The 72,089-nt window shown below is 36.1% G+C and overlaps 1 protein-coding gene across 1 annotated transcript; it reads left to right on the top strand.

Annotated features, from left to right (window-relative positions):
• The first annotated feature begins 36,531 nt into the window (after window positions 1-36,531).
• Window positions 36,532-53,570, top strand: LOC137405056 (C-type lectin APL-like). Its single transcript, XM_068091282.1, has 3 exons — window positions 36,532-36,631; window positions 52,274-52,462; window positions 53,347-53,570. The coding sequence occupies exons 1-3, from the start codon at window positions 36,532-36,534 to the stop codon at window positions 53,568-53,570; spliced, it is 513 nt and encodes a 170-aa protein (XP_067947383.1).
• Window positions 53,571-72,089: the final 18,519 nt, after the last annotated feature.

Genomic DNA, 72,089 nt, shown 5'->3' with positions numbered 1-72,089 from the left:
GGAAGGTTAATAAAACTGATTAAATTCAGTAGGAGAAATATGTATGACTTCTTCTTGAAAAGTACTTCAATGTGACAACGACAGCTGTACTTAAAAGGAGGTTTTTTAGTATAGTAACTCTATTATTATGTGAATAACAGTTTATGTTACAAATCGAGTCATACTATTTTTATGATTGCTGTTGAAGTATCACAATCATTAACTATTGCTAGTTTTCCAATATTCTAGATGAATTGTCAATGGTTGCTGATGAACAGCCAACACACTACATTTTTCAAAATGCTTTATGAGCTAAAAGTGTATTGTAAATGTCAACCTCCTGTAATGTTTATCTAGCTAATGTCCATTCACTTGAAAACGAAAAGTACTTTAAATGCGCTATTTCAAACTATTTGTTTGATTGATTAACTGGTGTTATTTTTATGAATATTGTACAGCATAAATTGGAAAATATTTCGATTGAAACTAGATTATTATCTTGATTGACAAAAATGAGTAAATTTAAAAGCATGTAAAGATACAAACTTTCATAGATTTCTGCTGTTTTGTAGAGATTCTTGTTTTTGAAGACCATATTCTATTTCAAACGAAGTAATTAGTCAAGTTAATCAAGACTGAAAATAAGTACCCTGACTATTAAAAGTCTTTTAACAACCAGTAGTTGTTCAAGCGGTATATTTAGAAACGTATATTGTAAGCTGACTTTTTCAATTTCTGTTTTGGCATGAAGCATTTTAAAAATATTTTTAGTAATGCTAATATAATTTTTGCAATGGTTTCTAGAATGCATGTCTGCATAGCCAATTGCTACTCATTTGTAACAGCCATTTGGAACTTTTCATTTTGGTTAGAAAAGTTAGAAAAATATTCATTCACAAAACTGTAGCAGTAATATAGACAAGCCCTTATAAACTAAACGCTGTAAACAAGGTATCAGAATAAAACCTGTGGTAACGTTACCTTTACAATTTTTTTCACCGAATCAATCAGATATGTTTCATATCATATGATCATAGAGCTCATTATATGAATTTAATGTACTATCTCAGCATAATAGATAATGTATTTTTATTTAAAAAAAACAGAAAAACATACTAATCATCTATAAACAGTAATATAAACTTAGTTTACATTTTAAACATCATAGCTTTGACTAACAGACTGCATCAATGGATCTATCCATAGAGCAAACACATCTTCTAGTAATATTTACATCCTAGGCAGTTTTGAGTTATGGCTAAGTTTATTCATTGATTTGAACTAAATCCAGGTTTAGAAATTTCATGTTGGTATGTAGTGGGCTATATCTCACAGTTATTATATAGCAATCACTCAGCTTGACTAGTCATTAATTTCTAGCATTTGTAAACAGCTTGCTATACCTCAAAGCTGCTTTATTAGAGTTTCTCTGTTTAACTCTTGAATAAATTGCAAAACAAATGAAACTTTTGAGTTTTCAGCATAATTATTGACACACAAACAACAGCATGCAAACAACTAAACTACATAAAAATTAAATTAAGAATCATTTAGTCATAATAAATAAAAGTGTCATTGCTAATTGTTGTATATTGTTTTTAAGGATTTAAATGAAACAGATTTAGTTCCAACAAATTATGATATGTGTCACAATAATTACAATAACTACAGAAGTGTTATAGTTCTTACTCTTTTAAAGGTTTGTAGACATAGCGGCTAACAGTTGACACATGAGAACATCATGAACGCATGACATGTTGTAACAATAGGAATTATGCCCTCTTTAAGAAAGAGTTAATAACTTTTTATAGAACAAACTGTTGTTTCCCGAAGTCACCTATCTTAACTCTTTTGCAGGCAAATTTTTAGGACTATACCAAACATCCTGCGGAAATTAATTTACCCCAAAATCAATTTCTTCTGAAAGGTTTATACACTGTTTTGTAAGTTACTATGTGCATTTATCTACATATAAACGTGAATATGTATACATGTATATGTCCATGTATATATATATATATATATATTTATATATATATAAATTTATATATATATATATTGTTACTCTTGTATTTTTCAAAGCTACGCAGCATCTGGCTTACTACATAAGTGAGACAAAAGAGTGAAAGGATTATTTCATAAGAATTACATAACAGATGAGCAAGTCAATATGAACAAAGAGTCTGACAACGGCTTTATACAAATACAAGATAATATCTGCGGTCAATGTCAACAACTAGTACATATTCAACACTCTCACATAGTTTTGACATGTTGAGCCTGGCTTACATACTCATCAATTCCATAGCGAACCAGAGGTCTACATTCGCGAACAGATAAGTGTCGCTGTTACCCTTCACCAATGCATAGCCTAGAGAAGTTAGGAGTTGTCTGTTCAGTTACTGAATGTTAACAAAAATAGATTTTTGCTCTGTATATTAGTCACATGATGGTTTAACGGTGTTTGTAACGTTTGTTTCATCAAATACCACGTATCGCCTAGTAGTGATTTTACCAGTCGATTCATCAAGCAGGCGGTATGCCTTTGACTGTTTGCTGTATCCTATAAACCTTAGCTTCTGGCACTTTTTGTCAAGTTTATGTGGCAGTTGATTTGGAACACGAGCATAAGCAATCCATCCAAACACTCTTAGATTGTCTATGTTGATCATTTTTGTGTGAGGAAGTGGGAAGCCGATTTCTAATGTTGGAAGCAGTAGAAATGATTTCAGCCCAGTATTGTTTTGACAATTTAGCATGGCACAACATTGAACGTGCTGCTTCACACAAAGTTCTGTTCATTCGCTCAGCAACACCATTTTGTTCCGGTGAGTAGGCTGATGTGAGTTCATAATGAATACCCTTAGATTTCAAGTAGTCAGTAAAGTCTTTAGACAAATATTCACCACCTCTATCTGATCTCAGCGATTAAATGGTTTCTCCAGATTGGTTGGTTGTATATGCTTCCAACTATTTATACTTTTCAGGTGCCTCAGATTTGTTTCTAAGAAAATACACAGCACAGCATCTAAAAAGATTGTTTATAAAAGTAAAAAAATTATTTGCTACCTCCAATTGATTATGTTTCCATTGTACAAGCGTTAGAATGTACTAGTTCTAGCTTATGGGTAGCCTTGATATTTTGCACAGGTTTGAAGGGTTTATGAGTCATCTTCCCTTCAACACAGCCTTCACAAAAGGAAATGCCCATTGCTGGTAAGCTTGTAGCACAGACTATATTTCCTTTGCTCTTTTTCAGAGTGCGTAGTGTCATTCACATGTACTAGACGTTGATGCCAAACCTATGCGCTAGCAGAGTTTGCATATTGAGTTTCAATTTGTACACAGTCTAGACTGAACAGCCTATTAGCTAGTGATCCCATGGCCCTAACTAGCATATTTAATCAAACATCGAGTATGGCCGAACTGAACAATATAGCCGTTCTGAGTGGCAGCTCAAACTGAAAATAATTTGCTAGCTAGCTGAGGGACATGAAGTACATTGTAAAATACAGCTGCACATTGAACTCTACGATTGAGTTTTAGCATCACCTTTACAGCCCTAACCCCCACAGCTTCAACTGTTTGACTATCACCTAGGCTGACCATTTCTATCTGTTCTAGCTTCTTGTAGCTATTAAAACTTTCCCTGTTAGGTGACATATGACGCGATGCTCAAGAGTCAATTAACCAGGGTGAGCTACTGTGCAATGAAAATGTGTTGCCATGATGAGTGATAAATGTAAATTCATTGCCTACACAACCATTGTCACTTTCCCATACAGTTTTTCTACACTCACTTACTAACTGCGCATTCTGTCGACGTTTGTCCTTTGAGCATTCTGGTGACTTGTGCCCAGGCCAGTTACAGTTGTAGCAGATAATAGGTTTTTTAGTTTTAGACTGCTTTCTTGAGACAAATGCATGGTCAGATGCACTGGCAGAACTAGAATCATCTGAATTTCGCTCATTGCGTTTCAACTCTTCATTTATCAATGACTGCTGAGCAAACTCAAGAATCAAGTTGTCTACTCTTGCTTCAAATGCTGTTGCAAGATGAGCATAGCTGTTTGAAAGGCTGCCTAAGAGCGTGACTACTTGATCTTCTTCCGAGATTGGTGCATCGATAGTGGCGAGTTTATCAGCAAGCCCTTTCATGTGTTTCAAGTGCTGTTCTACAGGTGTATCATTCTTCATTACTGCTCTGAAATATTGCTTTTTAAGAAATAGCTTGTTTGCTAGTGTATTGCCTTCAAAATGGTTTTGAAGTCGCCTCCATGCTACATCAGGTGCTTCTGTATTTGTTATTAAGTAGAGAAGTTCGGTACTAACAGAAAGAGCAATTACTGAAAAAGCCTTACGATACCTGAATTTATAAGCAGTTTTCAGTGCTTGATCAGCTGAACTTTCTGGTGCTTTCTCAGTACCATCCACAATATTGTATAGATCCTTTATCAACAAAACTTGTTTCGTCTGAAACTTCCATGTCTGATAGTTCCGACTGTCCAACTTATCTATTGTCCATTTATCACCATCCATTGTAGAATGAAAGATAGAATCCAAGTTCTGGTTCAGTAGTCCTTGTTTTACTGTTCCTGATATCAACTGTTTAACTCCTGGTTCACCAGTCATTGGTCAGTCAGTATAATAGCCGATCGTCACTGGAACTAGTACATATTCAACATATATATATATATATATATAGATATATATATATATATATATATATGTATGTATATATATATATATATATATCTATGTATAATATATAAGTGGTCAGGCCTACTTGTGTTGAATTCAACACAAGTCACCTGAAGAGTGCACCAGCACAAAACAGACCTGACATGACCCCGGTGTAAAACATCAATCTGGAAGAAAGATAAGTAAAATTAACCTATTCAACACTCTAGTTAGTTTTATATATATATATATATATATCTCAACAGAATCAATCAGTGAGACTAATGCCTTAATCTACAGTACGGCAACCGTCATCTTGGAGGAGATGGATATTAAGCCACTGCCAACAAGGCTTCAAGCCATTCCACCCTGGCAGCTGAGGCTACAAAATAAGATCAAGGACTTGTGCAAGAAAGTTAGTAGGCTCAGTGAGAGATCTAACCACAGTTTGGAGCGTCCAAAAAGGGAAGCCACAATAGAAGCTCTAGAATCTGCCAAACAGCAGCTAGTAGCACTCTCGGCACAACTGAAGCGGTACACTAAAGAGCGGGATAACAAGAGAATGAACAAACTGTTCATCAATAATTCATCTAAAGTGTATTCCCAGTTCAAAGGTGAACTGAATAGGCCAATGTCTGAGCCTCCCCGATCTAGCACTTCAAAGTTCTGGAAGGACATCTGGGAGAAAGAGACTACTCATAACACCACTACAAATTGGCTGAAGAGGCTTAAAGAGAGCCATCAACGCACTGTGGCTCAGCAAGGACTCACCATCAGCAAAGAGGACATCAAGTGCAGAGTGCAGCGTATGAAGAACTGGGCACCATCTGGCCATGACATGATTCAAGCCTTCTGGTTGAAGAAATTGACATCACTTCACACTAGAATGGCTAAGCAGATGAAATGCCTAATAGAACAAGGTGACCATCCAGAATGGCTGACTAAAGGACGAACTGTACGGATAAAAGATCCAAAGCAGGGGCCGATTCCCAAAAAATATCGACCAATAACGTGCTTGCCCACTACTTGGAAACTGCTCTCAGGAATAGTTGCAGACAAACTGGAAGAGCACATGAGTCACTATATGACAAGTGCTCAGAAAGGAATTGGGCGCAACACCCGAGGAGCTAAACATCAGTTACTGGTGGATCGGACGGTCTGTCAAGACAGCAAGAGAAGGAAAACCAATCTTGCCATAGCTTGGATTGACTACAAAAAGGCCTATGACTCAATTCCCCATAGTTGGATACTTGAGTGCCTCAGTATGTACAATGTTCACCCTGCTCTTGTGGCATTCATCAAGATGTCAATGACCAAATGGAAGACGGAACTGGAGGTCAATGGCAAAAAGCTGGCGAGTGTACAAATTAAGCGAGGCATCTATCAAGGTGACTCCTTATCACCGCTGCTCTTCTGCATATGCCTAAACCCTCTAAGCAATATGCTGGAGGAGACTCAATATGGGTACCAGCTTAAGAGTGTCACCGAGATAAACCACCTCTTCTACATGGATGACATCAAGCTGTACGCTAACAAAGAAAGGGACATTGATTCGCTAATACACCTCACTCAGGTATACAGCAAGGACATTGGAATGACCTTCTGTATTGAGAAATGTGAAAGGCTAATTCTTAAGAAAGGCCATTCTATGCTCACAGATGGCCTAAAAATGCCAAATGGTACCATCAAAGATATAGAAGAAGGGTACAAGTACTTGGGGATTATGCGAAGCAACATCAACCACGAAGCCGAGGTGCGTCACAAAGCCCTGACCAAATATAAGAAACGCCTTCGGCAGGTCTTACGGAGCCAGCTCATTGCCAAGAACCAAGTCATGGCAATAAATACCTACGCACTGCCAGTAATAAGATATCCAGCAGGCATAATAAAGTGGACTGAGGAAGCCATGAAAGAAACAGATATAGCAACTCGTAAACTGCTGACCATGCATGGAGCACCCCATCCAAAATCTGATACTACTAGATTGTATCTTGATAGGAAAGATGGCGGTGGGGGCTCAAAAAAGTACAGCAGACAGTGAAAGAGGAGGAGCAAAGCATCAAAGCATATGCAGCCTCCATGGCCATCTCAGATAAGTTGCTAGCTGAATTTCAATCGGCTGTTCGTACAACGGACCTACGCCCTGATGATGAGGAAATTGACTGGCACACAAAACCTCTTCATGGTGCTTACCACCAACAAATATCTAAGGTTGGCGATCTTCACCAGACATATATGTGGCTGAACAAAAGAAACCTAACGACCAAAACAAAGTCACTAATCATGGCAGCCCAGGAGCAAGTGCTCCCAACAAGGCAACTCCAAACGAAAATCTATCACACTAGAGACGATCCTAGATGCAGACTGTGCAAAGATGCGCCTGAGACCATCCAACACATCATCAGTGGATGCAAGCAGCTAGCAGGGAACGCATACACTGAGCCACATAATCATGTCGCAGGTGTTGTGTCTAGAAGTCTATGTGATGAGTATGGCCTTAATAAACCACAACACTGGTGGGAAGCTCCTGGTAAGGTCAATGAAAATGACCGCGCTAAGATCCTCTGGGACTTATACATCCAAACTGACAAGCGTGTCCTAGCAAACCAACCAGATATAGTGGTGGTAGACAAGGAGAACAAGAGGGCTACTATAATAGATATAGCAGTACCCAATGACTACAATATAGCCAGCAAAAAAAAAGAAAAGGTAGAGAAATATCTCCCTCTTGGAGAAGATATTGAAAAATGCTGGAATGTAAGAACAACTGTAATCCCAGTAGTCATTGGGGCACTGGGCGCTGAAACACTGGCGCATAAAATGTGGCTTGCCCAAATACCAACAACAATCAACTCAGGTGAGTTGCAGAAAAGTGCGCTATTGGGAACAGCTAAGATCTTGAGGCGAGTGCTCAAACTCCCAGGTCTCTGGTAGGAGGCCCAAGTTAGAGCAGAGTTTACCACCCATATGGGGTATCCGGGGTGAGGAAACAATTCTATATATATATAGTTTTATATCAGCTCTGTTTTTACTCTAAACATTGAGCACTCTTTTTACTTATACGTATCAATATAACTTATATATATATATATATTTATATATATATATATATAGTAACTAAAAACAAGTGCAAAAGCATATAAAAAGAGAACTCTACACTAAAAACCTAATAGATAATTTGTTGAGTATGAAATATTTGAAAAAGCTTTGCGAAAAAAGTAAACTTTTGGTAATTGCGCTACAAATTGGTTTTGTGTGATGCACCATCAGACGCGGTTGTACTAAAATTCTAATACAACCACGTCTGATGAGTGCATCGCACAAAATAAATTTGTAGCACAATTACTAAAAGTTTACTTTCTTCGTATTATTTTTAAAAATATATATGTTTACATATATATGTATTATTTATATATGTGTATACATATGTGTATACATACATATAGATTTATATTTATAGGTATACATATATGCATATATATGTATATATATATTAAATTATATATTACATATATATCTTTTCATGTTATACATTAAAAATGTATAACATGAAAATATTTATATCTGTGGATCCACCAAGATCTATGTATATATTATATATTTTTATGATACATGTGTACACTCGAATAAGCACATTCATATTTGTATGATTCAGGCAAGCATTTGTAAACATTGTGCAAACTTGATCGGTTAAGTAAATACTGGGGTAAATACTGGGCCTGTCACTGCTACAAACTGATTAATTGTAGGAGAGTTGTTTCTTTTCATGTTGGTAATAATCTTCCAGGCACTGGCATCACCCCAACTTATCTCATCATTATAACTGCTTCAATCATAACTAAATCATAACATAAATATAACAGCTTCTTCATCACTATCACTCCCAGATGTAAATTCTTTCCAATCACAATCCGAACCTGGTTCACTGCCATCTATGGCTACCGAATCCAAAAATTGTTGTCAGCTGTGATTCTTTAATAACGCTGGTGCTAATACTTGCTGAATTAGAATAATACCGTTACATTATTTTAGAAGTCGCCATGGCGATAAATTAAATCTAAACCCTTAAAGCTTTCAGTAAACAAAGGCCAACGCAGCATCAAAAAGACAAAAAGTTGAAAAGTTATTTAGAACAATTTTCCAACTTGTTTGCAAATTATATTTATTTTTCACTGATTAAAATGACCGTTTTGTGCAAATGGAAATTTGATTTTAGAGGCTAACAGAAGCCAATATATTGTCGCTTGCTGTTTGTCAAAAATTTAAACAAGAGACGGCATTTAGCTAACCACTAACCGCAATAAGAAAATGTGTTACTGTGGCACCCATTTGCACTAGTATTCCAAAGCGACAAAACTGTCGCCTTGTCAGTTTAAGGGTTAAAACATTAACTCAAACCATACGATAAATTTTAAAATATTGACGCATCAAAGTATTTTGTATATGACGGTAATTTGTAAGGAGTTTATACTTAGTAATTTACTTTAATGTACTTACATTTACTTTACTTTAATTAGTCTTACTTTAGTAACTTGCTAAGTTTTCTTCTTTAAACTAGTCAAGGTTCTGAATATAATGGAACATATAAGCATTATATTATAATAATATAATAAAATGCTTACAGTTTACACTCAGAGTCCTACTAATCACACAATACTTTGTAGTATTATCAACTAACTCTGTGAGTCACACAATAGCAAACTGCGCTAGTAACTCAATGAGCCTTAATTTCGACAACACATTCAACATTTGACACAGGTAGACTTAAAATACGCCAAAGACTTACCAACCTGACTGAGATAAAACAGAATAGTAAATTTGCTCAAACAGCAAGACATTGCGAATAGTGGTGAGTAAAATACACCAAAACCATTTTCGTATATTAGTAGTAGTAATATGTGGGAGTCTATAAAGACATCAGTGTGTTTTACTATCTTTAAGACTGCTAATTGTTTGGTGTTAACAGCTGTAAGTGTTTACTGTTCAAACACAACACAAACCAAACAAAAAAACATTATTAAGGCGCACTACAAAGTGTAATAGTCGCCTGTGGCATAGATGAACAGATCGTTACTGCTAAAGATTTTAATGGCAATATCAGTAACAAAACAAGGATAACAGGATAATATTAGACACTGTAGTACAAAATACGAAAATTAAAAAAAATCTAGTTCGATGTACATTGATAAATACTTTATTTCAGGAAACTGCTTCTTTTATCATACCATTTCATATACTGTCAATACAAAAATATTATTGTAAACTAAATAAAAAAGCCCCATCCCAGTCAGGCAAAAATGCTGCTAACTATTTTTCAAGATAGACTATTCTATTCTGATCTATAATTCTGTATCAACAATCTTCAAAACACAGAGTTAAGTAATGTTGAGAAAAAAAATCGGTGTGGAACTACATTAGTCAGATTCACATGTGACTGACAAATGACAAAGAATTGACCAAGACTTGTTAATTTGTGTAAAAAGTATTAATTGTTTAATGTTCTTGAGGCAATTTTTGGAGCAGCAGCTAGTGCAGGCTAAAGATGTACTATCTTTTGGAAATGTTCCACATGTATAAATCTCGCAGTCTGTCGGTTGGTCTGTCCAGCTATGAAAATTAAAATCTAGAAATGCAATAACCGCTTTTTTCTGGATTTGTTCTCGAAATTTTTTTTTCACCAGGCAATTATTTAACATATTAGGCAGGGAAAAATAAAATGAGTTAATTAGGCAATATGTGTCTTTTTTCTCAATTAAAATACGCATAACACTCTGCGTTACACGGCGTCATTATAACTTGCTCTCACGGCTCTTATCAGTAGGTTTCGCAATACAGACTGTAGCTTACTGAAACTAATCAAAAGCATTGTGCCAGGCTAATAGCAAGTGGAAGGCTGCATTACCTGCAACTGTAGGTTTCGCAATACAGACTGTAGCTTACTGAAACTATTCAAAAGCATTTTACAAGCTGTTTTTTAAATGCCCGTGCAATGCTGGGCATTCGGCTAGTTGTAGATATATCTGCAAATTATTATAACCTAATAATGCAAATGTATATAATATGCATAATATAATTTAATGCAATAATATACCTGCACATATTATCGCCAAAGATTTTATGAGGCTATAGCAAGCATTACGATTGCCTTAATTTTTCAAACAGCAAGGCTAAGTTTATTTTCAATTTCAATTATTGTGTGCATGTTATATGAGCAAGTCGTGTCAGTTTTCAAGTATGATGAAAACAGAGCAGTGACTTCCTTTCAACACTAGACCCATTTATGCTGACAGCACAGCATACATTAATAATACGTCATAATATCAAATACTGTAGCGTAATTCCTTATGACAGCATATTAATCGTTCTATGACACCATTTTTTAATCAGGGAAAAAGAGCTAGATCAATATTTACTGTATGTCACTCTAATACAGATTTTTTGCATAAAACTTCATTTCATTCAGAAAAGCTTTCAGCTCGGGCAGAACGTCAGCAGAATCAACACAAGGAATAATGAACTGTTCTAATTCAACTTTGCTGTGTGACTATTCTTTATCTGGTTTATCTACATCACTTTATACTACAAGCTTTATTATAAACATTCTACACCTTATTGGACTTGAAGTTACCGCAGAATCTGAGAAAATAGGCTACCACTATATTCTCATTGGGATCACGTCAACTGATGCCTTTCAAAGTTTTACATATGGTGTGTGTATCAGCTGCTATTTCAAAGAGTTTCTCTGGATGTATGACAACAGCTTTCTGAACGCATTTGTCGTTGCTGCCACTACTGGGTCAACAACAATCCGCTACTTTCTACTTATGCTGGCAAGTGTTGATCGATTTTACGCCATATGTCGACCACATGACTATAACTCATCCAGAGTTACCAGTAACATTGGTAAACTCACAATTACTGGTGTAATTCTAGGTCTGACCATCAACATTGGCTTCTCATCAATTCCAGGATTTGTTTGTTTTGATGACGTTTTTGGCTGCGTCCCAAATTTTGAAGAGAAACCTTACATGCAGTTAGTGGGAGTACTCCAATTTGTTATTCCCATAGCATTAAATGCAGTTCTTTTGGCATTGTTGCTAAAGAAGTTATGGACAATGAATCGTCAACCTGTTGGAAGTCGTTCGAGTCGAGATATAAGAATTGCTACAAAATACATCTTGGGAACCTGCTTGTTGTTTTATATAACCTTGGTTTCGATGCTCATGTATCCCGTTGCTGTTTCTGTCTCCATAGATAAAAAACTTCAGCAAGCTTTCCAATAGACAGCTTTACTTTCTCAAGCAGTTTATGGAATAGCTAATGTTATTTTCTATTGTTGTGTTTATCAGAAATACTTACCAGAGGTAAAAAACAAGATAGTGATTAAAGTGAGGAGGGCCACAGTTAATCCAAATTAAATCTTTAGGGCTTTAGCTCTTTCGTAAAGTGATGACGTGATACTTGTATTGAACAACTCAGTGTCAAACGGTATATGATGTTTAATACTCGTTCTCTTCTCACTGTTTAAACGTAAAATTATAAACTATATATATATTCTTATATCGAGTGCTATATTTTGTGCTCGTGTGATGATAATTTTGAGTGTTCTGTACAGTAGCTGTTCTTGTTCACTTATGAGAGTTTATACACGTCTTTCACTTACTACTAATAGTTCAAATTCTACATGAACATGTGTGAGTGTAAAATATTGTATGTACATTGTTTTACATTATACATTCTACATTAACATTCTACATTACGCATTTAGAAAGCTAAAGATTTTGTTTGAGTTTATTTTTTGTTACATCTACCTACAGGTAGTAAACTGTTACTTTTATAATGGCTATTTCAGGTGTGTGATACTTTTTTGAAGTGTTTGATGTTTTTAATGTTGTCTTTTTTAAGAGTTTCTTTACCTATTAGTGCAACCACTTTTATTTTTGGTAGATGATTGTTGTCAGAATTCATGAATAAAGCTTTCAAGCTAAGAAGGCACAAAATATAAGGCTATATGATAATAATACATTAACTTACACAGACAATAATTGTTAATTGTACTAAATCAGCCTATCTTCTATTTAGCAAGCAGCAGAATGGATGGTTTAGCGACCATTTTTTTGCCTAAACATGGCATGTTTTTAGACTAAAGCATTATTTACTTACTTTCTCGTTTTAAAGTAATTTTCAAAGCAAAATAATTATGCGACTATCAGTGTAAGATGAGAGTATCAGTTACTCTATCAACTGTAAAAGGTGACAAAACTAAAGGCCCTATGTTTGGTCACGTATTTAATGATCTAAAACCCAAACTATCATTTTCAGTCACGATCAGTTCATATCATCAAAATTTTAACATTCACTAAGCATCCTTGTATATTGCAACCCTGATATGACAGACTCAACTGCAACAAGAAAAAGCTGGTAGTTACTTCTCTACTTTTAGTCACAGATCTTGTCACACCTTACGGATCTTCACTGTTTAGTAGTTACTGGTAATAATAGTAGTCATAGTATTTGTAGTTGTAGTAGTATTAGTAATAGTAATACTAGTAATAATAGTAGTAGTAATAGTAGTAGTAATATTATAAGTAGTAGTAGTAATTGTAGTAATAGTGGTAATAGTAGTAATAGTAGTAGTAGTTGTAGTGGTATTAATAGTAGCAATAGTGATAGTATTAACACTGCAATTACCACTTTCGTTCTGTTTAAAGGAGTGATTGTCAAACTAATAATTCACTACTACATGGTTGGACATCTCTAATTTTACAGACCATATGTGACAATCCAGTTTCTTATTGTACTACTTTCACCTTTTAAGCTCAGCCATTAGCAACTACTTTTTTAAACTAATTTTTTAAGCTTTGTACTAGACCTCCTTTTAACTTACCTGTGTCGTACTATCATTCTACTTTCATTGCAGATTCTGGTTCACTTCTCTCAGCTTCTACTCTTTTTGTCATCAGCTCTTTATCCATTAGATTGATTTGCCATGTTGCAAAATTTGAGACCTGAAACAAAATAACTTAGCCACCAAAAGTTGGTTTTAAACCAAATTTTCCAAATCTATTTTAAAATTTCTGACACATTGCTCCAGTCAAACAAACCTTTGTGAACTCCTTAAAACGTTTGCATTGTCTTTTAATTAATGTTTTGTACAACAGTTAATTATTTTGTTTTCTTCAGCTTTGTCACGTTCAAAATCTTTCACATCTTACAAAGTCTACTCAAACTGCTGTTATGCCACAAAGGTTGTTTCTGTATTGATTGCATACAGAATAGAAGCGCTTAACCAATGCTGAGGAAGAAAACCCCAAACAGCCGAAGCTAGACTTCATACACCTATGTTAAACCTACCAGTCTGACTCCATTTTGCGGATCCAGCTCAATAGACTCAGTTGAGCCATATGGTTGCTTTACAGAGACACAAGCAGACTATCCAAGTTAGCTGATATCAAGCAAATAAATATATTGGTGTACACAGCATGTGAAAAAGAAGAGAGCACAATATTAGCTACAAGTATAGTTGAAGATACACCCAACAATGTGCTAAAAACATCCAATGACTATTTTGGCGTATGAACAAACACTGTTGTTGAATTTCCTAAACTCAGTTTAATCAAGACTAAGATTGTATGTACACCTACATCAACAAACTTTAGAAACAAGCTTAATAATGTGCACCTAGAGTTTTGAGATGAGAAATTATCAGAAGCAGGTTAGCTGTAATTTCAATCGATGATCATTTTCAAAAGCAATCGCCCGAGTCCGATTTACCAAGTGAGCTTTGAAAGAGCAAAGCAACCTTTTTCTCGGGCAAGGTTTAATTCTGTCAGAAGAACTGTTAGATTACAAATATTATAAAAATAAAATATTAAAGGAAAGCACTAAAGCACCTCCGAATCAACAGTCTTCAATGATATCATGACAAACAAGCTCAAACCATCAAGTAAAGCAAATGATCCTTACTCTCGATGTCATTGAAATGGTAAAGCTTACAACGCATGATTCTTTAAGCTAAATTTGAGTGTTGATATGTTGCTGAATATTTGAATTTGACAGTTGCACGCCCAAAATATTTGCTAATATAACTGAAGTTAGCTTACCTAACAAATTGTAGAAATAATTGAACCTTGTAGCAAATGTAACAAGTCTTGAATTGCTAATTTGAATGTTTCCTTGAACAATTATGATAAGCTACAACATAAATTCAAGCTTGAAACAAGGGCTTTTGTATCAGTGTGTGGGGATGTTGGTAGAAATAGTTGCCAATTAGGCCAGTTAGGTCGATTTCTTTTAAGCAATGGGAACATTTTATGACCGGTTTTAGATAAACCTATCGCTATATTGGGAGTAGCTGGTAGACATGAAAATGAAACTTTTTATGTTCTACAAAATGATTCTGATCGGTTTTGGACTGTAATTTTGAAAACTGAAGTATTTGCACAGTTTATATTTCTACACAAAGGCGCTTCCCAAATGCTATAAGTTTGGCTATTTCAAAGCACTGAATGGAAATAAAAAAAATGTTACAATCAACTCCAAAAAGATTATGGCATATAAAATAGTTTATAGTCGAACCTTTGTTGGTCTGAGACACTGCTGACAATCACCTTTTCCGTTTGTAACATTCACCACATAAACTTTGCTATCAGATCTTCATTGATAAACCGGTTTTCAAAAATGAGGTTAAAACTAGTGAGGGATGGTAATTTGTCCATACTTCAGTAGTAGTATCTAGTAGTGTGTAGTAGTGAGAAGTTTTTCTCAATGACGAATTAAAATTCATGATGACACTCTATCAGCCTTTCGTGACACGCATAACATAAGTATGTCTACTAAAAGATCTGAGGATATTAAAGATGAGACAAAAATTAATAAGGATAATTTTTGTTAACTATTTTACATTGTTTGACTTAGGATATGAAAAAGATCCTGACCAGACCTGATCCAGACCTGCTTGATACAAAACTGACCATTTCATGGTTTATGATGTTAACAACATTCTACAAACCTCAGCCGGTCCTTTACTTAGAGCATGCAAAGCCTTCTTGGTAACAAATCTAACCTCTAATGTTACATAAGTTAATTTTAGACTCAGGTAGTCACATAACCATTGTCTCTTTCTAAGACAACTACATGAAGTGTCTGCAAGGACAATATGGGGATTACGCAACTTGGTTAATGAGACTGGTGGTAATGAAGTATTGACTAAAATAATACTATAATGATTCTATTGATCTATGATGACTTTATAAAATTTTTTTTAGCATTACTCCTATTATAACGACTTCACATAATATAATATCCCAAGAAATAAACAATAGATCAGGTGGCTAGTGAAGGTAGGTCAGAAACCAACAAAATTGATTAAATAGTAACATGTGTCTAAATTTTAACCCAGAAGTGCTGTGAAGCGCTCATGATGGTAGAGCTAAAATATTTAAAAAGAATGTGACCTACTGCTGCCTTAAAATTTTGTTTTAGAAGTTGCAAAAAATATAGATAATATGTAGACACATGAAGACGTTCTCATATTTCAGATGTTAGCTCAATGTTGTGATGTTTGTGTTAGACATTTTTAGAAAAAAAATTATAAACTAACCAAAACAAACATCAAAAATTTACTTTTTTACAAAAAATATCTGAAGTGCTATGACTGACAGTGAGAGTAAAATGGAAAAGTGAAAGGTGATGAGAGTGCGGAATATTTTTAGTTTTCAATTTATTCTTTGTATAATTTTAATTTTTGTTGGTTTTATTTAGTCTGTTTTGGTTTTCACTTATAAAGTATGCGTGACATAATTCAATAAATTCATTTTATGATACAAATCTCAAAATGAATGAATTAAGTAAGTAGGGATACCCCTGTATATGCTATAACACTTAGATTTTGGTTCAGTATGATAACTGCAAATATTGTTTAGACTACAATTTCTATCAGCTTTTCAAGTTTTTGTATTGGTTCAGTTTGATTAGTTATCACATTGGTTCGGTGCAAAATAATCATAAGTGGAAAATCTGGCAGTTTCTTATTGGATAATATTATCCATTATATCTGTGCATGATTTTCATTATATCCATTTATATTAAAGTATGCTTCCCTCATGCTTTCTTTGGAGGTTCATAAAATGATATAATGAGAGGTGTAATATCCTGATTTAAAATATTTGCTGCCAAATGCTTGATATTGTGATGTACATGTATATCACTGTATATTATTCTGTTGAGCTTTGTGATAGTTGAACTAACATTTTGAGTGTTTTTGACTACTGAAAATTGGATGTCAATGTTGGTAGCTCCTTCTAATCTTTTGATGTTAGAGTCACAGATGGTATAATGAAAGTCACGTTTTTGGATTGTATTATTAGCTCTCAAGTGCTTGATATTACAATGTATTGTTGCATGTGGCTGTTGGTGCAGATGAGATTTGTGTTTCAGCTTGAAGTAACCCAACACTGTATTGTCATGGCTAAATGACAATACTTTACTGAATTGCCTTATTTGAAATGAGATGGCAAATACCATAAAAAGTTTATTTGACAATCACCGTGCTCTATTTTTAACCTTTTCTTTAGACTGGCACATTATCAGAATATACATTTAAATAAAAGAAGACCTTTTATTTTTCAAGCACCTCATCAGAATACTGAGAAAATAGTTTGAACATTTTTACAGGCGAATCAAATGACACCTACATTTAGCTGGCTTCTTTGTGTAGAGCAACATTAACTCATTCGGAGAGAAGAAATTTGCTAACTTACCTCCACCTTGTCATATATTTTTTGATAAATATGCATGAGCAGGCTGATACATGTATCTACCAATTGATGTTGATTGTTGAAATTAATCAACAATGGTCTTATAGCCTGAATTTCAATTTGTTAAAGCTGTAAATTTTTCATTTCTTGTTAAATTTGAAAGGTTATTTTCATTTTATAACTACATTTAACAAAATTCATTCAAAGATTTTTTTTTTGTCAATATGTTTGTTACAGTTCAGAAGCAAAACTAGATTTTTATGTGCAATAGAACAGGAATTACAAGCAGCAAACCACTGTAAGCTGAGTTCAGATTAACGCAATCACGCTATCAAATAATCTACTATAAATATGCAAAATTATATGTTTTATAATAATAATAATCATCTATCAAATGCTAGAAATGTATGTTCAGAAATAAGTGACATAACTATCCACAATTATAATACATGTAGCAACAGAAAATAGAACTTAAAAAAAAATTACCTCATTGAAGACCACAAAACCTGTATTAGCATTGTTTGCTCAGCCAGTTGCATTGTAATTTATGATTCTTTGAGAACCATTTTGTATTCTTCTAGTTTTCATTACCTTCCAGAATATTTCCTGACCTCAACCCTTGCCTGCACAGTTGAGCTAATCAATATTTGCTTACAAACTATTTTTTAGCAGAGAAAAAGTTTTGTGCAATGCCATTTTTATTGGAAATTTTTAGAGCAAGTAAAAAGAAACAGCGTTTAATCAAACTAGCTTCAACAGGTCAGCCTCAAAAGATGTAGTAGTAAATTGTCTATTATAAGTGCGAAAACCTTTTCCCACATACATCAAAGTATCAAAACTGTGTTAAAAAGGTAATTTTATTAGCCTGATAAAGTTACTAATTATTTTTATGGTGTTACAGTTTGAGTTTCAAACAGAAAAGCTTCTAGACATGGAGTTAAAAATGAGCTTCAAAACGAACAAAAAAAATTGAATGTTATGGTCTTTTGGACACTATTCTAAACCCACTTAATATTATAGGCTCTTAAAGATTAAGAGTGACAATTAGTATTGGTCAAATAGAAGTGGCGTTCAATTAAAAGGGTAGCAATCATTTTTCGACCCTTTTCTCATGATAGTGGCCTTCACATAAAGGTGATATACAAATACAGGTTTTAAAGTATATTAATTTTTATCAATCAAAGTAGCATATAATTTTACTGAAGCTACTGTTTTTTTGAGAACTTATAACAAAATTCTAAGTATGCAAATAAAAACATAATCTCCAATATATTGGAGATATATCATCCAATATATATCTCCAATTTAATCTCCAATATTATTGGACATGCACCTAAGATCATGGAAGGTTAGTACTCTGCCAAAAATCAATTAATGTTAGGAATTTGATATCACAATGCCGTATTACTGTATAGAGTGCCGGTTTTGAGGAGGTTCGTGTTTCCGCTAATAATAACATAAATCATCATCATAATGTCTGCATACAATTTAATTGAGGTGTCATTTATTTCACCATAAAATACTATAAGAGATTTGAGACTGCTGAATTTCAATGCGCCTAGAAAAATAATTTTTTGCATTAAACATAGTATTCTAATTATCTATGCTTAGTTGATAGATATAAGGTTGAAATTCTTGCCTTTGACTGGTTGTATATTTTCCGTTTGCGTGTTGGTCAATAAATTTATTTTTTGAACAATAATAATAATAAGACACAAGATATATTCTTTTTACTTTATTACCCGAGCATAGTAAAACATATAACACAATGAAAACTTATTTCATCAGAAAAGAGGAAAATAAGAGTCTTTGTTAGTTCTTTTATTAAAATGTTACAGTGTACGGCTGGTTATCACTATGAGTACAGCATCAAACATGTATATTACAAGTGTTTTATTTTGTAGACAATAAAGCAGTTCTCCAGCATTAAATAAGACATATGATTGCCGTAGGTTTGATACATGCATTCTAAACTATAGTAATGCCACTATAACAACTGGAAATAACACTCTTGTACTAACTTTCAACTCAATTGTAATTAATGACATTTGACAATTCGAATGACAAATCAAATATTAAGAACAGCAACAACTAATTCTGAAACTATCATTTCTTATCAAACAGAAACCAAACAACAAATTTACAAAGTTAAACTTGTAATGTAGCAGTTGCTTTTTAAATCTGACAGTAGAAATAGCTGTTGTGTTAATAAAAGTACGTAGGAGTCGTCATTGTGTCAACAGTAATACTGCCTTGAGTCAGTGAATTGTGTCAGCAGCACTTTACATTTTGACAATCAAAAGACACAATTGAAAGACCCCTTAGTAAAGGGACGTAAACATCTTTTCAGTTGCAGTTGACTTTATTATCTAGCAAATTTCAAAACACAAGCCAGGAGATAAAAAACACAAATAAGTGTACCTTTTAATGGTTGTCTGCGGCACGCAGACAACCATTGAAACGGAGATCATCTTATTTCAAAATTATTCTGAAAGAAATTCACACTGGACATTTTCGCATTCAAATGTGCAGTAAATTAGTTCATTATTTGTTATTATGGTCAGTTACAGTGCTGGGAAAGTAGATATAACTGACTTGATTCGGTAAAAGAAATATTTATGACTCTTTGAAAAAAACTCCAATGTCAATGTGACATTGAGAGTTGTACTGGAAAATGAGTTTATTCAGCTAGCCTCAGTATAGAAACTCTATTATTATGTGAATAACAGTTTATGTTACAAATCAAATCATGCCATTTTTTATGATTGCTGCTGAAGTATCAAAATCAATAGAATATATTTTTATTTTAAATAAAGTAGTCGGTCAAGTTAGTCAAGGCTAAAAATAAGTAACTTGAGTGTTAAAAAAACAACTCAAAAAATATTTCTCCAAAAACATCCAGCTTATTATAACAATTATAACTACTCCATTGTTATCGTAAGACCTCTGCAATGATGCTCCAATTTTCAACCTCTCTCATAGTATGAATTAAATAGAGGTGGCAATCAAATAAAGGCTAGCATTACATTTTTCAAATAGCTCGTCAGAATTTTTGGACGACAAATTAATCTACTTACGGCAAAGCATATGTCGCCTATATTTTCCACTCTCTTTCAAGCGGAGTGCCATTAACCATTTTAGAAACAATGAATTTGCAAACTTACTTCTAACTTTCCTAGATAAATATGCACTAGAAAACCTAAAAAGTATCTCTACCAGGTGATTATATTGATCGCGATGATCAATTAACATGCGAAGATATTATAGCCTGTGCCCTGATTTGCCCTTTGTTGGAGCTGTCAATTTTTTATATCAGCCCAAATGTAAAGGTATTATTTTATAACTAAATGTAAAAATGTTGATAAGTTTTCTGCAATTTGCAGCCAAAACTGGCTTTTCTTGTACAATAGAAGAGGAGTTACATGTGCACCGATATATTGTAAGTTAAACTAACCATAATGATGCAATCAAATAGTAATGGCATACTTCTGACAAGTAGTGATTATGCTTGGTAGTCTCCTCATGTTCTCTAGTAGAGCAACAAACCACCAAAGACTACTTATTATAAGCTACTTTGAGTGGTCCTAACACTTGTCAAGGGCTTCTTCTGGAATTGTCAGATTAATCAGATAGGATGTATTTTTACAAATTGTCCAGTCTGACAGAATTAGGTAGTCATTTCACTTGCCCAATGTGCGATGGACAGAAGTGGATCTTTAATGTGCTCACATTGTCATTGTGGTACTTGGGATCTCCAGTTATGGTCTAGAACCGACAGACCCAGCAATTTAGGGTTGTAAGCTTGCTGAGAGTTTTTGTCAGATTGGCATTATGCAAGGCTTGAACCAGCAACTACATGGTTGCCAATCAAAGACGCTACCACTAGGCCACCCTGACACAATGATGTTTTCAAACATTAGACTATAAATTTGCGGAAAAAACACCTTATTGGGCAATGCTTTTTGCACAATAGCTGATTGTAAAACGAGTTTCCACTTTTTCTTGTTATTGAACTTTGCAGCAAAAAAATGAAAAACGCAATAACAAAATGAAATTTAGTTTTCGGTGCAGGTAGTCTTTCCATTTCTAACAAACATTCAAGTTACCATTAATTAGCTTAACTGAAACTGAGGCTTTTTATTATTGTTTAAATTTTTTTAACTGAAACATTGTGTAGAAGCTAAACAGTCAGCTCTGTCCAAATTAAGATAAGAACAAAGTAACTGGCTGCTAAAGACTTATGGTTGCACTCTTGTAGCTTGCAATTTTGGAGAGTTTTGACGGATTGCAATATTTTACCCCACTTATTTTGACATTCCATTATGATACTATACAAACCCTTTTGGTACTATTCGCAATTTACATGTACTTGACCGAATGGCTTGAATTAGTCCTATGTTTCCATTGCTAGGACTACCCAATAAAAACATAATTATATAATAATATATGTATTGATATTTATGAATATATATATATTGTATATATATAAAATTGTTTGCCCACCCCGGCTAACCCATATGGGTGGTAATTTCTGCTCCAACTCGGGTCTCCTACCAGAGACCTAGGAGTTTGAGCACTCGCCTCAAGATCTTAGCTGTTCCCAATAGCGCACTTTTCTGCAACGCACCTGAGTTGATATCTGTCGGTATCTGGGCAAGCCACATTTTATGCGTCCAGTGCCCCAATGACTATTGGAATTACAGTTGTTCTTACTTCTCAGCTTTTTTCAATGTCTTCTCCAAGAGGGAGATTTTTCTCTACCTTTTCTTTTTCTTTGCTGGCTATATTGTAGTCATTGGGTACTGCTATATCTATTATAGTAACCCTCTTGTTCTCCTTGTCCACCACCATTATATCTGGTTGGTTTGCTAGGACATATATATATATATATATATATATATATATATATATATATATATATATATATATATATATATATATATATATATATATATATATATACATATATATATATACATGTATATATATATATATATATTTGTATATATATATATACATGTATATATATACATATATATATTTGTATATACATATACTATTCATGTTATACTTTATTATAACTAACCATAATAGCTATGCTACCCAGAGTTGCCCGGGTGATAAAAAAGTCTTAGGGCAGAGAGTTGATTTGTGTTTAACATATAATAACATTTGCCGTTCTAACTTTCAAACTACATTTCATGAGCAAACTGTTTTGTGTAGTTAAAAGAATCTAAGAGAAAAAATGAAAAACATCTGTATAAAAGTTTTTTAAACTTTGTCAAACAACTGTAACTTTCAAACCTCATATCATGAGAAAGTGTTTGTGCAGGCCAAATCAATAACAATTTAATAAAACTATTATAAAAGGGTTTAGATGTAAATGTGAGTTAATTAGAAAGTAATAGATAAATAATTGCTTGTTTAGTTTCAATTATAGTATAATATAGTTTGTTAATTATACAATTAATATGAACTGAGAAACAAAAAAGAAATCTAGAATATGTTAATTAATAATAATAATTCTTGCATAGAAGTGTCTGTACAAAAAAGTTGACTGCTCCACCAGAAGCTATTTTTCAAAACTTTGCAAACAAAGATACTGGTACTTCTCAATACCGGTACAAATGTAAAAAAGAGATATCATACTGTCATTATCTAAACGAACGATGAGAGAATGTCGAGGCCTTTCCTACGGAGATGCTATAACTGTCCGCATGAAAAGAATTGACCTTGATTCCGATATAACAACTAAACATTATGAAAACCTAAAAGTAGAGGTTCAAGAAAAGTCACTACATCGAATAACCCTGAACTCGCCCTGGTGAGCAACATATATATTTACCTTAGAAATAAATCATGGTCGGTGTCGTGGAGCAAAAAAAAGAGCTCCAAGGAACAAAAGACGAAGAATCATCGCACAGCATCTACCTAAATACGATATATTTTTTAATAGTCACAACATAAGGCGTGGGCTCCATGCTAAAATAATAGCTATAGCTGAACGCACCTACAGACATATGACCAACTTGGAAAAATATGTATATGTAAATATATATATATTTCTCAAAGTATATATATATAAATATATACATTTATATGTACATAAATATATATAAATATATACATTTATATTTATATATGCAATGTTCTACTTTATTACCAAGTTTTGACAAATAGAGCAGCAAGCTTTCTGTAGATTGAGTTTATTTGACCTAATTTTGGCTCAGTTTTATTTGTATTCTATTTTACCGTTGAAAAAATTAGAAAGAAATGATCAACATCAAACATTAAACTTTAAATAAGAGGTGGATGTGTTACTCATGGTTTACTCATTTTTAAACCAAATAATATTTAACAAGCTTTTAACAACTAACATTTCTTTACAACAAGAATAATTTGTTACGTTAAAAAAAGAACAGGACACAGTTATTGAATTTACAGTATATTGCTTGGTAAAAGTTTCTACACAGTTGTTCATTTATTAAACTAAATTGGATTTCTTTAAACCACATTTATGGCAACAAGTTTTTTTGGAGATTAAAGGTTGCTCTGCCCTAGCAATAAATTCTTCGAAGGAGAACTATTTGGAGCCAATACTATAACAATGTTTAATAACAGCACTCATATGAGTCAGTCTGGTCTAATTTTATTGGAAAATTTTGAAACAATCTATTATATTAACATAATATATAGCTAAAATTATGCACGGGACCAAGTTGACGTTTGAGTTTAAATTTAAATGCAATTTTTGCAGTTAGGACTTATAAACTTTTCAACCCGGTACAAAAATGTTGATCAGATTATGCAGTTAATTACCTCAGCATAAACATAATGTTTATGCATCGAAATGTGATAATCTTATTTAATTTGCTCATACATTGCAACACACAAAAGCATAACACAGCATAATTATCACAGGCATTCATTTAAATAAAGTTTAACACATGCTGATGATTGATGAAACTACTAAATAAAAAACTTTATTTAGTTATTTTCACTTATCTTCTCGATGTTTTTTATATATTTTTCACAAGAACATTTACATAAAATTTGAATTACCAAAAGTTTCATTATTTTGTAATATTATATCAGAATTTAAAACATATTTCAAATTTTCACTGCAAACTTCAAAATTATCTAAATACAGTCAAAAGCATTAAATGCCAAACTTTTAACAATTTTCCATTTGAAAGACCTATTAGTTTGTTTTGCGTTTAGTATAGAATTTTGGTAAATTTTATGCTTTAAATCAAACTAAGATACACAACTGACTTTTTCTAAAAGAAAATATTTTTTTGTGCTCAATTTTTTTCAGTAAAAAGTATAATGTGAATATGATTTCTATGAGTTTCGTGTAAGTCACACAAAAGGAAAATATCGGTAATGTGCTATGTGAGTGATGAAATATCTGCTGGATTAAAATACAGTAATAATGCATTCATCATAGTTTAAATACATATAACTTCAATAATGTTTTAAGAACATCACATGAATGTAATTGCATACCTTGCTCTTTAGTGTCTTTTTGTGTTGCAAGTTATATAAAAGAGATTGAAGCTATTTTTTATAGATTTTGAGATTATATTTTATCAAATAAAGGAAACATTGTAAGATTTAAAAGCTTAGAGCATGAACTGATGAAGACAATTATTAGCTTTTATAGATTAAGTCTTTACATTGTGGCAGTCTCCATGTTGCATAATAATTCCTTGTAGAAGCTATTGATGTGAAATACCTCAGCAACTTATGACAAACTTTCTGACGCAAGGATTTGGTATTCAAATGATTTCATGTGGGTTATATTTTTTGTAGTTGTTCAAAAGTACTATTTTGTGACTGATAAAATAGTGTGTAAACTGGTAAATAAGTACCTTCTAACTTTATCAAAATCGAATGAGACGATTGATGGTCAGAAAGAAGACTTATCTGCAGTGAGGTCAAAAACCTTTCCAGCAAACAGCAGTAAACTTTCTGAGAAATGACACCGAGCTGGTGTCCACAGATAATGGGTGAATTAAAATTGGATCCATATAAGGTTCTGACTATTTAGGTTTCTCTTTGAATCTCTATGTGAGCTAACTTCTTCTGTTGAAAAAAATATTTTATAGTAGTAGTAAATGAATGTTAGGTTAGAAGCCAATAAAAACTACACACCCACTATTTATGAATACACAGAAAAGACTGGACTACTTAGGTCTGCAGCTCAACTTGATTGAAAAAAAGTGTGAAAAATATTTTTAGTCATATAAAAACAAAAAATTATGTTCATGCAATATAAAAATTATTCAAAATGTCTTACCTAGTCAATTACACAGTTTTACATAGTCAAGCACACAGTCTCATATAGTCAAGTACACAGTCTGATGTAGTTAAGTACAAGTCTTACATAGTCAAGTACACAGCCTTACATAGTTACATTAAGTACACAGTCTTACATAATCAATTACACAGTCTTGCATACTCAAGTACACGTCTTACATAGTTAAGTACACCGTCTCATTATATTGTTTAACCTGAAACTAAAATCACTTTATAGACGTTTGTGAGTGATGACTGTTAGTTTCCTTGTGAAATTTTCAAAAAACCAAGAATCATTGAAAAGTATTCATGTCTGATGCCTGTGTCTGATGATCTCATGCACTGTATGATCTTTATGGAAAAACTTCCGCTTGAGATATTTTAGAGTTTTTTAAACTTATGTAGCTTACCTACAATAAGTAATTGCTTGCATGCAAGCTGTAAGTATAAGTTAAAAACAGTATTTTTGAAGGTTTTTTAAAGTGGCAGATGAACTTAAACACATTTACTAAACACAGGTTTTAGTTTAACCTGCTCAAAACATCTTATCGTGACACTACAATAGTTTTGAAAGGTCAAAGGCAATATCAAAAACAGTAAGCACACCTATTCATTAAAGTAGAATGCAACAATCATTTGACAATACATAACTGGATGTAGAAAATCTATACAAAAATTATTAAAAAAAACACAATTTGATTCACTGTTATACTGTTAGGGTAAATACATGGAACTTGGCTAAACAAATACGGTGTGATCATATTTTAAATTATAAATAATATGAGTATTTTTAACAATTCAATTGAGAAGAAAATAACACAATTTTTTTTTGCTAAGATAGCTGAACATACTAAATCAATGTAGTAAAAATAATTTAAAATGTTTCATTCAAGTGAAGCATAATACTGCTAGTTCATATTGTTCTACAAACGTTATCTGATGACCATTATAGTATTATGTACAAACTATTTTGCAGGAATGTTTTGCTGAATGTTGTGCAATAAAATATTGTAATGCTTTGTAGAGTGTTACAGGTATTAACTTTGCTAACACTCTCATAACGTTATTAGAGAACATTGTTAGTTAATGTCCTGGCAATGTTCCAGGAATGTTACTTTAGAACTTCTAGTGTAAACATCCAAATAACACTGGCTTGCAATGTAGCTGGAACCTTATGGTGGGACATAAATTTTACTTTAAAATGAATGTCCTAGCAATGTTAGAGTAATTTTATTTTGAAATGTTGAAGTGTAAATAGTCCTATAATATTAATGATTAGAACATAATGATGTAACATATAATACATTTTACACTATATAATATATTTAGTGTAAGACTATATGTTAAACCATAATCGTCTCAAGTTCTAAAAGAGCCAGGCTACACAACTATGCATAGTTTTATAGTTGTATAGCTAGCTCTTTGAAAACTTTTGTTGCTAGCTTAATAAATACGCTAAAAAAATTATTTCGGAAATAGGTAAATTTTAGTTTTACAAATTTATCATCACTTTATGCAAATATTTTCGGGTCCAAATCAATTGATACCATTTCGATAAAATATGTCAAAACAGATGAAATATGATTGAATCAATATCTGTAGTTGTAGCAATATTTTCACTTATCTCACTTTGTGTATTTAATGTATTAATATTTTTAAGGATTTTTATTATTCTTGAAAATAAGGCACAATGCTACAAGGAGTTGTAAAGATTAGCTATACATCTGCTAAATGTGATGAAACAATGACTTGGTAAAACAAAAATTAAGGTCAGTTGACATATCGTGACTTGACGGTTTCACCTACTAAACTTTGCTTCAAGATCACAAACTTTTAGCAAGGAGAGACGCAATGTTATTTAAAAACAAAGCTGTTTATAAAATTTATGAACTGCCATCTCCAAGCAACAATTCTGTTAAAATATTTGCTTCATGTACGCTGCAAAACATTTTATTCTGTACACAAAACTGCAAAATTTAAGAAATAGCTTTTTCATTTTGGAGTAAGATAACTTCAAGCAAAGTGTTAAAAATTTAGCAGTTGTAACACCATGTTTTAAAAGAATGACAACTTTCAGTCTCATATTTTTTTGATAAGTTGCTATTGTTGCTTATAGTTTATTTAAACTAACATGGTTAAAGCCTCGGTAGTCAACAAAAAGAAAAATAATAATATTGACTTGGTAGAACTGATAAAAAATACACAGTATTCCAATTCACTCTCCATACAGCATAAAAATGCAACTTACAAAAACTCCTAAATACCAGATGTGTAGAAAAATACTACAAGGTTTAAAGTGAGAATGACAGACTATTGCTGTATTGGTGATCAAATCATTAGCTTTTAGTAATAGACACGCATTAAAGATTTGAGATAATTGCAAAAGTAATTGATATGTGAAAGTTCCAACAAAAACATTGTTTTCAGAGAGTTTTGGTGAAATGAAAAAGTTAAACATTTGCTAATTTGGCTATAAAAAAATGAAAAAAAATTTCAATGCAAACAAAAAGTTTCTAAAAATAATGTTATAGCAGTAATATAAATGCAACTAGGTAATAATACTGCAGCACTTAGTAATTTCATGTGGTTGCTTCTGTTTTACATTTACCTTTGGTAGAAAATCAGAAAGCCTTTATTTATAGTTGCATTGTTTCACAGTAATGATAATTCCAAAAAACATTCTTCATGTAAATCAACAAACAAAATTTTATTAGCAAGTAAATTCATTTCTTGTATGTAACAACAACTGGTCTTTTTTAGAAAAATTAGTATGCTATGGCAATATTTTAAAAAATTGTAGCTTTATGTACAAGAGTTTCACAAAAACTAAATAAATGAGTTTGGCTCCTACTTTGACCAATATTGGTTGGTTGATTTAGACCCTAAACTCATTTAGAATTTGTCACGTTTAAACTCGCGTTAAACTGCTGTTTTAATTTTTTCCTTTATTGTTCTGATAGACTTGACATTGCTCCTCTTATTTGAAAGATTTCATATTGCATTTTGAGTTCATTGGCTTAACAGATTTTTATGGTTTTACATTAACCATTTTTTATCAATTGTGACCCGGCCGTCAGAATGTACAATCGTGCTGTAATCTCATTGTTCACAATAGCCCCCTAAGCGTGCTTCACGCTATTATATGACTCACCGTCACTATTCTAGTAAACAGTGGTTTATAGTGCATTCAACCCTGCTCTTTCACATGGTCTTGTTTATTTTTGTGTCTGACCAATCATAAAGCCAGAATTGCCATTTAACTATATCCATATCGATGGTTGCTATGGAATTTTTCATAACCCAAGATCATAAATATAGGCTCTAACTGCGGGTGCGCGCATGTATGTGGCTATTTCCTGTTTTAATGCTTCAGGCTAGAACAAAATAAAACCATCGAAAAATTACGGCTAGTGCCGCTAGTTGATGTTAGATGAGTATTTCTATTTAGAATCTGAGTCAGCTGTCTCAGATCATAGTGAAAGCGATGATGAGGATTATGATAATAGGCCAACCTTATAAATACAGCTACTTACGCAATATGTGGCTGCTAACGATAATGGGAATTGTGTTGGATCCTGCGACCCACACGTAGAGGCGACCTGGGTCGGCTTACTCTACCGGTCTGCATTCACCCTCCACAGGGGCCGTGTAAGTATTGTTCGTAGACCAACACGCGGAGGCGACTAGGTCGACTTACACCACCGGCCAATCACAACTACCTACACCAGGAATTGCTCCCTGGGAGATATTATGCTCGTACGACAAGGTCGACCTGAGGTCGACGCGGGTCGACAGTGTATTTCTAACCCTACTCCCAAAGCACAGTCCGAAGGACTTAGGCTTGGAGTACATAAGTGCTCAGTGTGTTTCTGTATTGCGCAAGGAAACAGAAGAGTGTGGGTCCAACTGCAAAGCATGTATTGAACAATTTCTATGCCGATCAACACGGCCTTAAATATAACAAAGTATGTAAATGAGGTGGCTAGGGCCAACCTCCTCTAGGGGCGTGGCTATATAAAATAACACAAGGGAACACAACTCTACGATAATAACCAAAAGGAGATGGTACTACAAGTTTCCATCACACACGCCGCCCCTATAGACGGCTATCGGCTATATAAGAAAAACACAAGACAAGAAAAAAAAATACAAGAAATATGGGAACACACCAACTAGCTACAACAAAACAAACAAAGAAAAGGGAATATAATAGTATAAGAGACCGCAATTACTAAATACCAAGGGAAATACGGATAGTTATGTCGACCGGGTCGTCTGGGAGGTCGACATACGATTTGCCAGATCCTCCAGGCGACGAGCTGCCCGTCGGAGGTTGGAGGCCTCTTCTCGTAAGGTATCCACTGTGACCCGGGGTCGTACGTCCCCCAGCCGGCTCTGGATGCTGCCTATTGTCGTCAACCTCCTAGGAGCTGGGACTGGTCGTTCCAGCTTAGGTGGGCTTTTCCACTTCTTCTTCGGGGGAGAGGGGAGAGGTGCCGGGGGTCCTCTTCGTATAGGTGGCTTAGTTTTAATAGGCCCGTAGGGTGTAGGCTTTTCAAAGGCCGGAGGATTGTTTAATTGTATCTTTTGGCTCCAGGCCGGGTAGCTGTCTCTGTCGACCTCATATATAGCAATCCCCTTTCCACCGTGTGCCTTCCGTACTTCGGTATCCTTGATCCGAGCCTGATGTTTGGCAATCGTATCTCGAGATGTGGAGTTCCTCCCACATTTGCAGAAAAATCGCGTAAAGTGCTGGGCGATATGGATTCTGCGTCGCCGAGGGGTAGAGATTAATTGTTGGCACAATGGACAGTTAGTACCTTTTTCTCGACATAGTTTCGAGATCGTTTTAGCTGTCTCTGCCGCAATCCATTTGGTTGGTAGTGGGGGGGTGTGGAACGTGATTATCTAAAGACTCCGTTTCTGAGTCGTCCAGGGTTTCACCCGGTGCTGGGTGGAGCTCCAGTGGCAGGATCTTCACTTCTGGCAACAGGGGTAAAGCTCCGATAATTGGTGCCGGCTTCTTCACGGTTTCTTTGGTGATTTCCATGTTGAGAAAAGATATGGGTGTGTGCGTCTCGAGGTTGTAACAAGTAATGAGCGCGTTCTGTCTGGGACCCAAAATGGCCGCCTTCTGGCCTTGAACTCCGAGTGTTCCTCCCGATTGGATGGTGTTAGTGTCGTAATCGGCCAAGTACGTGGGAGGCCTCCTGATTCGCTGGGGCCGTGGTGCATCTCCAGCCCCGGTATCACTAGCCTGGGCTCCCATATTTTCTGTGGCGTTTTCTTCCTCGAGTATCGACTCGTCGCCAGGGTCGGGGTCAATCATCAAGGTAGGATTGTGCTCCCCTGGGGGAACCAAGGGGTCCCTCCCGGGAATCCGAAGGGCTTCTGGCCTTCCTGGCGACTGAGGTATTCGCAACTCCGTTAGTTGGCTAGGCAGGGGCAACTCTGAAATAACTACTTCCGGGTTATCGTTTCCTCGTGCGATTTGCCTTCTGGGTCGGCCCCTCATGTTGGGACGGCGAGCAGGCTCGACTTCCACTGGGGCTCGTCCTTGTTGCACCGGACTGGGGCGACAGAGTCGTAATCTTCCCTCCGCTTGGATAGATCGCTGTCCATACCTCTCTATCTCGTAAGTGTGGTTTTCGTGACTCCTCAACACGCGATAGGGCCCCAAGTACTTGGCCGCTAGCTTCGGGTTTTCCCCTCTTCTCCGCCGCTTGCTTAGCAACCACACGAGGTCACCCTCATTGAATAACGGAGGCTCTCTCGTGTCGGTTGACACAATTTCTTTTTGCCTATCTCTGAGGAGAGTATGGGCTTGTATCAACCGGTCGTGGACCGTCTGCACATACTCATGTATGCTTGCGAATGATTCTAGTCTATTCCCATACTGCAATTGGTCAGGAAGACGTAGTTCCCGACCCAACATCAGATAATTGGGTGTTTCTTTAGTTGCGGAGTGTGGTAACCCTCGCAGCGTCCTCATGATTTGTGGCAGTAGCTGGTCCCAATCTTCCTGTCCTCTACCCAGCAAGAGAGCTCGCAGGGAGTCACCCAACACACGATTGTTTCTCTCGACCACCCCATTCCCTTCGGGGTGGTACGGGGTGGTCCGAGACTTATCGACTCCCCATAAGTCGCATAGCTCCTGGAATAATGAGGATTCAAATTGGCTCCCCTGGTCGGTATGGATAATCTCGGGTAGCCCGAAGTAACTAAATACCCTTTCGTCTAGGATCTGGGCTACCGTTGGGGCTGTAGCGTCGGGGATGGCTAACGCATCTGACCACCTAGTGAAGTGATCAGTGAGCACCAACACCCAACTATTTCCACGAGGGGTTGGAGGCAGGCGTCCCACCAAGTCTACGGCCAGGCGTTGCCACGGCCTCCCGGCGTACAGCCGTTGTCTGTTCCCGGAGATCCGCCCCTTTCCTGTTTTGGCCCTCTGGCAAACCTCGCAAGAGAGGACTGCTCTCCGGATATCTCCGGCCATACCCGGCCAGTACCAGTCCAATTGGACGCGTTTCAAGGTCTTCTCCACCCCGCAGTGTGTTTGCTCGTGGGCTTTCCACAGGATCTCCTGTCTCAATGTTTTCGGGCATACCACCACTACCTTTTCTCGCCCATTCTGGGTAAGATGGAGAGTCAACACGCCCGACTCGTCGAGCTGGAGCTGGTGAAACATCCGGGCCAATCGTTGCAGCTCGGGGCTGCCCACTCGTAGCACTGCTTCTTCCACTCCTTTCCGGTCCCTGACAGCTTGGTAAATGACCCCTAGGTCGGTAGTGGCCCTCTGTTGAAGTGCCCGTACTTCGTCCAGCGGGGTTTGTACCACCGTCAGTTGTTCTGGAACCTTTTTGGCTACACTTTCACCAGTTCCATCCAAATTTTTGGTTTTGCCAGTTATCTTGACGGCCTGTGACTGAGGATCCTGAGGTCTTCTGGGAGGGTGGTCCAACACTCTAGGTGTTCCTGCCCCGCTCGGCAGCCGTACTGGGACCGGACTGGTTGGTGTGGGAGTCGGGAGGCCGCGCCCTAAAACAGGTCTGTTGCCAGGTAGTCGAGGCCACTCAGCCTCATCCAACTGGCGGGGGTTGGGACTGGATGTTCCGGTGCCTCTTGGCGGCTGTACCGGAACTTGGTCCACTGGCACCGCAGTTTCCCAATTCGTTCCTGGGGTTACTAGCGAGTCGCATACTTGCGACCTCGTTGGCCCTTGGTCCCGCCTCTCAATAGCAGCACACTGCCGGCAGTCGACGCACTGTCGTCGACTCAATCCATCGGCGTTCCCGTGTTTATCGCCTTTTCGATGGATGATTCGGTACTTGTGCTCGGCCAGACTCTCCAGCCACCGGGCCACCTGGCAAGAGGGTTCCTTCCTCCGGTGCAGCCAAACCAAGGAGGCATGGTCGGTTCGGATGGTGAACTCTCGGCCATATAGGTAGGGCCGGAAATGCCGGACAGCCTGTACCACTGCTAGTAACTCCCTTCTGGTTACGCAGTAATTGCGTTCGGCGGAGGAGAGGGTCTTGCTATAGTAGGCTATGGGTCGCTCCGTGCCCTGCTGGACCTGGGATAACACAGCCCCAGTCCCTACATTACTAGCATCAGTATCTAGTACGTAGGGCAAGGAGGGGTCGGGATATGCCAGTACTGGAGCGTGTGTCAGCGACCATTTGAGCCTAAGAAAAGCTTCCTGTTCCTCTTCTCCCCATTTCCAGGGGACCCCTTCGCTGGTCAACAAGGTGAGAGGTTTGGCGACCGAGGCATAGTCCGGCACATATCTGTGATAGTACCCAGTGGTACCCAAGTATGACCTTAGCTGCGTCACATCTTGGGGTGCTGCCCATCCACTTATAGCCTGAATCTTTTCAGGGTCGGTAGCCACCCCTGTGTTGCTGACTATGTGGCCCAGGTATTTGACTTGGGTCTGGAACAAGCTGCATTTGGAGGGCTTTAATTTCAGCCCGGCCTGCCTCAGTCGCTCCAACACCTCGGCCAGCCTAGTGACATGACTGGAGAAGTCGGCTGACATGACGATGATGTCATCGAGGTACAGCAGCAGGGTTTTCCAGTGTAGCCCTTGGAGGACACGTTCCATCAGCCGCTGGAAGGTAGCTGGGGCGGAGGTCAGTCCAAAGGGGAGCACCTTCCACCTCCACAACCCACTGCGTGTGGCGAACGCCGACCGCTCCTGGGCCTCGGCGGAGAGGGGTACCTGCCAGTACCCGCTCATCATGTCCAAGGTACTGAAGAACCTACTGCCAGACAAGGCGTCCAAGCTCTCATCAATCCGGGGGAGGGGGTAGGCGTCCTGGCGAGTGACACTATTAAGTTTCCTGTAGTCTACACACAATCGCCACGCCCCGTCCTTCTTCCTCACCAAGACCACCGGAGAGCTCCAGGCCCCGTGAGCGGGCTCAATCATGCCTTGCTTTTCCAGGGCCGAAACCTGTCGTTCGATTTCGGCCTCCTTCTCGTGTCCTACACGGTATGGGTGTTGACGGATGGGTTGTGCCTCTGGAAGGAGGGGGATCTCGTGTTGTACCAGGGTGGTACGCCCCATGTCCTCGCTCCCTTGGCTGAATACATCCGCATAACGGGTCAAGAGGTCTTTCATTCTTCGGTGCTCGGTAGGGGACGAGCAATGTGGTGCCGCCTGTCGGAGCAGGTCCAGCATGTGGGGTGGTACATTGGAGACAGGAGGGGGAGTTTCTTTGGAAACCTCGGCTTCTCCCTTCGCTGTCCAGGGGGCCCCTATTTCGTCCGGCCCGACCCCAGTGTATTGCCCCACGACCGTTCCTGCCGTCACACTGACGGGATGGTCGGTGGGGTTCATACAACGGATGGCCACTCTCCCCTTCTCACCGGGTTGGTGTAGGCTGGCGGCCACCATATATCCGTTCTTCGTTCCCTCAATTAACCCGACTGGTTGATAGGAGGAGGACGTGAGACGTCCGGCAACCAGGACCTCGGTTCGAGGGGGAAGCGTTGTGGCTCGCATTATCTGCACGCTGCTTGTCAGAGGTCGACCCTCTCGGTCAGTGCACGTCAACTTCTGTCCATTTAACACCAACGTGGGTTGCTGGAAGTTCATCTCGCAGTGGTGGTCGACCAGGAAAGGCATGCCCAGGATGGCATCCTCCTTCAGGGCACACACCACGAGAGACACAGTAACCTGGACACTCCTGACTCTGACCGGGAGAGTGATGAGTCCGTGGAACTGCAGCCGGGTACCATCTGCCATTCGCCCATAGTCCTCCCGGACCTCCAATTTGCTCTTGACGTCTTTAGGTAACCGCTCAAAGACATGTCGTCCCAACAAATTAGAGGTACACCCGGTGTCCACGAGGAACTGGACGGACTGACCTCCGATGCGACCTGGCAAGAAATAGCTGCTATTATGCGGCTTCCATGATTCGTCTCCGTGGGTCCGTCTGGCTTTGCTAGTCCTCTGGGGGCCCTTCTTGGGAGGCCGAGACGGCTTTGGCCAGACGTAGGCTTCGTCCTTGGCTTCTGAGAGTGGGAGACCTGCACACTCAGGTAAGGGTTGATATTGGTTATGCAAGGGGACCGGTGGCGAGCAGGGGGGGAGCCTGCGTCGCCTAGTCCGTCGTGGCTGTTGCCACTGTCCTTGCGAGGGTATATTTGATCCACAGTCAGTACTTCCCCCTACTGCTGTGGATGGTAACCGTTTCCCGGCCTCGTGACTTGAGGCGGTTGTCCTTGGGGGGCTTGGGGGCACCGGCGTTGGACGTGCCCTGCCTGGCCGCAACCCCAACAATTTGGTCCCCTTTTGTCCACTCCCCATTGTCCCAACAGCTTCCCTTCCCTCAGTCCATCTGCTAACCCCTTTATAGCCATCAGGACGTCGTTCAAGGTGGCTGATGGGGGTTCCGAATGGACGGGGGCGACTGTAGCGGGGGTAACTTCTTCCTCCTCCACCGTCATTATTAGGGGTCGGGCACCAGGTCGAGGAAGAGTGGGCTGGATTTGCAGGAACTCGTTCCCCGCCTGCACTGCTTCCTCCAAGCTCTGTGCCTTCATCGCTAACAGGTGGCGTTGGAGGGGCGTATTTCCCAGTGTCAGGGAAAACGCATCCATGGCCATACTGGACTGGTAGGATTCTGGGAGGTCAGCGTATGCTATTTTCACCAGACGCTCCATCTCTGTGGCATGCTCTTGGAGACTCGTCTTGGGTTCTCTTTTTAGGTGGAGTTTACTCCTAGCCTCTCTCGGGGAGAGCCCGTACTTCATGCGTAAAGCCGAGAAGATGGAGGCAGGTGAGTCCCCTCGACTGCATCCTCTGGCTCCTTCCTTCAGAGTCTCCCGCAGGTGGAGGAGCGTGGCCTTCTCACTCCACTCATTTGCTTCCGCGACCTCTTCGAACTGGGAGATGAATAGCTCTACATCCTCACTCCCATCGAACTTCGGAGGCTTGAAGTTGGCTCCCCCTCGGGGTATCTGTAAGGCTCTAGTGATAGCCTCTGTCAGTTGACCAATCTGGTCGACCTGGTGTAACTCTGCCTCAGCCAGATCTCTGGTAGCACTCCGTCGGCTGCTTGGCATGGTTACAAGGTTTATCTTAGAAGTTCGTGGTCAATCCCACTGCTGCCACCAGTGTGTTGGATCCTGCGACCCACACGTAGAGGCGACCTGGGTCGGCTTACTCTACCGGTCTGCATTCACCCTCCACAGGGGCCGTGTAAGTATTGTTCGTAGACCAACACGCGGAGGCGACTAGGTCGACTTACACCACCGGCCAATCACAACTACCTACACCAGGAATTGCTCCCTGGGAGATATTATGCTCGTACGACAAGGTCGACCTGAGGTCGACGCGGGTCGACAGTGTATTTCTAACCCTACTCCCAAAGCACAGTCCGAAGGACTTAGGCTTGGAGTACGTAAGTGCTCAGTGTGTTTCTGTATTGCGCAAGGAAACAGAAGAGTGTGGGTCCAACTGCAAAGCATGTATTGAACAATTTCTATGCTGATCAACACGGCCTTAAATATAACAAAGTATGTAAATGAGGTGGCTAGGGCCAACCTCCTCTAGGGGCGTGGCTATATAAAATAACACAAGGGAACACAACTCTACGATAATAACCAAAAGGAGATGGTACTACAAGTTTCCATCACAGAATGAATTAAATCAAATTACAGAGAATAACGATCGGCCTATCACTGCTGATAATGTTCCCATTCTAGCTGCTGACATCAAACTAATAAGTAGGTGCAAATGTAGGAAATTATGCGCTAGTTTTATGTCATCTGAACAATTAAGCCTCATTAGAACTGTGTATCAAGGATTACCGAAGGAAACATTGGATATGGTTGTGTCCGGACAAATTGCCACTAGCATAACAAACAAGCCTCTCCAATGCGCTACAATAAATCTCTGCAGCGTATTCATGCTACACTGTGTTAGTGTTAAACTACATAAAAATAGCTCTAGATTGAATGGTCACTTGATGAGTTGGGTTGATATTTCCGCATCCCGATGCCTTCTGTTGTCACTTTTTGTTGACCTTACCACAATCTTCTGTATAGGTGGACAATTCTGAATACACTTCCAACTCTTTGTTAAGTTGTTGGACTGTCATTATATGCAGTCATAGCAATATAGCTTGATTCGAAGTGCTCATTCTGAAGCATACTCTTTTAATGAATATCTCCAGGACGGTTAGCTTTTAGCCACATATGTATATTGTTAACCTTACCATGACCTTTGGGAGGTCAACCGTCTATCGAATTGGAATAAAAATGCAACGATCATCTTTTTAAGGGTTTTATTGTGGAGAATGCCAGGTTTCATCAATATAGGTTGAGATTAAGTGGTTGGTTGCTATGGCATTTTGATTTGTAAACAAATACCATGATTTACAGTTCATGAATCACCAACTTTATCCTGCTTAAACTCAAAATAAACAGTTTTAGTTCATCACGAGACTTTCTCTACTAAATCTAGCATAGCCTGGGCATGAATAACCCAATTTAAAAAAATTAAAATGCATTAAAATCCTCAGAATTTGCTGATTTCAAATCTTTAAATAACTCAAAAATGTGGTTTTAGCACGGTTGTACATTCTGACTGCCTGGGTCACAATTATATAGACAAAATACAAAAAAGTGAGGTGGTGAAGTTAAGCTATGAGGTGTTAATCACACCTCATAGCATTTATCTAAAAATACTAGCGATTATCTGATACAGACTACGATAATTTCTCTTACTGCACCTTAAAATTTATGCTTAGTAGCATGCGATGCTGCAAAAGAGTTTAAGCCTGTCAACAACAGAAGCTATGAAACGCTCTAGAACAAACATGTTGCACCTCAACAACTTACTCGATATTTAGTATAGCTACTAAATTGATAAAACTGTCCTATTTGGCAAAGTTGTCATTTGTTGTAATCTTAACTTTTTGAGAGAGCTAAAATCTTCATCTTTATGAAAGGTATACACATTCAGTAGTTTGTTATGCTAATAAAGCATTTGATGAATTTGCGTTATAGACCTATTCAGCCTTTTGATAATTGCCGTTTTGGGTTTTGAAATGAAAGCATTTAAACTAGGTTGTTTGGAAAATAAATCTATGATAGTCAAGCATTCGATTTACAACAAAATATTGCCATAGACATGAGCTTACAATAGCTAGAGCACTCAACCATCGGTCACTTTGACAATGTAAGGTTAATTACATCAAATGGCTAGATTAAAGTTGATTACACGCTTAAACGGCATCAGTGTATTTGCATTACATAGAAAAAATAAACGCATATGTACTGAGTTCCATGACACCCTAAGCGAAAATAAAATTTCTATAAAGTTTAGAAATGTTTATGAAAACATTTACCAAGTTTAAATTAATCTACTATATAAACGGCAATTGTTGTCTGTCTGTCTATCTATCTATCTATCTATCTATCTATCTATCTATCTATCTATCTATCTATCTATCTATCTGTGTATCTGTCTATCCGATTTATAGAGTACCGTACTTTTCGGACTATTAGCCGCTACTTTTATATAAGGGCGTGTCTATTCTGCGTTTTTTTTTCACCGCTAGGGCGCATTAACGGGAATCTCCGGTTAGTACACGCCTCTATTATAATACATAACCCGCTATTCATCGTAGGAATGGACGATAAATACTGGTATGCTAATAGTACGAGTTGTATTTTCGATATATTGAGTCACCGATAACTCCCAAATATGAACAGTATAAATAAATTATAAGGCGGTCTTTTTTTTCGATTCGATCGTTAGTTAGTAATGTTTTATTTTGCTGATAACAAAATAGCAAAAAGCCTCTATTTGCAGGCATATTATCCAATAAAACGGAAACTGTAGAAGAATCCTGAATGCAAGATAGTAGTGAACAATTCATATTTAGTTTGAGATTATTTGTGTAAAAGTTAAAAGAAAATTTACATGAGAGGATGACTTCAAATAAGTAATGCAGGATAGCTTATACAAAGATAAATTGATTGATATGTACTATATACAAGGGTTCGGGGCTGAAGAATAGATCCTCTATGAGTATTGATTGTGGCAAGATTGTAACAGATTCGATCGTACGAAGCAAACTTAGTTATTACGAATAAGTAGTAAAATTAAATTAGTAGTAAATATTAGTAGTGAATTAAATAAAATTTACTACTCTTTAAATAAATTAATGAGTAGTAAATTACATCTAATTAATATTTACTGCCAACGTGTACCGGAAAGGTCATGTGAACATTTGTTTCTTGCAACCACTAGAAAAACGCTGTTCTCTATCTACTATATCAACGGCAATCGTTGTCTATCTGATTGATTGTCCGCCTTATAGAGCGGTCTTTCCTTTTATCGTCGTACGAATTTTGGTCGTACGAAGCAAACTGAATTAGGTAATATGTGTAGTAACGGTAAATAAATTATAGAGCGGTCTTTCTTTTTCCATCCGGTCGAACGAAGCCAACCGAATTAATATGAGTACTAATTATCGTAATATCGTAATTTCGTAATATGAACTATTAGCTGCTACTTTTCTTTGACGATTTGAGCCAAGCGGCTTATATAAAGGTGTGGCGATTCTGTTGTTTTTCTTTCACCGCTCGAGCGCATTAACCGAAATCCCCGGTTAGCACGCTTTTTAATCGGCAAACTTTCTGCCGTGTTTAAAAGCACCTTTCCTGAGTTCTGCGGCCTATACAAAAGTGTCTATACAGCTATACAAATGTACTATTCATTAAATAAAATAAATTAACTGGAAAATTAAAGCCACTGGAAAAACGCATTTCTCACCTATTAAATTTCCACATCAAAAAGGTAAGTGTTTCTTATACGACGTTGTATTGTCTATGAATTGCCACATCTCCACTATTTAATAACGTTGGATTTGCCGCTGTTCGTGATAGTGGGTCATGTTCATTTCCTTCAGCAGCCAAGTTACTAATTTTTTTCCAGCTACGAGTAGGCCTACTGTAACTTACTATTACAGAACTTTCATGAGTACTCCGAGCGTTGTGATACGCTATTGTGAAAAGAAAAAGAGCAGCTGCTATCGACTTACTGTCACCCTGCATCAGCCAAGACCAGCTATACGTCGCCTGCTCAAAAGTAGGCACACGCCAAAAACTGTTTCTTCATACGCCCGACAGAAAAACCAAAAATGTTGTCTATCCGCATGTGTTGCGTTGAACTAAGGGAGAGAGAGAGGGAGAGAAAGGGAGAGAGAGAGAGAGGAAGAGCGAGGAGGAGAGGGGGGAAAGAGAGAGGGGGGAAAGGGAGAGAAGGGGAGAGAGAGGGAGAGCGAGGAGAAGAGGGGGGAGAGAGAGAGAGAGGGAGAGAAAGAGGGAGAGAGAGGGGGAAGAGGGAGGGAGAGAGAGAGAGGAGAGAGAGGGAGAGACGGAGAGAGGGAGAGAAGGAGAGAGAGAGGGAGAGCGAAGAGGAAAGGGGGGAGAGAGAGAGGGGAGAGAGAGGGGAGAGACGGAGAGAGGGAGAGAGAGGGGGGAGAGAGGGGGAGAGAGAGGGAGAGGGGGAAGAGGGAGGAAGAGAGAGGGGAGAGACGAAGAGAGGGAGAGAGAGGGGGAGAGAGAGGGGGAAGAGGGAGGGAAAGAGAGGGGAGAGATGGAGAGAGGGAGAGAAGGAGAGAGAGAGAGGGAGAGCGAGGAGGAGAGGGGGGGGGAGAGAGGGAGAGAAAGAGGGAGGGAGAGAGAGAGGAGAGAGGGAGAGAGGGGAAATAGGGAGCGATGGAGAGAGGGAGATGTAACTTCATATTTGGAGTTGTTTTACAGTATGAAAGACAACTCTCAATAAACCTTATGCTGCGCGTGAATCTATTCCTGTAGACGGGTAATGCAGCTAGTTTGTTTTTAAAATGCATTTTTGTAATGGGACAAAAACAAAATTTTGGTATAAAAATCAACTGTAAATGTTAACACAAACATTAGATTATGCTCCTGTTTGTGCATTTAATTTTCGATCTTTATTATTAATCATTTTTAAAAGAAGAAATATTGTGGAAAAGTTATGCTCAATACATTATAGCAACGTTAGGGTAACAATTGATGAGACATCATCAGCCTCTTTAAATATATTAATACATTCACATCCCATTAAAGTTCTGCACGTAACTTTACGATGATGTTGACCGACACTTTTGAGGCAACATCATAAAAATAATGTTTGTGGAATATTATGTAACATTCTCCCAATGTAACAGTTGTGGTAATGTTGCTCAAGATGATTTGCTGAACAATCCAGTGATGTATTTCTCAAAACAATGCTGAGACGTTGGGGGAAATGCGTGTCAGTAACTTATTTCTTACAATATTGCTGGAACTTTGCGAGAAATATCTTTCAGCATCGTATTTTCTACAATGATGCTGTAACGTTAAGAAGGCGTCTACAAATAACTCTGTGTCACAGTTGCAATGAAACATTTCTAGGATTTTTTGGAAATGTTTTGAAAATGTAAAAGTTTTATTTGAGCATGCATTTGAAATATGTGCAGAGAGTGAGCAGCTTGTGGTCTATCAGCATATCTGTAGGATGTGGCTGTGAATTCAAAAGCATATGTTGGTCTTCAGGCAGAATTTTGAAGCTGGTCTTACGAATTGATTTATGACCAGTTGTGTGTCTTCAAGTGAGTGGGCAATCAGTGCACTGTCATCTATAAACAATATTGTGGTGAAATTACATGGTCAGGGTATGCATTAGCGAGCCATTAATATAACACTGCTTGTCAAACACGGGTCTTTGCCTTTCTTGAGAGTTTGCTTCTCATGGAATATGACAAAGCTACGGATAGTCTGCGTTTCACGCTTGTTTGTCAACTGTGAGCAATAAAGTTACTATCATTCTCTATGAATACTGGCTTATAAAAAGCAAAAGTTGGGGTAACTAGAAAATTGCATGCTTATATTTTGCTTCAGAAACAGGCGAAGTATTAAAGAAGAGAAAAAGCTTTCGTGACAAGCTTCATCATTCAATTGATTGATACGACACAATATAGTAGCTAATTTGATTAATTGCCTTGAATTTGATTTGCGCAAAGTTTATTGAAGTATGTTTTTGTTGAACTACGTGAGTTTGTCTTTATTTATTTTTGCAAGTATTAATTTTTAAAATATGCATTGTTGTTGTATTGCTCTGCACACAATCTCTTGTTTGGGCACAGCTCGGTCTACTCGAAACTACATGTAATCACAGGTGTTAGTGAGTCATTGACCAAAGCACGTGGTACACTAATAGAGCTATGTTTATTTATTCAGCCTTGGTAAGCTCAGCCAACTTGTAATATATCCCGCATAGTAATGTGAGCAAGTGCCATAAGTTGCTATAATAGCAAAAGGCAAGCGCAAAACTTCACTACAATACTTCCGTCACAAGAAACTTGATTGTGTATTATTTGGATTTGAACTTGAAAACTACAAAGAAATTGGCGCTGTGTCTCGTTTGGATGTAGACCTTTTGTAATTGAAAGCAATGTGAAGCATACATTAGCATCAATATGTAGTGAGAAAAAAGTGTGTGCCAAAACACAGTCCTGCCCGACACAATTTTCCACAGAAAACTTTACTGAAACTTAACTTGTCGGGATTTCTTAAGCCTGCATTTCATCATGCAGTGCAACCTAACTTTTTAAAAACTTTTCAGAAAATTAGTCCTCAGACTGCATCAAAAACTTTGATGAAGTTAATGAAAACAGCATACAAAAAAATGTTTTGATCTAGACATTTGTCCTGTGCTTCAAGGAGGCTGAACATTGTGTCCATTAGACTGTGTTCCTCACAAAATTTACACTGGTTTTCATGTTTTATATTTAGTGATAGCACTTTGATGACTTTGTGTAGTAGTACACATGCCATTATTTTATCAACAAATGATGAAAGAAAGAAATAGAGAAAAAAAGAAATGCCTCAATTTTAAACTATTTTTCCTAAATATAGATGTGATGTTAACATCTTTCTAATGCAGTGGCATTTCCTTTTTCTTTCAAACAACTCTAATCAGTTTGAAAAGCGTATTTTGTAGCTTAGGGCTGTATTTCCAAACTTCTACTGGAACCCTGCATTATTCAGATGCGCTAATTTCTTCTGTTGTAGTGACTGCGGTGACGAATTCCACTTCGTCAGGTCGTTCATCAAGACAGCTTTCGATTGACCTTATGGTGAGACAATCTAAAGCACACTGCTCTGTCATTCTAGGAACAATCATGAACTGGTTTAATTGATTGACAAAGTTATCCAGAATCGATTTTTACTCTTTAGGACTGTTTTTCTATCGAGCGTTTTTAGCTGAATTGATTCTCTCTTTTGTAGGCTATATATTTTTAAGACTATGGTAAAATTCCTTTATATTATTGCAATCAGCTATGAACATAAGGTTTCTTGCTTTTTCATCCCACCAAAGTGACTTCAGTTTTACTGTTGAAATGTTGAAATCAGATTGCATAGTTTACAGCCAACTATTGAAAAATTCGTCCTTTAGGTGGTATCAAAGTAATGTTATGAAAATACAAATGCGTACTTAAATGAAAAGCAAAGCTTACACAAAATGAGTAGTACCACTGTTTTTGTGAAGCGCTACAAAATAAGGTGAAGTAATAGTTCACCAGTTTTCGAACCTCTTCTGGTTTTTAGCTAAAAACAGGGACTGGTCGGAAATTTTTCGCGCAACTCTTTTCTGTATTTGTTAGTTTTCAACCAATACTCAAAGACCACAAATAACAGTTTTGTTTTTTTGCAGAAAGCTCATGCATTAGCACCCAATAAAAGCAGAATAGAAAATTTTTTCAAAAAGTTCACTGAAAATTAAGCACATCCAATTTAATGAAGGAATTAGATGACAGCGGTCACGCATAATTCAAGGAAATATGCATTGTTAGTAGCAGTTTTAAAATTTACAGCTACCACTATTTACAATATTAAAATTATATAAACAGACAACCACATACAAGGTTACAACTAATACTCCCAAAGCAAAGAAAAAATGACGATGTTTATATTAGGTAATTAATAGCAGCACTATCACTGTTGTTTTGTGATTATTTGAGTAACATTGGAAACTTTTTTTTCATGGTAAAATAATCTGTATGCTTACCCTAAAGCACATTGTCAAGATATAGCCATATGTAGTAAAATGAGGCTAGGACAAGCAACCCAAAACAAACTTTGCCATAGATACCGGTCTATTTTGATTGCTTAAAATGAGAGAAAACAAACTTAATAGTGCTTATCTCTGATATAAATCAGCTCTAATAATTGTTTCTTTTTTATGTAGAATGTAGTGATCACTCAACCTAAAAATATTTGGATGTACAAATATACATACAATATACTGTAAACTCATGGCTTTTCTTTAGTTACTGATACACCGTAAAGCTCTTTTGACTGTTCAGCTGCAATATTGTTGACACTGCTAGTAGTATAGCAAAGAGAATAACACCATATCTTCAAATTGTTAGTGTACATACAGATTATACAAAAAAACTGTATTTTGAAACTTAAGAGCAGTGTAAGGTTTTTAACCTGTTGACTATTCTACAAAACTATTTATGCTAAAATCGGTTTTGCACTGAGTGCACTTGACATATTGACGTATTTGACTTGTCATATAAGTTATAGACAGCCTTTTATATTCTGCAAATAATGATCTAAAAAGTTAAGTACATAAACTGCATAAACGCTTTGGCAGTTTTAGAAAATGAGGTTGTCTACACACGTTATGAGCGCAAGACAGCTTTCTTACTGATGCACCTGAAAACACTGCAGATCTCAGCAGATACAAAACAACATATATCAGAAAGATAGACGTTATGCTCTCTCCATGAAGTCAATTGTAGAGCATGCAGATAATTTGAGAGCAAGTCAAATAAACTACTCATTTAAAAAGTTTGGTAATATTTTTGATAATAGGCATTGCTCTTGAGTTGATCATCAAAATGATGATAAAAATGGTATGGCATCGACAAAGAAACAATGATAGCGGCAACAATGTCAACGATGATGACAATGGGAATGATGATTGTGGCAACGACAATATGGTAGTGACAGCATAAATGGAGACAGTGAGAATGACGATGGTCACAGAGACAATTATGACATCAATGTAAGCAACCACCATGATCCCACGACCAAACATGAGCGAAGCGATGGTTTGAAAGATTTATAATAAATGCATTTGCACACAACTCATGAAAATTATTCATCAACACCGCCGCAACCCCTTTTGCCGAAATCTCATCAACAAATTTAACGATTTTTTTAATAAAGTCGTTTAAGTTTAATAACATTACAAAACACATATAAACCTATTCAAATATGTTACCAAGTCCTAGAAGATTGTCGATAATATCCTAAAACTTACCCATCTGATTGGATTATACACAAATAGACAGATTAATTTGGCCGAAATTTACAATAAAAAACTTGACAAGCTTTTTTAATCAAAATTAAGACCGGCCAACGATACGCCATTAAAGCCGTGCGACAGATAGTAGAAATATTAAGAAGGGTCCATTTCACGAAAAAACGTGTTCATTTCACCAGTCTAAAGCATTGTCTAATTACTGAAGGTTTCTAATATTTTTCCATTTTTAATATTTTGCAAAAATATTTAATTATAAGAATAATTATTTGATTTTATAAAATTATCATAAGAATAAGTATTTAAATTTATTTGTCCAAAAGTTTCTGTAATAAACGTAGACCGTTTGAGGCATAGACCGATTTACAGGTACGAAATTGCTATACACAGTCTATCAGCCTATGTTTTTTTTCCATTTACCAAAGGATTCATTAAATTATTTAAAACGTTATCCAATCTTCTTTACATCTTATGTACAAGCTAGGGCCGAACTATAACGCCCCTTTATGACAAAAACCTTTTTTTATTTTGCTCCAGTTTGCAGAAAACTTCCAGACGTGTTAACGCTCATACTTGCTTTCTGCTAGATCGCTATCAAAACCATTCTACATTCAACACAACCAACTTTCATACTGTGTATATTACACAGCAGCTTGCCATTTTACTTCTAATATTGCATTTCGGAGATATAATAGACACATTTTTTAATGCTGTTGTTAAATTACATACATTACAGCAGGTTAGGACTACAGCTTTAATTAATATTAATTTTATTGTTGTCAAACATAGGTTTAAGATAGTAGTAAATTAGGTGTGAATATTTACAACCTTTCCTTTTGCATAATTGACTTTTTGAATTTAATTTCAAAACAACTTGACAACTACCATAGACATACAACTTCACAGAACACCACGTCATGGCCGACGCAGTGACCGTCCACGTGTCTCTCAATTATTACAGCTCAATAGGAGGATAAATAGAAAGTCCTCACAGCAACCATCAACATCAAATGCTAATTTCCAACAATACGCTACTCAAATTATTAACAACAACTCAGCTGATTCAGAGAATTCTTTAGTAGATGTTGTAGGTGATGTAAATGACATGGACTTGGCAGCCTCTTTGTTTCCAGATAATGATCATGATTTTATGGACATCATTGACCATGAAAATGTTGCACAAAACAATATTGCTCTTCCCAACGCTGCCCCCTTCATCCCATTCCTCATTTTCAATCTTTAGATTGTCCTGATTTTCAAGAACTGTGTAACAACTTTCTAGGCAGACTTGACAACAACATATCACAGCTCACGTGTACTGGATGTAATGAAAAACATTTCATTACATACAATGCTCAAATACAACTATTTCATACGTGCCAACAAGTTCTCCTGTCAAACTCCTAGATTACTAGAATTTCCTTTTTGAAGTCGTGCTCCCTCAAATTTATTTTATATCATCTCGAACAACTCTCATTTACACTATACCCTAAGACACTTATGTATTCTCTCCATCTAACTTTTGCCTTTTCACGGAGTCATCCTCTCGTGAAAACTTCATGTGTGAAACTAAACTATCACAACGAATGAGCGAAAACGCGAAATTAAATAGCTTTGTTCATTGATAGTCCAAGAAAAAAATGGCAGCAAGCGATCAAAATCAACATTCTACCTGCGGTTCACAATTACAAACTAGTCCCAAATTGAATTTTTTTCTTATCTGTGATCCAGGCCCGTATTCCCTGGAGTGGCTGGCCGGCTGAGCCGTCTCAACTTTTTAGGAACTTTCCGCGGCTAAGTACAGTCAAACTCGTATAACTCACCCTTGGATAAAATGTAACAATTCATCTCAAACACAAGGTTAACTCGAACGAATTTGTTTGGTTCGTTCCCACGCAATGATAAATTGCTTCAGATAACTCGACCACAACATCATTTATTCAAAAAGCTAATTGCCCAACGGCTATGGAGACGGTTTTAATTGCTGTAGAATATCACTTTATTCGAAGCCATAGAGACAAAAATCAACTTTTAGTAGTGCTTAGGCGTCATTATTATCATCATCAGTGGCAAAATATTCTTGTTAATGACCTTAAGGTTTGCAAAATATCAAGTTTTACCAAACATCCGCTTGGCCATGTCTCATCGAAAGCGTGGAAGCCTCAGTATGAACTTAAAATAAAATCGGCAAAATTGATCTTTGTTAAAATGCTCCAAAGAAAAATATGTCTTTTTTCTGAGCGTTTTAACTGCGGTCAAGTTTTTCCTATTTTAATTTAAAAACGTCTGGTCAGTCACATCACTTAAAACAAAATAAATCTCAAAAAATAGAAAAATGTTGATCCTTTTTGATAACATTTTTTAAAACTTTACACGAGAGGCCCGGCTGAGGCTCTACATAAGATAAACCTGTTGGGGGCTTACACCGCCCCCCTCAACACCCCCAGGTGTTCATAACTAGTCACCTAACATTAGCCGCCCCAAATTGGAACCAGTGAATACAGGCCTGCGGTGAACTGAACCTGAGAAATCTAATTATGTTTGTTCCACTGCTTTTATTTTCCCATCACTATATTTTCGCAATCATCAGAGCTGCAAAATCAAGTTGCAGTGAAATTTTACTCTGTATGCTACTCACGAAACTAAATACTAGCAAAATATAAGTGTCCTAGGGTACTCTGTCAATTCCTGCTGACAACTACTTTTTCAACAACCAGCACTACCCATTCTTTTTTCCATTATCACTCATTCCATTATCAGGTCGTGGGCTGTATGACAGGGGAAGTTCTAGTTATAATAATGATGCTGATAAAAGTAACATCAATGATGATGAAAATGATTATGGTGATGCTGACAGCAAGGACCATTAGAATCAGAATTATGATGATATTTATGATAATATCATAGTGAAAATGATGACAATGTTGGTGACGATGATGAGATGACAGCAATTATAATATTGCTGGTGATAGTGACCATCATTTCATCACCTTCATTATGTTTATCATCTTCATCACCATTATCATCCTTTTTATCCTCAAAATCATTATGCCAATGACAATGGTGATGACGACCATAATGACGCTGTTGAGTATTGTGGTGATTAAATGTAGCAGAATATAAGTCAGTTGATGTGTAATAAATGACTGTACTGACACATGTAAAAGTACTCTGATGCTAAAGTTATATAACCAATCATTTTTTAATAGTATGCAAATTAATGAGGTGTTAGGAGCTGCTATGCTAACAGAATTCTGCTAAACGTTAACACATGGTTTTAGGTGAAAAATCGGCTTATTTTAGTCATCCATCCAATGCTTGAAATTTATTTCAAGCGTATTTATTTTTTTGTTCCTAATTATATCCAGCTGTAGCCAAATATAAAATTGGCCTTGATATATCAAAACTAACAATAGCTAAGTAACTAATTTAGCCATACCTAAACTAATTATTATATACATGTCTTTATATACTGACAAGGATTAATAATTACACTCATTTTACATAAGTTTAAATCCAGTATTTTAATCAAATTAAATCATATATAGTTTTTTAGTCTTTACATATTATTTTTTAATTTGCATTAAAAGTGAACATATAATTTAATTTTTAGCTAACTGAAAGTTTTTAACATTGTTTGACGCAAGTAGAAGTTTTTTCAAACAAAAAAATATTTGACTAGTTCTAAATATTGTACTAGTTTGACACTTTTTAAAATACATGTATGAAAGTTTGTTAAAGTTTTATTTTGCACAACAATGCGATATGATACAATTACTAGACAGGCCTATGCATGTATGTAAAGACACAAAATATTTCTTTTTAAAATGTTAGAAAGTTTACTTTCATTAATTATATTTGGAAAAGCTTTACCTAAAATGTATGTTTTTACGTTGTTTGACGAAATGGAAATTAAAACACCATAAACTAAATATTATTTTTAAAATCTTTATGCAATTTTTAACATGTTTTTGGGACAGTTTGCATTAAGAAGCAGTTAAGAGAGTCACATAGCTCACTGTAGCCTATTTCCTTTTTGTGTTGCCAGGTCATGTGATTCATTGACCAATTAGGAGCTGTGCTATGATCAGCTAGCTACTGATGGTATTGAGATTATTTTGGCTAGACTGTTTTACTAGAACCAACAACAAGTGAATGCAGCGATAGAGGACGGGTACAAGCAACTAGAAATGGAAACATCACCGCACAAACTGCTTCTATTTAAAATGCCTAAATGGCTTATTGCGTTTTTTGTAGTACTCATCATCGTTTTTGTGGGTTTGTTTGTTGCTGTGATTACACTCTACAGCCAAAGCCAGAATAAATTGGCTGAAATGGTAAAAAATGTTGATGCTATGGAAACTCGATTGGAAGTATTGGAAGAGTCAACCAACTTATCTCAACTATTGAAGATTGCGAATCAGATGGCGAATTTAAAACTCAACAGTTCTGATGAAAATCAAGAGCAAAACAGTGAGGCAATCAAAACTTTAAAAGCTATCTTTAAAGTCTAAATTCATTAAATGAAGAAACTAAGCAAGCAAACCTTGGTTTGTTCTCACAGACTAATAGCTTTTTTAGACTGTGTGTACAGTATACATGTATATAGCAGGGCCATATCTACCTGTTTGAAAATGGTACTGCTGGGAGGGTTCAAGAGGGGGGATTAGCGCCCTCTCGGGGGGTGGGAAAGAGAAGTCCGGAGTAGGGGGGTTGTCCTCCCATGAGAAGTTTTTTAGCGTAACTAGTCAAAATGGTGCAAATCTAGCACACTTGGCTCCTAAAGGGGCATATGTTCTAACAGCAAATTTGACATTATAATCCGGCTTTCTAAATATAAAACTGTTTATTGAGATTGTCTTTAGCAACGCTTATTAAAGATATAATGTGAATAAAAGCTGCTAAAGGGGTTGGCCTCAGCTAGCATGAGGTAGAATTATCACCGGGTACATTGCTGAATTGTGTAGGAGAAGAGTATTCTCCTATGAAATAATTTAGTTAAATAATATTATAGTGTTAAAAAGTAAAATTAATAGAGCATCATGTTAAAACAAATGCACTTATACTATAGTCTACAATACTGAGCAAGTAGTAGATTTAAGTTTGAGCTATGCATGTTACTTGTGTGGTAAAATTACAAATTAAGTAAAAGTTTAAGTCTAAAGTTTATTAATCACATTCATCAAGTTATTGTTCATTTTTTGTTTTGTAAGTGTAGCATTTATTCAGGACAATACAGTAGTTAGGAGACTGTAATACCTAATAAGGAATATGCTAATTAGAATTAGGCAGAGCTTATTATATATAAGTTGGTGTATCACATTTTATGGATCAGTATTGCTTACATACTCACTACAGAAAAGAACAGAATAAAAGTTGAAAACTAAGATTCTCAAGCGTGTTAATTATCATAACGTTGAACATAAAATAAAGATACAAGGAATATACAAAGTGTACAGAATACGCTGGCAGTCTTGCTAGATACAAACCCATATATAGTACAGAATCATTTAGTACACATGCATAGCTCAAACTTAAATGTATTTCTATGAACAAAATCTTTTGTACATAAGCATTTATTTACATATCTACTACTACAAAAAAATACGACCATGTGCAATTGTCTCCTTATGAAATGCTTGGAAGCATTCCTTTCGGTAGAGTCCAACGCTATAATGTAGTTGAGCGAGCCCTCATAACGATCCTTTTTCTCTGTATATTCTAAGAATGTTAAAACCCAAAAAGTATACATCACTTCTATCATCTGAATTATTTTTATTCTGATCAGACAAAAAATCACTAACGATGGTAGGATCAAATATTTTTTTATTTTACCGTTTTGAAAGTCGAGCCGATGTTATTGGTTTTTCCAAATTTAATTATTTTCCAAGGAGACGCGATTTCTTTAGCTTTTAGCACAAAATGCTTTCAGATAATTGTTTCATATTGTAATTCATTGACTAATATCTTGTTGATGATATTTAAAACTTACTAGCATTCATATATTTTGTTTAACATTACTAAACAACGGCGACTTAAATGTCGTTTCCCCATGCAACCGATAAACGACATTTCGGTCGTTTCTCCAGCCGAAGGGTTAAAATCAGGCAAAAATGACATGAATTTCAGGATTTTGAGCCTCAGAAAATGATACTGCCATAGCAGTAGCCGCAGTATAGGAGGATACGGCCCTGGTACATAGGCATCAATGATTGTCTATAGCGTGCTTTTGGCAGTGTAGAAAATCTAAAGGCATTTTCAAACAAAACGGGAGCAAAAATTCTGACAAACTTGCTACGCTGCAGGAGTGAAGATAAATGCTCTTCAATTTTTACTATTAAAATAATCTGCTATAGGTCAATTTAAAAAATACATTAGCTATCAGTAGTTAGAAATGTAATCAAAGAATGGTCATGTAATGGTCTGAAAAGAAAACAATGGAACTTTCCAATGAACACGAAAAAACTAATGATGGAACTTTCCAACAAGCCAGAAAAAAATGACATTTGTGAAAAACATTTAGTGAGCTTACTTGGCAGTTTTTGATGTAAATACCACTTCATTATTTGCATTTTTTTTATTTATAGAATAGCTTGTAGCTGAGCAAAAAAATCCAGTTTAGTACCAAAATGATCAAAAGCCTAGGCTGATGATTCACTGTAATTCAGCATGGGTGAATATATATTTTTAGAGACTCTTATTTCCTGCCCATCTTTGTATGTTAGAAACCCTTACTCTAACACCTGCATCACATGTGTATCGGAGTCAAAGGCATGGGAAGACGCTAAGATTTTCTGCGAAAGTAGAGGAGAGTACCTAGCTACATTTGAAACTGTTGAGTCCGCTTTCTGGCTTGTCAACCTTCGAAAGACTGATCCTGGTAGCTAGATTAATTTTATAAGAAAAGGTTTTTATTCATAGATCAACTTTTAGAGTATACAGATTTAAAAAAATGAGTATCTGTTGGAGTAATGTAGAAAATTTACAAGTAATGCCAATATTAAACGAATGAGGTTGTAACCATAAAACCATGAAACACAGCTTCACTCCTCAAACGTCTATCAGTGTCTTTGATCTAAAAATAGTTTTTAAAGTTTGTAATTATGTAACTCTATTATGTACGCTGTTAAAGTTATATTATTTGTTTCACATATATTGCCATTAATTTGATGTACACTTAACTTGTTGTCTAACTCTTTTGTGGCAAAAGAAGTGATGACCAATCAGACAGCTGAATGAAAAACATGATAGTAAAACAGCTTATCTTCATCAATAAACTTATTGTAAGGTTTTTTGTGCTTGATATTAGTTTTAACCTTTAAGAACAAAGTTAAAAAAGCGAGTCGAACGGTTGAAGTATTTTTACTTTCGGCATTGATTAAATCATATAAAACTTGTCGCGATCTCACTATTTCCATTGTTTTTTTTGTAGTTCAGATAAGGGCTCACATCTATTTTTAAAGACTCAACAGTCAACATGCTAGACGGTTAGCAAAGGATAAAAAAAACAACACAATCCACAGGACATACTTCAGCGTAACTAAAAGATGTCCTGTTTGAAAACTATAAAAAACTTGGTAGTGTGTTCACACCTATAACTGGCTGCAGCTTATAGATATGAATAGTAAATTTCAAGTTCATTATCTTAGATTCATTTGTATGTTGAACTTGTATGACACATTAATGATACACTGCAGACCCTTCCAAATGATAAATTAACCTATAACATCTAATTATTATAATGATAATGTCATTGCATTGTAGATTGGCAGCAAGTTGAAGAGATATGGCTAGGAGGAAGAAAAATTAATGGTACATGGAGATGGGATGGAAAATCTACTGCCCTAGCTGATACGTTGTACTGGGGTCAAGGTCGACCAAGTGTTTTAATCGAAGAATGTTTAACCACATTCGCAGGCGTTGACTATCAGTTTAACGATAAGAAGTGCCACTATAGTCATCAATTCATCTGTGAAAAAACAGGTTGAAAACATCAACAGAAAAGCTTCAACACTGATTGTACAAAACTCAATTTTGCCTTATAGCATGTTTAATTGCAATATCTTAGTAGTATAATACATATAGACTGTGCAACATAATTGCTGGAGGGCTAACACAATCTGTGGTAGAATTCATGCATAATACAAATTTTTGCTCAGTATGTGTTTAAACCCAATAAAACAGAGTTAACAGGTGTCAGTTTAATTTATGTTTGTTTAAAAGCTTTAAAGCTATTGCAGGTATTAAAGTGCAAATATACAATATGTTTGATCTGTTTATAGATAACATGGATTATGGAAGTTTGAGTTTTGACCACAAACTAAGGATTATATGCATGTGATATATCTTTAATCTTTGAAACATGTTTACATGACCTTAATCCCATACATTGAAACGCCCTAGGGAACATATACGTATATTTTCAGCTATTTTAAGCCAAGCGTTTACAAATAATGAGATATTGATTATGTCCTCTTGTCCTGTGTTTTTAAACAATTCTGAATTGGTAACAGTATACACATTTTACAAGTGTTGTTAGTATGTCTGTGTAAACATCTAAAAAGCTTTCTAACTGTACCCTGACGAATTTATGCTACAGTGTGTGTTGAAACAATAACAAGCTTTATACAGAAGCCTTTCTTTTAAATAGTGGAAATATGCTCAGTGTCAAAACAATTAATAATTAGCAATAAAAATTATGATGATCTGGCATGAGTACTAAGAGAAGCATGTTTCACTCAGCCATACAAATGACTGCAAGCATAGATTTTAGTGAAAATGTACAGTATTATTAGACCAATAAAATATAAGCGCTGAAAGGTACACACAATTACAATTCAGAACAAGCTGCAAGTTAAAACCTTTGGACTGCACATATGTTAATAAGTTCTTACTGCAGTATTTTTTATTAACAAACAAGGTTTTAGTATTATAAAATCTTCATTCTTGAACAGTGTGTTTTAGCACAGGCCAATGAAATATTCATGATGTGGCAAAAGGTGACTTTACTAGCTAAAAAGAACAGTCTGGTACAGATGACATATGTATAAAGTATAAAGTAATTAGCAAAGTGTTTCTGGTGTTAAAATTAATTTGTGTTTGTATGACATGGCTAAACCCAATAAACAGATTCAAAAAAGGAAATCGGGCAAGTACAATTATTTTTGGTGAGCGGTTTTGGTAAAAACCTGGTGGAACAGTAAACTGTTGGTTTTCTATAGATGAGTGAGCATCTTATGACAGATAATCAAGTTGTTTGAGGCTGACTTTAATGGTCAGTTTGCTAGTTTAGCAAGTTGGTACACCTCTGACATGATTTTTCTGCAAGCCAATTCCTTTTATTATTGTTAGTAAACGGAAACTCAGTCTCTAAGTTGTGGCTAAAACACAAGATAGCCTGAGACCATCAACAATCTTTTGCTACACATTTAAGAAACTTGCGATTTATCTACATAGTTTTGATCATGGGCATTCTAAAATGGGTTTACCTACAGGGTTATCTTCAACAAAATATTCCAAACATTAGCTCTTAGAATTTTCTGTCAAACGGCAAAAGTTGCGTTTAATTCATGCTACCTGCAATAAGAAGTAGGCTGAAAAGTCATATTGTCCGCATTAACCATAAAAACCTGAACATTTTGTTAAGCTTCCATGTAAATGCAACTATGAATTCCATGAATTGTATTGTTATGGAATAACTAATTTGGATGATTTCCTAATCTTTTAAAAAGCATCAGCCTAATTGTGAATTCGTATATTGTTTTATGTAACATGAATTCGCTGTGTTTGTCTATGTTGTTCAACACTTCTCAAAGACTTTTAGAAACAGAAAGATTTATTTTAATTGCTTCAGTAATCTGATAAAGTTAGAGTATCGGTTTATGAGGTTTGTCGAAAGTAGAATTAGACACAATGCTTAGACACAAAGTTTTGCCATAAATAGTCCGTCGGTAAAGTGTAATCAAAAGCTTCGTGCTTTAACCAGCGATTAGCTGCCATTTTTTGTAGATATATGTCCAACTGACTTTTATTTAGTCACCAAGCTGCCAAGCTTGTAGACCACAAAGTGAGCAGTTGGAGAAAAACAATATGAGAAATGACAAGTGACAGGCATGTTTGCGATGTAAACATGATTGGTGTATTTGGCAGCTAAACATATTTAAATACTTTATCTGAATAAATGTCAAATTTTTGACAAGAAAGCAAGCTACCAGAAAAGCTATAGGAGCCCAGAAGAGCTAACAGACTTCTATTGTGTGTACTGAACAGCTACATTCAAAATGCTTGAGTCCGCATTTTGGTTTGTCAACCTCTAGAAAAATGATTCTTGAAGACTGGAGTTTACTAATGTGTTCAAATTCTGAAATATGAATATCTGTTGAACTGTGATCTACCATTTACATACAATGTCAATGTTACATATATTTAAAAAAAGGTAGGACCTTAACCATAAAACACCGCTTCTGAACTGTAACTTTTCTCAGCGTTTATAGTTTCAAAGCTTTTCTCAGAGTTTGTAATTATAAAACTTTCTATGTATTCTGTTATAGCTTATGCATAGTTTTACGTATATTGTGTTTAACTTAATGCACAGGAAGTATGCCGTCCAACTCTATAACACTTACAACAATTTGAGACATGCATAATTTATTATTTAACATCAGCTATTGCTTGGAGCTAATGGTCTGATGCGTGAATTTAAAATAATTGTGTAATAGTTTTTTATAATTTCCAACAAACTCAGCAATGAATCGCTGTTTACTTCACAATTTCAATTACAATCAATCAGGATAAAAACATTTCAAGCTCTGCACAAAAGCTATTGCTATGGCGACCTTAGTGTCACTGTCATTGGCTACATGTATACCTAAACTTGATTATTCTACTCTAGCTTCTAAGCAGTGCATATAAGCGTAGTCGCATAATAAAACCGTTTAGATGAAATGGAATACAACTGCAAACTACTAACTTATATTAAGAAATCCTTCACTTTTGTTGTGTGTGCTAATGAGAGTGCTTGTGTGTGCATTTCCCTATGTTTCTGTTAGTCTGTGTGAATGCCATTCATGTCTAAATCTTTGCCCAGTTTTTTCTATCCTGCCAAAGCATAGGCTCCATTCTATTTACCAACTCAATAAAATGTTTCACACATTAACCCAATATGGTTCCTAAAAACCACCGACCTTTTGATTGCAAATAAAAAAAGTCTCAGACATACCTGGGATCACTACTAGTGGGTGAGCTAATCTACTTGACCATCAGTTTACTTGCAAAAATGTTACTTTAAGTTTGCTGTTTATAATGTTGTGTCATTTTATAAAATAACAAAGTAAAAATAGATTTTATACCAGTTGTTCAAATAACAAGTCATCTTTGGTAAATAGTTTAATTGTCTTTCAGTTTTCTAACCACCATTAAAAGTGTGCCATACAAGCCTTTTCAACTGATAGTTTATAGTTTCAATTCTGTTCAATTATAAAAGAAAATGAATGATATTGTAAGGTATTTTATTGCAGGGTGCTAATGGTTTTTAGTTTTATTTTACGTAAATTTGACCAAGATTTTTTTAAGAAAGTAGCAAATAAGTCAAAACATCATTACCTACTTTATAATTAAAATACAACGCAATTAACTTTTAATGTTTTTTTTTGGCACATATAATTTGAGCAGTTTCAATCACCTCAAAAAAGTTTATGAATGAAAGATTATCAAATTTCTATAAATATTTTTAAATCCTTTCACCTATAGTTAGTTTTTCTCAAATATTTAGTCGGTTTACAATAAACCTTCAAATAGTTTTATAAAAATGGGCTTTAGCTCGGGCATAATGACTGGAATTGATTTATTTCGATTTGGGCTGCAATCTTTTGTTTCTACAAGTATTGTATCAATAAAGTGATGTGTTATAATTAATATTTTTACTATTCTTGTATATCGCTAAAAAGTTACGCTTAATGTATTTTGCTAAGAATAAAACCGCCTAAATGATTTCCATGTACAGTAAAACTGTAATCGGTGTGTCTGCATGAAACTCAGCATGTTTTAAATACATGATGAAGGGGAATAGTTTCTTTCAGTGTTTAACTAAGTTATGAGAGGTTTTGATAACAGTGCAACTGACTAAACATTGTTCATTGGTTTAACTACTAAGTGGGGAAAATCCTGACAACAGTATTCAACGGTTCAACAATTATTGAAGCCTTTGACAGCTGCTAAAAGTGTTTGAATTTTTTAGAAGGAACATAACTTAGTCTCTAATATGTGATTGTCACTGTTTGTGATTGTTTAAACATTTCAGTAAATCTCAAAAGAAGTGATATTAACAGAAACAACAAACCAAGAGAGTTTAGGGCTGCTGCTGTGTTCTAGTAGTGTACCTAAATATATAGTTATGTGTTCCTGGTGATAGCCAACAATTTATTGGCAGCATCACTAAGATTTTTTGAATGGACATCAGCTTTTAGGATATAGCCAATGCTGACATCAAATTATGGAAAACTCATTAGCCTCAGTTTTTCAATTTGGCTCCATGGCGAAGAAATATTATTGTGCAATCAGCCATCCCTGCCGTTGAAGCTAAAGCTAGAAATACTGTACCTAACCAAGATTAGTTTGAGTGATGTCTTACTCTGTTCCTCTTAGTACACAATCTATAAAATTTAGTATATGATCCAAGTGACAGAAGACTCGTTATGAACTTTACAATGTAAAACCTGTGGGCTTTTGGGTATCTCATGCTATTTAGGAATGTGGAGATTCAAAATACTTTTGCCGGGCACTCATAAAAAGTAATCTTTACTATAATGAGAGCCGTATAGCTTTGTGCATAATTTGGAACATAATGCGCGTAAAACTAAATAAAATATTGCAACAAAATTAGAAATTTTTAGCTGTTTTCTGACAACAACTATCCGGCTAAGAGCCAATCTTTCGCGGTGCTAGAAGTTTTTAAACAACAAAACTAACATGGTTGATCAGTACAATATGAAGCTATTTCGGGTTTGCAACAGCAAGAAACTGCTAAGAAAGTTGACAATACTTACTATTTAAGGAATTCTGGCTCTTCAATATTTCAAGGGTAAATTTTAGCACCACATCAACTCAGTTACAACACATTGGCTTTGTTCTAACTGAGCAACTTTTTAATGAGGTGTATTTAATATAATTTCTATTGTCTTAAAGTAAAAGTGTGTTGTTCTGTATCGGATCAAAAATATTGCTAGCTGCAACCATGATGAAGCTAAGAGTAGCTCTTTTAATTCTCCATGGACGCGCACTAGAAACTGTTAAGACTTTGGACTGCAATGTTTCACAGAATAATAAAGCTATGAATGGCACAGAAAATGTATTAGTGTAGATAACAAAACCAACAGTATTAGCATAGTCATTATACTTTCTCTGTTGTTTATAGAAGCTTTGGGAACTTTCTTCAACATGTCAGCAATATTCATTATTGAACTCATTCTTGCTAAACTTATAAAAAATAACAATAACATAGCCACTCAAAGTCACCCAATGAACTTTAACCTAGTAAGCTGAGATCGAATGAGTTTCCAAGGCATTACTCTAAGTTATTTTACTAAAGATTCCTGTCAAGGTCACCAGACAAAAATAAAATAAATATGTGTGAAAGAATCAATGCATATTTATTCAATGCATCATAGATACTATATATTGTAACGTACCAGCTGCAATGTCGTTTAGACTAGCCTGCCCCAATTTAGACTTTTGACAAATGTGACAGGAATAGCTTTAAATGAAAGCCCTTGGTAGAATGTGTTGAATAGACACCCACAATTACATTGATTATCTTTTGTAGTAAATATCTAATAAGATGCATATTTTCTTTTCTAAAAAATTGTGGAATTTTTGCCTTACAGTTTTGTTACTTTGTTTTATAGATATATCGTAAAAGACAAGAATAATTCATTTTTCAACTATTCATTGTTTTGGCTCGATATTTCGTTTTAAGTACGTATTATTATTACCATTAATATTATTACTACTAGGTATCCATCTTTTGAATACTTGTTTATTTTGGGAGTATAGACACATGTGAACGGCAATGCACAAAATTGTTTCCTCACCCTGGTTAACCCCAAAAGTGGTACTGTCCGCTCACGCTCAAATCTTTTACCAGAAACTTTGGAGTTTGATCACCCACCTCAAAGTATTTCTTGTTTACAATAACATGCTTTTTTGTAACTCCGTTGTAATGTTTCTGCTGTTATGTGGGCAATAAAACTTGTGGCACAAATTTTATTGCACCCGATGCTCCAAAGACTACCGGAATTCTAGTTGTTCTTACAATCTGACACTTTTCTATATATTTTCTGAGTAGAAGATAGTTATCAACTTTTGCAATTTATTTTAGTTATGTTGTAGTTATTGAGTACTGCAACATCTACTATAAAAACCATTATACTCTTTTTTGTGTCTATCACTGCAATATTTGGCTGCTTTTTTAATACACGCTTGTCAATAAGGATGTGAAAGTCCAAAAGAAACAAGACAGCTGTCAAAAAATATAGACTTCTTGAGTAGTGCTTGAAATAATGTATTTATTGTGTGTTGTTCACAGTCTGAGAGTTAACACATCACTGAGGCAAAACGACAGAATGGCTTAGATAGCTATATAACATTAAGCTGTTTATGCCTACAGTGCTCTGACTTTCATAAAAAGCGTTAAAGCCTTGAAATCATATAATTGCAGTTACATGCAAATATCCTACATGACTAATAAGACTACATGTCATCATACTTTTCCCAAAGAAAACAACAAGAGATATGTTCAGAATTACAGAATATATACCTCAAACTGCTATTAGATTTGAAAGAAAGAGTAACCATACATTAAAACCACAAGAAGCATATAATGAGTATGTGTACAGTTTGTGTAGAAGTAATGTAATATAATAAAGCATCCTTAATGCGAACCATAGCTAATGTTAAGTGTCTTGACCATATCGTATCGGTGGTTTCGATACCCTGCCAGACCTAATCACAGGGACATTTGCATTGTATGTAATTTGTGCCGCACTGGTTGGTACAGTCTCACTTGAATTGGTGGTGGCTGTTGGAGCACTACTTGCTGGTCTATAAAATTCGTGGTTCAGGCCAGAATTTTCACTAGCCTTTGGCATTGAGCGTACATCATAGCGAAGCAAGTTTTGTTTTCTTGCCCTGAGGAATGACTGATTTCTTCTAACCACCTTTCCCCCTTCCAGCTCGACATGGAAACTGTGAGTCGTTCCAGCATGGCCAATGACTTTTGCTAGAAGCCATTGCCTATGACCCACTCTGCACCATACATGTTCCCCATCACTAAACATAGCAATTGTTTTATCGCTAGCTTTACCAAAAACATCTTGACCCTGGCGCTTCCTTAAAAGGATATCAATGTTCTTTGCATTTAGATTTTTATAGCGCAGCTGCTCAGTGCAAAAGTGTAATTTGTTTCGTAAATTCCTAGACTGCAACAGCACATCTGGGGTAGGCAGCCCATCACCTAAGGGTGTTGAACGGATGGTCATTAAAACGTCTAACAATATCTGGCCTGTTTCTAAAGCTTTTCTGAGGCTATTCTTTATTGTTTGGTTCATGCGCTCTGCTAGCCCATTAGCCCTTGAAAAATAGAAGCTGCTGGTTATGTGTTTGATATCATTTTCTTCAACAAAACACCTAAACTCGTAGGAACTGTATTGCGGTGCATTATCACTCAGCAGGATCTCAGGCTTACCAAAGTTTGCAAATTGGCGCTGCAATAGTTCGATCACAGTTCTAGAATTTGAATTTTTGAGCTCGTAACAATCTGGCCATTTTGAGTATCTATCCACAGTTACCAGGTATTCTTTGCCATTTAGTTGAAAATGTCTGTGGCCACATACTGCATTGGGTATTCAGGCACTTCAAAAGGCTCAACTGTTGGTAGTGATTTGGCGCGGCTATGCTCTTGGCAGCTAAAGCATGAATCAACCATGTCTTTTACATGTGCGAGGTAGCCAGGCCAATAGACTGAATTCTTTGCACGCTCAATACACTTAACAGTGCCCAGATGCCCAATGTGCAGGATGTCAAGAATTTCTTTCCGCATTCCTGCAGGAATAACTATTTGGTTGTTGCGTAATATCAAGCCATTGTTACATGTGAGCTCGCTTTTCAGATTCCAGAATGGTTTGACTCCATCTAGGCAAAACATGCAATGTGCTGGCCACCCCTTTGTAATATATGCTTTGAGAACTTCCATAGAAGGGTCCTTGCTGGTGATATCTACCAGTCTATCTCTGAAAAACACATTTGGCAAAGTTCCATATATGACAGCTTGTATTTGCTCATTGTTTCTCAAATCATAGATTTCAGAATTTCCCCCCCCCTGTTCAAGTGTGCCCTGCTAAGTGTGTCTGCCAAAATCAACGATTTGCCTGGCACGTAGACTAATTCAAAGTCATAAAGCTGCATGTGTAATCTCATTCGCAGTAATCGTGCTGTTAAGTCATTCAGGCCTTTCCTCATGATACCCAAAAGTGGCATATGATCAATTTTCACTGTCACTGCCTGCCCATACACATACTGCTGAAAGCGCTGAAGGCCAAATTGTACAGCCAAAAACTCTTTTTTTATTTGGGCATAAGCCTTCTGCGTGTCAGTAAGTGCACAACTAGCAAACTCTATTGGCTGTCCCTCCTGCACAATTACTGCACCCACACCATTTTGGCTACTATCAACCGAAACAGTCACTGGTTTCTCCGGGTCAAACATTCTCAAAGCTGGCCCTTTTGATATTACTGACTTTATGCACTCAAAGGCTTGTTTATGAACCTCTGACCACTCCCACACATAATTCTTTTTAGTGAGCTCCCGGAGTGGAGTAGTCAAAGTAGCTAGATTATCACAAAGTTTGAAAGGTAAATGACCATTCCTAAAAACCGCCGAACATCTTCTTTGCAAACTGGGTTGAGCATAGCAACTATGGCCTCTACTTTTGCAGGATCTGCTTTTATAACCCCATTGCCTAATATATGGCCCAGGTATTTTACATGTAGTTCAGTGCGTTCAAAGAAACATTTGGACAAGTTCAACTTCAGATTGACAGCCTTGCATCGCTCAAGCACTGCAGCCAGAAGTTTGTCATGTTTAGACTTAGTAGGAGCATGCACGAGCAGGTCATCGACATACACCTCAACACCCTCAATGTCACCAAACAACTCACTCACTGTTCTATAAAAAACCTCAGGCGCAGAGCTAATGCCATAGGGAAGCCTCAAGAGTCTATATCAGCCAAAAGGTGTGGCAAAAGTGGTCAGCTTGCTACTACTGTGGTCAAGCTCAAGCTGCAAAAACCCTGATTTGCAGTCCAAACTGGTAAAGATTTGAGATTTTGACAGTTTAGCAACTATCTCCGTGACTGACGGAAAAGCAAAATGTTCTCTACGAATGCATTTGTTTAGCTCTGAAGGGTCTAAACAAATTTGAAGAGAGCCATTTGGTTTAAGGACATTGACAATTGGATGGACCCAGCCGGTGGACACCCTCACTTTAGCTATAGTACCATTGTCTTCCATCTCAGAAAGCGTACACTTGAGTTGCTCTCTGAGCCTGAATGGCACGCGCCTAGCAGATTGTACAACAGGCTTACCATTATCTTTCAGTCTCAAAGCGTGTTTACTAGGCAATTTGCCTATCCCATCAAAAACGCTGGGATACTGTGATGCAACGCTATTTGTATTGCTATCAGCTGTGCACACCAGACCCAATGTTTTGTTACTAGACAAACCCAACAGAACTACCTGTCCATGGTCTGTCACCACAAAATCATGTGCCGAAAAAACATTACGATATTCAATAGACAGTGATACTACCCCTAGTACATGCAATTTATGTCTACTAAAAGACAAAAGTGATTGGCTATGTTTTCTCAGTTGAAGCTTTGAGCTTTGACCTTGTAAGGAATAATAAACAGACCTTGGCATGACATTACATTAAGCCCCTGTATCAACTTTAAGCTGTATTAGTCGATTTTCACACTTAACGTCAATAAACCATTCCTTACCAGTTATGTCTGTAGTGTTGATTGTGTACGCAGCATTGTCATCAGCAATAATCACCTCATTAGCCCTGGCTATCGATTTAATGTCAGCATTGCAGGCCTACGAACTTGCATAGTGACCAATTTTTCGGCAGTCTTTGCAGCGCTTGCCGTAGGCTGGACAGTTACGGCGAGCATGGCTTCCTTTGCAGAACTTACAGTTTCTGATTTCCAGTGACATGGTCGTGGGGCTGTTAATACTAGCTGCAGTGTGCCACCGATTTCTATTGGTGCTGTGTCTGCTCGTTAATGCGTTTACAGTGAGATCAGGCATTTCCCCTTGTGTATGTGTTCTGTCAGCATCTGACTCACAGTTGACTATTGCATTAATGTTACCAGGTGGCGTATTTCTAATATTTTGCATGTATTTCGCAGTAGCCTCTGCTCTCTGGCATATATCCAAACATTTGGCTAATGTTAAATCACCATCAACGACAAGCAGTTCTTCACGCACTCGCTCAGAATTTATTCCAAATACCATCCTATCCCTTAGTGCCTTGTCACTCTCCGCCTTATGAAAATTGCATGTTGACCACAAGTCTCTCAGTACTGTGACATACTGGTCAAAAGGCTCACCTCCTTGCTGGACTCTATTGTAAAAGTTGTACCTTTCAAATTCCTCACGAACTCTAGGTGCGAAATGTTTTGTGAAAGCTTCTTTGACCGGTGTTATTTTTTTTAGCATTTTCAGCAGATAGGTTAAATGTACGAAAGAGTTTTTGTCCCTGTGCTCCAAGCAGTGTGAGCAATGTCGCCACTTGTATTTCTTCGTTTTTAGTAGATTTTTCTGAAGCTATCATATAGAGGTCAAATTGCTGTAGCCATGCTGACCAGTTGCGACTTGACTCACTTGGATTGCCAGTAGACTGTTGTACAATAAAATTGCCTGGCGGTCTTAAGCCTCCTTCAGCCATGTCACACTTGTAATAAAACGGTTGCAATCTTATGATCCTACTCCTGACACCATGTCAAATAGTACAGACTTATTGAGTAGTGCTTGAAATAATGTATTAATTGGGTGTTGTTCACAGTCTGAGAGTTAACACATCACTGAGGCAAAATGACAGAATGGCTTAGATAGCTATATAATTAACATTAAGCTGTTTATGCCTACAGTGCTCTGACTTTCATAAAAAAGCCTTAAAGCCTTGAAATCATATAATTGCAGTTACATGCAAATATCCTACATGACTAATAAGACTACATGTCAACAGCTGTTCTTACTGAATATCTTTCTGGAGGTTCGAAAATAGTTTGAATATGCTCAGTTAACGAATGCGATGACCTGGTATGTTCAAATAAATGATGCATGTTTATCAGTAATACAAATTACTGCAAGAATGTATTCTAGTGAAAGTGTGCAAAAGTAGTGGTCAAATGAAAGATAAGTGTTGAAAGGTACATACTTTTACACTTCAGAACAAGCTTCTAGTTAAACCCTTTTTACGGTTCATAACGCTCATAAGTTTCTAATGCAGTTTTTATGAACAATCGTGGTTTCAGTGGTACAAAATCTTTATTCAAGAACTTAAAGTTTTAGTACATCCCAATGAAATACTGATGAGCAGGCAAAATGACTTTACTAGCTTAAAAACAGCATGGTACTGTAACAGACCACTGTTAAATTAAGTATAAATTAATTGAGAAAAAGTTCCTGTTATTCAGATCAATTCTAAACACAACGATATGATTTAAAAAAGTGAATCAAGTCTTCGAAATTATTTTTGAGCAGATATGGTAAACCAGTAAACCGTTATTTTTCTAAAATAGATGAGTGAACATTTTATTTTAGATAATCAACTTGTTTGAAGCTAATATTAATGGTCCAAATGCTGGTTTAACAAGTTGGTACACCTCTGACAGGTTTCTGATGAAAGTTTTTTATTTTTATTATGTTTAGTAAACAGAAGCTCAGTCTCTAAGTTATGGCTAGACACTCAAGATAGCTTGAGACCTTCAATGATTCTTTCTTACACATTTTGAGCTACATGCAGTTTATCTAGAATGTTTTGATAATAAGCATTCTGAAATGGCTTAACCTCACAGGACACACTTTTTAGGTTATGTTCAACAACACATTCTAAGCATGTGCTCCTAGCATTTCATGTCAAATGATATATAATGTGTTTAAGTAATTTAACCTGTAATACAAAAGTCAACAAGAAAATTATTATATCGTCTGCATTCGCCATAAGCTCTTGAACATGTTGCTAAGCTTCCACATAAATGCAATTATGAATGACGTAAATTGTATAGTTATTGAATAGACAGTCTGGCTGATTTCTTCATTTCCTAACAGGATTAACCTAATTGTGAATTCTATACTTGTTTTTATGTCATATAAATCAGCTATGTCTGATTATGGTCGGTAGCACTTCTCAAAAGCTTTTAGAAACAGAAAGACACTTTTAAATTGATCCAGCTATCTGATAACGCAAAGTATCAATGTCTGAGGTTTGTATGGTGATAGAAAGCTTAGAAACAATACATTGCCAAAAAAGTCAGTCAGTGAAATATAATCAAATGATTAATGACTAGACTAGCATTTAGCTGTCATTTTTCTGTAGATATTTTGCTAAATGGCCTTTATTTGGTCACCAAACTGTGAAGCTTGTAGACCACTAAGTCAGCAGTGAAAGATCTGAAGAAGGAAGAAGGAAAATGTGTGAATTGACAAGTGACAGGCATGTTTGCGATGTAAACAGGATTGGTGTATTTGGCAGCCAAGGCATATTTGAATATAGTTGACTGAAGGTCAGATATTTTGGCAAGAAAGTAAGCTACTAGCTACTCACTGGTTCGAAGAGCTAAATAGCCTTTACTGTGTACACTAAATAAATACATTTAAAATGTTTGAGTCTGCATTCTGACTTGTCAACCTCTAAAAACCTTCTTAAAAACTAAAGTAAACTAGTGTATACATATTATAAAAGATGAATGTCTGTTGAACTGTGGTCAAGCACATACATGAATATCAATATTACATATATTGTAAGAAGTTAAGACTGCAACCATAAAACGCAGCTTCTACACTCTAACTTCTATCCGGGTCTTGAGTTGCCAAGCTGTTCCTAAAATTTGTAATTATTAAACTATTTTATGTACTGTGTTATAGTTTCTTCATGGTTTCACGTATTTTGTGTTAAACTTAATGCGCAGGCAACCTGCTGTACAGCTCTATAACACCATAATTTGATACACGCTTATGTTATTATTTAGCATCAGCTAATGCATGGAGCTATTGCTCTAATGCATTGATTTAAAAAATTCATGCCATGGTTTCTCAAATTTTCAAAACCAAGTAAAAGATAAATCACTGTTTATTTCAAAACTTCTATTAAACTCAGTCACAATAAAACTATTTCAAGTTCTGAATTGAAACTGTCGCTATGGTGACCTATGGTGTCACTGTCATTGGCTATCTGTATATCTAAACTTAATTATTGTAATCTATCTTCTAAGCAGTGCATGTAAGCGCGGGCGCATAATAAAACCGTTTACATTTAGATAATTTGTAATACAAGTGCTAACTACTAACTTATATTAATAAATATTTCATTTTTATTGTGTGTGTGTGCGCGTGCGCGTGCGCGTGTGTGCATGCGTGTGTGCGTGCATGTGTACGTGTCCATGTTTTTCTGATAGTTTTCTGCTATTCATTTTTAAATTTTTGACCAATTTTATCTATAATACTACACACGTCTATGCTTCAATCTATCCACCAACTCACTAAATTATTTCAAACCATAACTCATTCGGTTTTCTGAAACGAACATTTTAAACACCCAACTGCTGACTTTTTGATTAAAAATAAAGGAGTCCCAGACACCATTGGGCTTACTATTAGTGGGTGAACAAAACTAAATGGCCATCAATTCACTTGCAAAAATGTCACTTTAAGTTTGGTAATTTCATTTTTGTGTCATTGTAACAAGCATTGAAGTAAAAAATATTTCATATCATTTGCTCAAATAGCAAGTCACTTGTAGTAAATAGTTCAATGGTGTTTCAGTTTTCTTACCACCATTAAAAGTGTGCCATACGAGTGTTTTTTACCAATAGTTTATAGTTTCAATTCTGTTCAGTTATAAAAGAAAATGAAATAGTATTTCAACATATTTTATTACAGTGTGACAATTGCTTCAGAATATTATTTTACTTGACTTTAAACACAAAATTTTTAGAAAGGGGTAAATAAATCAAAACACCATTACATATTTTATAATGTCAATGCAATGCAATTAAGTTTTAATATTTGTTCTGGGCATACTTAATTTTAGTAACTTCAATTATTGCACAAACGTTTATAAATATTTGATTATTAAATTTTAATAAATGTTTTTAAATCCTGTCACTTATCAGTAATTTTTCTCAAAGATTTAGCCAGTTTAAAATAAACTTTAGACTAACTTTATCAAAATGGCCTTTAGCCCGAACATAATGGCTGGAAATGATTTATTTCTAAATTATCTGCAATTTTCTGGTAATAAAAATTGTGTATCAATTAATTTTTGCTACATTTTGTTTTAACTAGTCTCTTTTACTATACTTGTAATTCCTGTGAAGTAATGCTTCATGTATTTTGTTAAACATAAAACCACCGACACAATTTCCATGTACAGAAAAAGGTAATCAATGTGTCTGCATGCAAATTTGCATGTTTTAAATAGATGATGAGGTGGAATAGTTTTGAGAAGTTTTGACAACATTATAACTGACTAAAGCTGTTCATCATATTTACTATCAAGTGTTGAAAGTTGGAAAATGGTACTCAGCTCGTCGAGGAAATCATTAAGACCATTGCCGATAACTAAAAGTACTTGTCTTTTTTGAAGGGAACACAACATAGTCTCTATTATGTGATTGTCACTGTTTGTGAATGTTTAAACACTTCAGTGACTGTAAAAAAATATATTAATAGCAAGCAATGAATCAAGAAAGTTTAGGGCTGCTACTTTGTCCTAGTAGTTTAATGTACTTAAATAAATTGTTATGTGTTCCTGGTGATAGCTAACAATTTGTTGGCAGCATAACTGCACAATTTTTAAATAGACATTAGCTTTTGGAGTATAGCAAATGCTGACATTAAATTATGGAAAAATCATTAGCGTCAGTTTTTCAATTTGGCTCCACTTCGAGGAAATATTATTGTGCAATAAGCCAACCCTGTTGTTGAAGCTAGAACCAGAAATATCCAGCCAAGACTAGTCTGAGTGATGTCTCACTCTGTTCTTCTTACTACACAATCAGTAACAATTATTATGTGATCCAAGTGGCAGAAAACTCGTTATTAACCGTAGAGTATGCAACAAGAGCAATTTGAACTCATTATGAACTTTACAGTGTAAAATTTGCGCTGTTCTGGGTATTTCACGGTACTTAGTAATGTGGAGATTTGAAAGACCTCAATGGAACACTCATGAAGGTAATATTTACTATTATGAATTCCGACTGACAAAAGGATACCACCTTGCAGTATCACAGAATATCTGTACACATACTTGTTACACACAATGATTTGTTGTGGTGCATAGAACTGTCAGGGTAAGAGTCAATAATAAAAAGGGCGGTATGTATTCATCAGAACTTACATGCGTATGAAATAAAGCTTCTCAAATTGGTATGTAGCTTTTTATTAGCTAATAAACAGAGTATTTCTTGAAATCTGACTGGCAACTAGTACGCTCGCCACTTTTCCATGCAAACTTGATGTTTAGGTTTATCTATCAGTTACTTTAGCTATCACATCTTTAACGTGATGCAAGGGTTGCTCAATTTAAACTTAGTTTGATCCCATACCTTATAAGTAGGCCTAATGCTCTTGCTTGACTTTCTCCCTTTGCCAATGGTAATTATATACATCTTAAAATTGGAGATAGAATACACTAATGTAGTCAATTTTAATGCAGCTTATTCTAATTGTTTTTATATGCAAGCATCTCTTGGTGTTTGCTCTCCTATATGTAATTATATTGCGGTATTTGTTATCTCAAATGTAAACAGCTATTTGCCTGCTTCAAATGTGTAAGAAATTTTTTGATAATTCTCACACAAGCTCTAGCAACAAAACTTCTGTTGAGGTCGGCTTTAAAATAAATTTGCAGTTGCATGAGCAAATTTTTGATCAGTTATTTAGTTTTTTGCTGTTTTAAAAACAGCTATATATATACGAGCTGTGCCACCCAGCGTTGCCCATGTAATAGAAGAATATTTGGACAGAAAATTGATTTGTATTTAACATATAACAACATTTGCCATCCTAACTTTCAAACTACATATCATGAAAAATGTTTTTTGTCTTATAAACAATGAGAAGTAGTGAGAGTTTTGCTATTAGCCAGTTTAATAATGTGAGCGAACAGCTTCTCATGGCGTTATGCTATGACCCGCGTCATACGCAAAGCAGTAAGGTATTGCTCTGATATAATTACTTATATTGGCAGGCCAACATTTCGACTTCCTTAGTCTAGTGGGCATGGCATCAGGCTGGTGAGGGCTTAGTCGTAGATCGAATCCTCTTCGGTCTTGGAATATTTATTCCAAGATTTTAAGATCTATAGCCGGATTTCCGACGACGACACATGGACAGACTTTGAGAAATATATATATATATATATATATATAAAATATATACTCAGTTTCACAAGTAAATCTAACTGCTAACTTTTTATGTCAGAGTTTCAAAAAATATTAACTCATTTTTTTACTAACTAGAAATTTCCCTGTCATACAGCCCATGACCAAAGTGATAATGGAAAATAAATAAATGCATCTCAGGTTGACAACAGCAATGAAAGTGCTAACAATGTTAAGAATATTTACTATTTAAACAGTTTTAACCTTTCAATGTTTTGAGTGTAAATTTTAGCACAGTATTAATTATTTGTAACTATTTCACCATAGAGTGTTGGTTCTTTCTCTAATTTAAGCTGAATTAATTAAACCAGCCATTAGCTTGAACAATTTTCAAAAAAAACCGCACACCTAAGTATAATGTGATGAAACATTTCAGCAATTTTGCTTAATAAATATAAACTGGTTGAAGTTGTTGGCTCTCTATCCTGACTTACTGTCATTAGAGCACAACTCCTAATACATTGATAGACTTGTGCGCAGTGCTGCTTTTGTTGCTTTGTAAATACTACTTTACCCATGAATTTAATGAACAGAATGCTCTGCTGGCCATTTTCTAACCGATCTATGATCATCAAAAAGACATCAAGACAATGATCTGTATTATTTATTTGTTAAATACTAGAAACATGTTGATGGGTTTGCTATGTGAACTATCAGCATAGATTAGCACTGCACACACACTGTTTGTATAAATCCATATCATATGTTTTATTATTTTCAAACTTTTAATAGGTTTTTTGTATATCTTACTGTTGGCAAAGATTTGTGGGCAAATTAAATTTACAAGCACATGTTACGTAGACAAATGCATGGTGCAGCGTGTATAAAACTAGCTCAATCTTATGAACAACTATGGTATAGTTAGATGTACACAGATCCAGAGTCAAGAAATTAAGTATGTATCCAAAGAAAGTACTTAGAAAAATATCAAACAAACATACAAGCACAAATGAATACATATTTAGAAAAATAGTAAGTATATATATTATTAAAAACATGTATAATACTTTTTATTTATTTGAGAATCATGACAACAAACTAAAAAGTATCTACAATTTTTCTATTAGTATTCAACATACATTACATCATGGTTGCAGCTAGCAGTAATCCATATAGTTCATATAGTCGTATTTACATCGTATATACAATATATGAACTCATAATTGTATATACATCACACAACTGTCGCATGCATATAGGACATTTGCCACCAGTGAACATGATCATGGATTGCTGTAATGAAATTTAATGGAAGAAATCACGAGTAAAGCCAGGTGTACATTGTACTTCTAGTGCAGAATAATTATGCTGTAAAATCAGTTTTAACTATCGAAAATTTATCACTTTTGTTTACATAGCTAGGTAGGTTGCTTTGTTTCACTTGAAGTGTAGAAGTTATCATCTTCTATAAGTAAGATAATAAATGAAATTTACCATGGTCAAACTGACTGACTATTTGATGTGGTAAGATAAATATTGCTTTCACAGAATCAAAGTTAAAGTGTAATGACCTGTAAGAGCTCAGGAATGTTTCTAGCTGCAACAATGATGTAATTTAGCTGAGAGTATCTTTTTTCATACTCCATATATGTGTACAAGCAACTGCAAATGCCTTCAACTAGGATGCTTTGGGAAGCAATAAATCTACGACTGGCACAGAGTATTTACCTGCAGATAACAAAATGAACAGTATTACCATAGCTTTTTATATTCTGTGTTATTTATGGGAGCTTTACAAACATTTCTCTACATTTCAACAATATTTAATATTGCGTTTAGTTAGATT

This window comes from Watersipora subatra, chromosome 9, assembly GCF_963576615.1.
Source record: "Watersipora subatra chromosome 9, tzWatSuba1.1, whole genome shotgun sequence".
NCBI classification, from domain to species: domain Eukaryota; kingdom Metazoa; phylum Bryozoa; class Gymnolaemata; order Cheilostomatida; family Watersiporidae; genus Watersipora; species Watersipora subatra.
The sequence above is the reverse complement of the archived record's forward strand: the minus strand, read 5'-3'. Positions and strand labels throughout refer to the sequence as shown.

What these genes read in the sequence shown, in the direction of transcription:
- LOC137405056 (XM_068091282.1), top strand. Translation starts at nt 36,532, where the DNA reads ATGCTCGTACGACAAGGTCGACCTGAGGTCGACGCGGGTCGACAGTGT. An exon ending in AGGACTTAGGCTTGGAGTAC is followed by an intron (nt 36,632 to 52,273) that starts GTAAGTGCTCAG and finishes ATATATTTTTAG; the next exon opens with AGACTCTTATTTCCTGCCCA. An exon ending in CCTTCGAAAGACTGATCCTG is followed by an intron (nt 52,463 to 53,346) that starts GTAGCTAGATTA and finishes ATTGCATTGTAG; the next exon opens with ATTGGCAGCAAGTTGAAGAG.